This window comes from Bubalus kerabau, chromosome 13 (genome assembly GCF_029407905.1).
Source record: "Bubalus kerabau isolate K-KA32 ecotype Philippines breed swamp buffalo chromosome 13, PCC_UOA_SB_1v2, whole genome shotgun sequence".
NCBI lineage: Eukaryota > Metazoa > Chordata > Mammalia > Artiodactyla > Bovidae > Bubalus > Bubalus kerabau.
This window is the reverse complement of record NC_073636.1, coordinates 75825506-75894972: the sequence shown is the minus strand read 5'-3', so window position 1 is coordinate 75894972 and position 69467 is coordinate 75825506. Positions and strand designations below refer to the sequence as shown.

Below are 69467 nucleotides of genomic sequence, written 5' to 3'. Positions count from 1 at the left end.
CTTTCTCTATTTGCAGCGAGAGTGGCTGGCCTGCATTGCAGTGCGTGGCGTCCCTTGCTGCGGAGCACAAGCCAGGCATGCAGTCCTCTGTAGCTGTGGCTCCTGGGCTCGAGTGCGGGCTCTGTGGCATGCAGGATCTTCCCAGACCAAGATTGAACCCATGTCCCCTGCACTGGCGGGTAGTCCCAATATCTATTTTTGCCTTTTCGATCATACTGATTATTTTTGCCTTGGAATCCATTTTGCCTAATGCTAACATTGATGTTCTCCCTTTGTTGCCATTTTCCTGGAATACTTTTCCCATCTCAGTATTTTCCATTTTTTCTATATTACCCTGTTTTTGCTGTCTCTTATAAAACATCATGCGGTTTGACTTTAAACTCAATTTAAGAGTCTTTGTCTTTTAATATTGGATTTAATGTGTTAATATAGTTTATATAATTTAATACATTTATTCTGGCTACGGATATATTTGCACATGTTCTACCAGTTTACCATGGATTTTCTATTGCATATGCTGTTTTCATGCTTCTCTTTCATCCCTGCTTTTTGGTTAGTTGATAACATTTTATTTGCTCTCAATTAATTTTCCTTCTAGTGGCTTGGAAAATATATATTCTGTTCCTATTATCTTTATATCTTTGACACACATCGTTAAATGCATTCTTATTTAATTTTTTGGCCATGCTGGGTCTGAGTTGTGGCATGTGGCATGTGGGATCTAGTTCCCTGACCAGGGATGGAACTCAGGCCCCCTGCATTGGAAGCACAGTGTCCTAGCCACTGGACCACCAGGAAAGTCCCGTAGCTTAACATATTCTTAATCAACATCTAGAGTTAATTAATATCTATGTCTTCCAATTAAATAAAATGAGAATCTCCTACCTCTTTCCCAGATTTTATGTATCTCCACCCCATGTTATCATCTTAGGTTAGGTTAGTGAAGTCGCTCGGTCGTGTCCAACTCTTTGCAACCCCATGGGTAATCATCTTAGCTTTTGATTAATTGTTGTAAATAAATTTATTTATTTAGACTTAAACATAAATTTTTTGGTTTCCTTGCTTACCTGTGCTTCTTATGTCACGTGGTTTCTTCCTGGATTCATTTTCTCTTTGTTGAAGTTTACCATCTACACCAATGGGTTCTCAACCAGAGGCTGTACCGCACCCTTTTCCAGTGTAGGGGTGTTTTGCATGGTCACAGTGACTAAGGAGGAATGCCACTGGCATTTAGTGGATGGCAGTGAAGGACACTAAGTGTGTGCACACAATGACCAATTGTTCCACCCCAAATGCCAGCAGGACCCTGGTGAGAACTGCTGTTCTGTTTGGACTCAGAGTTACAAACAGCTTTAGTCCATTTGTGTCTTAAAGTGTCTTTGTGATGCCCTCACATTTGCTTGGTAGCTTTGTTGGATAAAGAATCCTAAATTCACAAGTCTTTCACCAGGGAACTTTGAAGACATCATTCTGGTGTTTTCTTGCTTACAAAGTTGCAAATGAGAAGCTTGATGTCCACTGTATTCTCATTCCAGCCTAATTTTTTCCACTGTCTTTTCATGCTCAGGGTCCTGAAATTCCACTGCGATATGCTTAGATGTAGGTCTTTTGACAGTCTTCTTGTAAATTGCAGGAAGTAATTCCTGTGAGCAGTACAGGACCTGTAACTAGGTTTTCTCGATGTAAGAGCACATGTATTTAAATCCTGAGAAAATGCCTTGAATTATTGCCTTGCCTTGGGGATTCTCTCCTTGGTCTTCTGCTTTCATTCTGTAGCTCACGTTAAGCAGACAGTGAACTTGCGTTTCTGTCTCTTAACACTTTGTTCACACTTCTCATCCATTTCTTCTTTTGCACTGCATTCTGGGAGAATTCCTTGGCTTGATCTTCTGGCTCACTAACTCTTCTACCCATTTTGCTCTTCAACCTATCTATTGAGATGTTTACTTTTTTTAAAGTTATTATTTTTTTAAAAAAATGAAACATTTTCATTTACAAAGCTTTGGGGAGCTTTTAAAAAATTTAATGTGCTAGGCTCTTTCACGCTAGATATTCGTGATACTTATTCCACAGCCTGATTCTGTGTGCTCTGTCAACTCAGTTTTATCATTTATTAAACAAGAATAATAATACCTACCACTCGGTTTCACTGTGATGATTAGAGTTAATATAACGTGATGCCTGGCACGTAGTGAGCTAAATACCTGTTGGATGAATACACAGAGCAGAATAATAATGTCAAATGCCTGACACATATATAGTAGGCGCTCGTTAAATGGGAGCATATTATCATTATTATTATTACCCCTGTTATTAGTATTCGCTGAGACAGTGACATTCAAGGATTTTACATTCTTGGTTGTTCTCAACCAAGTGAGAACACCACCACCCCTCCCACCCCCAGATCCGTGACAGGGACTGCTTTATCCCTTTGCCGAGGCACAAACTTGAACTACAAATTGGCAGGCTGGTGAGTGGAAAGTGGGAATCTGTCCAGCATCTGTTTCCCAAAATGGCTTTATGTTTTTATTTAATATATGAAGCCAGTTAATCCTCATCACCACCCAAAAGGCAGATGTCATTATCCCTATTTTATAGGATGAGAAACCTGAAGAAATTATAAGCTCTAGTTGCCAGGCAGAAGGTTAGGCATCTCGGGTCAGCAGTCAGACAGATGGAGTTTGTTCTGACCAAGAAGTGGGTGGTTTCTTCGTTTATAACACAGGCCTTACAGGGCGTGTGTCTAAGCTGTTGGAATGCCACCTATCACCCATCCTTCAACGCAAATGCAAAGGCACAGCGGCCACTTCCAGGGATGTGAACTGTTCGGGCTGAACTCTCACCACTGCCCACTTCCTCTGTTCCTCTGTTCACCGGAGGCATCACCCTTCTTTGCTGGGAATCAACTAATCTGTGTGTGCGACTGTGCCCACCACTGGAGAGGGGGCAACCAGGAGAAATCTGAGGTGACTTCCAAAATCTTAGAAACAAGGCTGCCCGCTGATAAGGAAATGAAAAACCAAGCCAAAACACGGTCTAGAGACAGATGCAGAATGTCACCTGTTCAGCTATCAAGCTACTGCCTCTCAGCTCCAGACCCACCTTTCCATGCTCTGCTCTGTGATGCTGGTGCTGGGATTCTGGAAACACTGCAGCTTTGCCAGCAGCCCCCTTCTAGTCTCTGCTAAGTGGGGAGAGTGTCCTGGCGGGAGCTGCAAGCCTGGAAGAGGAAAAGGAACTGCTCTTCCCGTGTCCTTTTGTGTGCTTCCTGAGAGCATCACCCCAGCATCCCATGTTCACCTTGGGCATGCCTGTTTCTTCCTCTCATCACCTGGGGCTTACCAGGTGATGCTGGTGGTAAAAAAATCTGCCCACCAATGCAGGAGACTTAAAAGGTGTGGGTTCAGTCCCTCGGTTGGGAAGATCCTCTGCAGAAGGAAATGACAACCCACTCCAGTATTCTTGCCTGGAGAATTCCATGGACAGAGGAGCCTTGCTGGTTACAGCCCATGGGGTCCCAAAGAGTCAGACTAAGTACAACACACACACCTACATTTCTTCCTGTAACACCAGTTGATTCCAGTTTGCAAGTTTTTTTTTTTAACACTCGCAGAAAACTTTTTTTAAAAAAAACTTATTTTTAGTTAGTGCTAGTCACTCAGTTGTGTCCGACTCTTTGCAATCCCATGGACTGTAGCCCACCAGGCTCCTCTGTCCCTGGGATTCTCCAGGAAAGGATATACTGGAGAGGGTAGCCATTCCCTTCTACAGGGGATCTTCCTGACTCAGGAATGGAACCCGGGTCTCCTGCATTGCAGGTGGATTCTTTACTGTCTAAGCCACCAGGGAAGCCTATTATTATTGTTTTTGCTGTGCTGGGTCTTAGTTGCAACATGCAGGATCTTTACTTGCAGCATACAGGGTCTAGTTCCCTGACCAGAGATGGAACCTAGGCCCCCTGCATTGGGAGCACGAATCTTAACTACTGAACCACAAGGGACGTCCAGCCCCGGGGGAGCGGCTCCCCCTCAAAGGTCAGCATCCCACCCTCAAGGTCCCTCCTCTGAGCTCAGACACCAGCACAAGCTGGCCAGGGACCGTCTCATAGGCTTCTGAAACCACCTCTAGGTTTTAATAATGTCAGTGTCTTTCCTTTGTTCCTTGAGCCTTAGAGTTACGTTTCCTGCCGTCACTACCTCCGTGAGAACTTAAGAGTTCTTTTGATCCTTTTTTAGATGCCTACTTAACAACTTGATACCTCGTTAACAATTCTTTATATCAATATATCTCTCTTAAATAACTGGTGTGGTTTCCAACTCCTGATTAGACCGTGACCCACACCTCCCCCTCGAAGAGGGGGTAGCATCCCCCGAGGCCAAGAGGTGAATGCCGAGATAAAGGCCTAACACCTCCCAAGGGAGACAGTGAACTTCAAAAGAGGATTGGTCAGCCACTGAAGCCTGGACCAGCGAAAGCCAGCAGCAAAAAGCCCAGCAGGACAGTCTCAGCAGTCACAAGAGGACACACCATCGTCATCTGTAGCCAGCATGACTGTAAAGAGCTCTGATGGAGGATCAGACCACCACTCTGTATTGCAACCAGCTGAACTTATTGCTTCCTTGCATGTAGGAGCACTCGGTTGCTCAGCATAGTCTCATGAGCAAAGCAAACGGTTAATCATACATAGGTTTTGGGAAAAGATTGTTTTGGGATTGCATTGTTTCCAAAAGTGGGAGTAGGGTGATGCCAGCCTTAGAAGCATGTTCATTTCAGTGAAGCTCTGCAGGTTGGCTGGTTTTCAAAGCACAGACTGTCACTGGTTGGCTGGTTTCAGAGGCAGGATCAGTGAGGTGAGTTGCCCTTGACCTGTTAGACAGGTTGAAGACCAGTTCTGGTGGTTATTTATCCCTAGGGCTATAGAAAAATCAGTCTTTTCCTAGGAGTCTGCAGGCTTTTAATATTCACATCACATTTAGTCCTCCTGCTTCCATCTTTGAACCCTACCAGCCATTCTCAACACAATCGGATCACAGCACCCAAGAGATCTTTTTGCAAAATTGTCAAAGATCTTGTCATTCTCCTGCTTCCAACCCTCTCATGGATTTCCATTGCACATAGAACAAAACTGAAACTATTTACTTCAGAGCTGACAAGACCTGCATTAACTGGCTTCTTCCTGCCCATCTCTCCTCCTTCCTTTACAGTCTAATGACCCAGTTCAAGTCAGATCTCTCCGGCCTCCAGGTCTTCCCACATTGCTGGCCCTTTTACTAGGAACCCTCTCCCTTCACCTGGAAGACTGCTATTCAGCCATCAAGTCTCAGTATAATCATCACCTCCTCAGAGAGGACCTCCAAGACTGTGCAACCCTCCTCCTTCCATTGCTAAAATGTGGGAAAATGAGTGATCAATGCAAAGAAATAGAGAAAAACAATAGAATGGGAAAGACTAGAGATCGCTTCAAGAAAATTAGAGATACCAAGGGAACATTTCATGCAAAGATGGGCTCAATAAAGGACAGAAATGGTATGGATCTAACAGAAGCAGAAGATATTAACAAGACGTGGCAAGAATACACAGAAAAACTATACAAAAAAGATCTTCACGACCCAGATAACCATGATGGTGTGATCACTGACCTAGAGCCAGATATCCTGGAATGTGAAGTCAAGTGGGCCTTACAAAGCATGAGTATGAACAAAGCTAGTGGAGGTGATGGAATTCCAGTTGAGCTATCTCAAATCCTGAAAGATGAGGCTGTGAAAGTGCTGCACTCAATATGCCAGCAAATTTGGAAAACTCAGCAGTGGCCACAGGACTGGAAAAGGTCAGTTTTCATTCCAACCCCAAAGAAAGGCAATGCCAAAGAATGCTCAAACTACCACACAATTGCACTCATCTCACACACTAGCAAAGTAATGCTCAAAATTCTCCAAGCCAGGCTTCAACAGTATGTGATCTGTGAACTTCCAGATGTTCAAACTGGTTTTAGAAAAGGCAGAGGAACCAGAGATCAAATTGTCAACATCTGCTGTATCATCAAAAAAGCAAGAGAGTTCCAGAAAAGCATCTACTTCTGCTTTATCAACTACACCAAAGCCTTTGACTGTGTGGATCACAACAAACTGTGGAAAATTCTTCAAGAGACCAGACCACCTTACCTGCCTCCTGAGAAACCTGTGTGTGGGTCAAGAAGCAACAGTTAGAACTGGACATGGAACAACAGACTGGTTCCAAATTGGGAAAGGAATATGTCAAGGCTGTGTACTGTCACCCTGCTTATTTAACTTCTATGCAGAGTACATCATGAGAAACGCTGGGCTGGAAGAAGCACAAGCTGGCATCAAGATTGCCGGGAGAAATATCAATAACCTCAGATATGCAGATGACACCACCCTTATGGCAGAAAGAGAAGAACTAAAGAGCCTCTTGATGAATGTGAAAGAGGAGAGTGAAAAAGTTGGCTTAAAGCTCAACATTCAGAAAACTAAGATCATGGCATCCAGTCCCATCACTTCATGGCAAATAGATGAAGAAACAATGGAAACAGTGAGGTTTATTTTCTTGGGCTCCAAACTCACTGCAGATGGTGACTACAGCCGTGAAATTAAAGGACGCTTGCTCCTTGGAAGAAAAGCTATGACCAACATAGACAGCATATTAAAAAGCAGAGACATTACTTTACCAACAAAGGTCCATCTAGTGAAGCTATGGTTTTTCCAGTCGTCATGTATGGATGTGAGAGTTGGACTATAAAGAAAGCTGAGTGCTGAAGAATTGATGCTTTTGAGCTGTGGTATTGGAGAAGACCCTTGAGAGTCCCTTGGACTGCAAGGAGAGCCAACCAGTCCATTCTAAAGGAAATCAGTCCTGAATAGTCATTGGAATGACTGATGCTGAAGCTGAAACTCCAATACTTTGGCCAAATGATGCGAAGAACTGACTCATTTGAAAAGACCCTGATGCTGGGAAAGATAGAAGGCAGGAGGAGAAGGGGACAACAGAGGATGAGATAGTTGGATGACATCACCGACTCAATGGACATGAGTTTCAGCAAGCTCTGGGAGTTGGTGATGGACAGGGAGGCCTGGCATGCTGCAGTCCATGGGGTTGCAAAGAATCAGACACGACTGAGCGACTGAACTGAACTGAGCCTAATCATTCTCCTAGCACATTTATCCCTGTTTATAATAATGTTTTTAATTAATGAATTAATTTAGTTAGTTGCTTGTTGGTTGCTGTCTATCTCCACCGCGGGACTGTGAACGCTATGAGGGCAGGGGCCACGTTAGTCTTGCTCACTCTATATAACCAGTGAATGGCATGTACTGAGCACTTGACAAATATTTGCGAAAGGAACAGATAAACTCTACAATAAACAAGAGCCCCTCCAGCTGGGCTCCTCCCCCAGCCAAACCTCTAAGGCCAGGTTCTCTGGCAAGGGTGGGTTTTGCTTTGTTTTTTAAGTCTTTTGGGCATGCCAGGAGGTATACAGGCTACTGGATGCTGTCGCTCCCTGACCGGGGTCAGAGATTGAACCCATGACCCTTGCCGTGGAAGCACAGAGCCTTCACCACTGGACTGCCAGGGAAGTCCTGAGAGTGGGTCTTCACTTCTATTATGGCCACTCCAGCTTCTCAGCAACCAAGGAGCTGCTCCAGACAAACCAAGCCAGTTCAGGAACACTCACAGAGGTGTCTCCAGGAACAAAAGAAGCGTCAGCCAATAGAGGAACCCACGCCTCACACCCAAGCTCTGATCTCCAGGGCTGGGCTTACACTTAAAGTGATGAAGGCAAGGGATGGTGAGACAAAGGGGCCGTGGGTCAACAAGGCTACCTCACTCTCCTCTCACACCTAACAGCCACACACACACACACACACACATCTGTTTAGCCATGAATAACAACCCCCATCGACTGAACACCTACTCAGAGCTACAAGCAGAACCTTTACTTGGTTTCACTTCATATAACTCCCTCACCAGCCCCATGAGTCAGTTTCCACTCCTATCCCTATTTTAGAGATGAGGATAATACATTTCAGAGAGGTCAAGCAACCAGCCTGAGGACCCACAGTAAAGACGGCATCACAGCCTGCGTAGCCATAGCAACCATTAAAGTAGTAAAATTCCCCCACATTAGTTGATAAATAGATGTCTGAAACCCCTCAGCGTTTCCTCCACAGCCCCAGCGTTTCTGAGCTCTCGCTCCACCTCTGACCCTCCACCTCCCCACAGTCCGGTAACTAAAGGGTTAAAGCAGCGCTGGCCATACGGGAAGGGGGAGGGACAGAGCTCCTAGGAATCTTCTCCAGGAGCTGTCGGTTCTCATCTGTCAGTCTTCATGCCTCACTGGTTGTTAAATATTTCACATTATTATTTAGGATTCTCGGCTTCTCTTGTAAGTAAAATATTCCTGAAGGAGAAGTGGATCCATGGGGCCAAGCTTAGCGCTGGCCAGGTGCTTATCTCCGGTTCAGAGGGATGCAGTGGGTTGTAAGACTAGTCCTCAGGAAGAACCTACAACATCCCCTGCCCCCGCTCGGGTCCAGAAAGCAGCAAATCCTAGCAGGCTCATCATTTTCCAAGAAATTGTTGAGCCATTACTGTGTGTCCGCCCTCGGTGAAGCTGTTTACAGGGGACTTGCCAGGGGGCGCTCGGGGCACAAAGAATGGCGGCCATGTAGTGGTTCCCAGAGCACGGACGCCAAGACTGAGAGTCCGCTTGTTCAAGCCCCAGATTCGCCACTTAATAGCCATACAGCAGATGACTTAACCTCTCTGTGCTTCAGTTTCCGATGGTGAAAAATGGGAGCAATAATAATCAGAATTCTGACTTCAGCAGGTCGGGGTGAAGGTTCAATTAGATACAGTACGTAAAAGTCCCTGTTGCTGCTGCTGCTAAGTTGCTTCAGTCGTGTCCGACTCTGTGCGACCCCAGAGACGGAAGCCCACCAGGCTCCCCTGTCCTTGGGATTCTCCAGGCAAGAACACTGGAGTAGGTTGCCATTTCCTTCTCCAATGCATGAAAGTGAAAAGTGAAAGGGAAGTCGCTCAGTCGTGTCCGACTCTTAGCGACCCCATGGACTACAGCCTACCAGGCTCCTCCATCCATGGGATTTTCCAGGCAAGAGTGCTGGAATGGAGTGCCAAAAGTCCCTAGGAGCAAATAAAATTAATGTAGCTTCCCTGGTGGCTCAGACGGTAAAGAATTGCCTGCAATGCGGGAGATCTGGGTTCGATCCCTGGGTTGGAAAGATCCCCTGGCGGAGGGCATGGCAACCCACTTCAGTGTCCTTGCCTGGAGAATCCCCATGGACTGAGGAGCCTGTCGGGCTACAGTCCATGGGGTTGCAAAAAGTCAGAACGACTAAGCACAGCCCCAAATCCTTAAAACAGTGCCTGTCCCTACCCTGTCACACTGTAAGTGGTAACTATTATTTTTATCTACTAGGTGTGCTAGTCATTTTGCAAATCTCATTGAATATCTCATTCCCCTGATGCCCTCCTGCCCCAGCGCGCGCGCGCGCGCGCGCGCGCACACACACACACACACACGCCCACCCACCCACAGAGCTGTAGATGTTGGTAGATGATTTCCTGGGCCAGCAGAGGGCGCTAGTCTCACACAAGCGGCTGGAGTCGGTCCCTGGCCGGGGCTGACCGCTGACTGTTCACCAGGGTCTTCACCTCCCACCCCAGGCTCCGCTTCCACTCACACAAATACAAGATAAGCCCCAGTTCCTGGAAGAGCGATCTTCGCAAATGAAGTTATCGTGAGTTATGTGAACCCCTAACCTGCAAGAGCTGAGGCTAGACTGGCTGTCTGCCTCCTGCCCTTTGCTTCCCACTTAAAAACCAAGTCACCATGAATTTTCTTAATGATGCTTTATTCGCCTGTTTTAGTAATTTTTCTCCTCTTTCTGAGGCAGAGAGATGTCTTAAGGGAAACGGCACAATATTGCAGAAGAGATCCAGGCCTTGAAATTCGACCTGTATTTGAAGACTGGCTTCACCACTCCACCAATTAACCCCAGACAAATGTCTAAACCTCTCTGTACCTCAGTTTCGTCATTTGTCTAATAAAGGTAATGATCTGTACCTCATGGGAACGTGAGGATCAAGTGAGATAAATCATGTAAAGACCTTGGCACAAAATCTCTTTTCTATCCAAGCCTAACAAGTGTTTGACAGAGAGTGAAATGCCCAGGTGTACTGTTTTCAGTGATGAGTATAAAGAGAAGGTCATGTACTTTGATGTCAGACTGACTTGGGTACCAAACAAGCTGCATGGCAAGTTTCTTTGCATCTCTAAACCTCAGTCTTCCTTATCTGTAAAATGGGCACCCTAGTGCTTCATTGGCGAAGGCAATGGCAACCCACTCCAGTACTCTTGCCTGGAAAGTTGCATGGGCGGAGGAGCCTGGTAGGCTGCAGTCCATGGGGTCACTGAGAGTCGGACATGACTGAATGACTTCACTTTCACTTTTCACTTTCATGCATTGGAGAAGGAAATGGCAACCCACTCCAGTGTTCTTGCCTGGAGAATCCCAGGGACGGGGGAGCCTGGTGGGCTGCCGTCTATGGGGCCGCACAGAGTCGGACACGACTGAAGAGACTTAGCAGCAACATCAGTGCTTCATAGAAAGTTGGCCATTTTAAATGAGATCGTATGCATAACAGCCCCCAACATAAGTCTTGGCACATAGTAGATCCATAATAAATACGAATTCTGTTTCTTTTAGCAGATACACATTGTTTTCAATTATGAGCCGCCATGTCAGAAACCCTTCTGATATGGTGTCAGGAATCATATTTCAACAATTATTGTTGTGAGAAGGAAGGAACATGCTTAACTTCCGAGTGTTTGGGAAGATTCAAACATAGCATGAGTCAAGTTCATAGAGACCAGTTAACCATGATTTCTTTTTGTTTATTCGATGATGTAATACATAAGATATTGCCTGAGTATTATGTACTAGACATGCTCTAGGTGGGCTTTTCAGGTGGCGCTAGTGATAAAGAACTCGTCTGCCAATGTAGGAGACATAAGAGATGTGGGTTTGATCCCTGGGTTGGGAAGATTCCCTGGAGAAAGGCATGGCAACCCACTCCAATATTCTTGCCTGGAGAATCCCGTGAACAGAAGAGGCTGGCCAGCTACAGTCCATAGGGTCACAAAGAGTCAGACACGACTGAGTGACTTAGCATGCACACACATGCTCTAGGTCCTGGGGAGACGGCCAGGAACAAGATTGTCAATATCCCTGCTATCATGGAGTCTACAACCAAACCGAAAGTCATAAACAAAACAGCAATGTGACATCAAGTGCTATAAAAGAGATTGGAGCAGGATAAGGATACACAGTGGGGTTGGAGGAGCTGGATTACAAATGATACTGTAGTCAGGGAAGACTTGTCTGAGGAGGTATTAGAGTATGACCTCAATAAAGTAAAAAAGTAAGCCATGTGATGATGGGGGAAGAGCATTCCAGGAGAGGGAACAGCAGGTGCAAAGGCAGAGAGAGAGGAAAAAACTGATCAAGGAATGGGAGATTAGACCTATGAGACTCAAGTAGAGTGAGCTAGGAGGAGAGTGGAAAGAAATCAAATGCCAGATCATCTGAGGTCTTGAAGATGAGGGTGAAGATTTTGTCTAAGCACCCCCAGCACTCTAGAGGTGGACCCCAGTATGGCATAGGTGGATGCTGATGGGAATAACCAAAGCATTGGTCTGTAAGGGAGAGGAGAAAACTACAGAAGTAACATTTCTGAGTAGGTGACAGGAGATGAAATATACCTGCACCTCCAGGATCGCCCTTATGGAGGATCCGAGAAGGATGCAAAGCATTCAGGCTCTGATGCAAGTGGATGGATGGATTTGCAGTCAGAAGATGAGGTTGTTTTCTTCTTATTGTTTCTTTTCCTTTCTTTTTTCTCTTTTGTCAGAGAGATAAGGTCATCAGTTAAGAATAAGGAATCGTCTCCTCTGGTGGACTGATGTGAGGGTCTGTATTTTTCTCTGGCCCCAGTCCATTGCTGGGCATAGGTGTGACATATGGTGATTTAGGTTGAGGGCAAACACAAGGGCATGATTATAGTGAAGACCAGGGGTAAGGCTGTGAGCTGGGTAAGGAGGAAAGTGAGGCCCCAAAGGGGATGACAGACTACACAAATGTGGGCGGTCAAAGGATTAGAGAACTGGGAGAGTTATTTCCACATGCTCCGGTTTCAGATGTGACTTTAGAGGGACTAAAAGAAGACAGCAAGTACTCACTGCTGCTGCTGCTGCTAAGTCACATCAGTCGTGGCCGACTCTGTGCGACCCCAGAGACGGCAGTCCACCAGGCTTCCCCGTCCCTGGGATTCTCCAGGCAAGAACACTGGAGTGGCTTGCCATTTCCTTCTCCAATGCATGAAAGTGAAAAGTGAAAGTGAAGTCCCTCAGTCGTGTCCGACTCTCAGCGACCCCATGGACTGCAGCCCACCAGGCTCCTCCGTCCATGGGATCAGGCAAGAGTACTGGAGTGGGGTGCCATTGCCTTCTCCAGAGTACTTACTGAGGGCTTACTATAATTTTGAAGACTGCTGCTGCTGCTGCTGCTAAGTCGATTCAGTCGTGGCCGACTCTGTGCGACCCCATAGACGGCAGCCCACCAGGCTCCCCCGTCCCTGGGATTCTCCAGGCAAGAACACTGGAGTGGGTTGCCATTTCCTTTTCCAATGCATGAAAGTGAAAAGTCAAAGTGAAGTCGCTCAGTCGTGTTTGACTCTTAGCGACCCCATGGACTGCAGCCTACCAGGCTCCTCTGTCCATGGGATTTTCAAGGCAAGAGTACTGGAGTGGGTTGCCATTGCCTTCTCCAATTTTGAAGACTACATACAACTTAATGAGCACTTGTCATGTTCCTGCTGTTGCTGTTTAGTCGCTCAGTTGTGTCTGACTCTTTGCGACCCCGTGGACTGTATGTAGCCCGCCAGGTTCCTCTGTCCACAGGATTCTCCAGGCAAGAACACTGGAGTGGGCTGCCATTTCCTTCTCCATATTATGTGCCTGGCACCCTGCTGAGTGTTGGACATTTACTATATTTCATTGAATTCTCATGATAATCCACCAAGGTCGATACTGTTATTATCACTATTGTACAGATGAGGAGACTGAGCCTCAGAAAGATCTAGTAACGTACCAGAGAACACACAGCTTGGCCTGTATGGTTAGGCCATTCAAGACAGCAGCTCTCTTGCTCTCTGTACATCCCCCACTCAACCTGGCCCTGCTTCACTCACATGAATATCCAATTCTCTTAATTATAGGGCTTAATTAGACCCTAGTAACTAATGCTCCCACCTAGCATCAATTCCCCCTATAAACGGTCACCTCCTCCTCCACCCAAGTAGTGAAGACTGCTACCATGCCCACCATCTGCCACACAGAGTAAGGTGTCGCTCCAGGACCCTTTGTGTAAGAGTGGTTGTTGTTTAGTTGGTAAGTCGTGTCTGACTCTTTTGCGACCCCATGGACCATAGCCTGCCAGGCTCCACTTGTCCCCGGCAAGAATACTGGAGTGGGTTGCTGTTTCCTTCTCCAGGAGATCTTTCAGGCCCAGGGATCAAACCCAAGTCTCCTGCTTGGCAGGTGGATTCTTTACCACTAAGCCACCAGGAAAGCCCTTGTGTAAGAGACAATAAACCATTGGTGTCTCTGGGCTCTTTCTTTGGTCTTGCAGGTCTGTGAGGTTACAAAGGACTCTTGTATAATTACAAGGTCCAGGGATCATAACTATCATGCCATATTGGCTTCCAGACATTGTCTTGGGTTTGTATAATGATAACATTCAGCTTCAGGTACTTCTCCTAGTTGATTTCAGTCTGAAAACAGGGCGCCTGGTCTGAAATGCCAGGGTCTCAGCTGGGAGTGGAGATGGAGGGATCTGAAGAATTCTTGCCTTGTGTAGTAGCCTTGGTGGAGCCGTCAATCAGGGTGCCTACCTTCCTTGGCTAAACGATGTTTCCTTAGCTGGGCATGTTACCTGAGCCCAGCCACTAGACTCTTGCTCCAGGGACCATGACTCTGATCAAAGAAAGATCTGATCAAGAAAGGGGAGAAGAGGGTGGAATGAATTCATTTTGGCTACCTAAACACCCAAAGCATCTCCAGGCTCTGTCCTTTTCTAACCCTAGTCCTCCAGCTTCCTGTCACCTCTGTGAATTGCCACTAGCCTGCCAAGAAACTCCTTTACTGCTAAAGTTAGCCAGAGCTGCTTCCTGAGACTTGCAGTTAAAGAACCTGCGCTCGGGGAGGTGGGAGGGTGAGGAGACCAAGTATTGTAAAGCTAAAGAGAATGACTTATTCCTTGGCTAAATGGGTACTGAACAGGACTAAGACTAGGGTAAGGCAAGTGAGATACCCAGGGCACAAAATTTAAGGAAGCTGTCACTCTCGGGGTTGTGTAAGTGCAGGGCTGGTTCTGGAAATAGACACGTACCCTCCCACCCCAAAAAAGTCAATGGCTTAAAGAACAAAGATTACTTTTCTTTCACATAAGAGCATAAGGTGACCCAGAATTATTCCAGGTCTGCCTGTAGCTTTCTCTCCATGTGATCTATTCAGGGACCCCAGAACTTTCTATGTGGTGGTCCTTTCATCCCTCAGCATGTTATAATCATCATAAGGTCAAGACTGGACCCAGCTAGAGAGAGAAGAAAGAGCAGGGAGGAGCCAGGCCCGCTGACTAAAGGCCTTGCCTGAAGTTTCATACATCACTTCCACTGGCGAAAACTTCCCCAGTCTTCTTTTGTTTCGTTTTTTTTAATTTATTTGGCTGCGCCAGGTCATAGTTGAGTGGCATGTGGCATCTAGCTCCCTGACCAGAGATTAACCCTGGGCCCCCTGCATTGGAAGGAGGGAATCTTAACCACTGGGCCACCAGGGAAGTCCCTACCCAGTCGTTCTTAACTGTAAGTGAGGCTGGGAAGGTAAGCTTAGCTAGGCAGCTCTGTCACTGTTAAAGGCTGGGAGAAGGGTTTTGGCAGACAGCTAGCAGACTCCACCAAAGCCAATGCCCACATGGAGTCTATTTCCCAGCAGGGTCTTTTCTCAGTAACAAAGGCTACTAGGGAAACAGACTCACAAACCTAGAGAACAAACATGGTTACCAGGGGGGAAGAGTGAGAGGAGATAGCGAGAGAGTTTGGGATGGACATGTCCACACTGATATGTTTAAAATCCATAACTAACAAGGACCTAAGGTATAGCACAGGGAACTCTGCTCAATGTTAGGTAACAATCTAAATGGGAAAAGAATTTGAAAAAGAATAGATATCAATACTCATATATATAACTGATCACTTTGGTGTACACCTGAAACTAACATTGTTAATTACCTATGTTTCAATATAAAATTAAAAGTTTTTTAAAAAATGATAAAAATAAAAAGCTGCTTGGTGTGGGGACTCAGGGAGGGAGAGGTGTTTATGGGCTACAGTAAGTGAGTAAGGCAGGAAGAGGTGGGAGAATGTTCCCGAAGAAGGGAACTGCAGGAGTTATTACCCCCCGAGGCTGGGGAGGGAAAATGAACTTGGCCTGTCATCTTGTAATGGGGCAGGAAAAAAGTTCTGCTAGACCAAGGAGATTCAACCAGTCAGTCCTAAAGGAAATCAGTCCCAAATATTCATTGAAAGGATTGATGCTGAAGCTCCAATACTTTGGCCACCTGATGTGAAGAACCGACTTATTGGTAAAGACCCTGATGCTGGGAAAGATTGAAGGCAGTGGGAGAAGGGAATGACAGAGGATAAGATGGTTGGATGGCATCACTGACTCAATGGACATGAGTCTGAGCAAGCTCCGGGAGGTGGGGATGGACGGGGAATCCTGGTGTGCTGCAGTCCATGGGGTTGCAAAGAGTCAGACAACTGAGCTACTGAACTGAACTGAGACCAAGGTGGAACTCTCATGGGTTCCTCCAAACAGTTCTGTAGATACAGAAGATGAAATTGGTAATGAGGAAAGCTGGACCCGAGTTCTAGTTCCTGTTCTGTTCAGTTCAGTCGCTCAGTCGTGTCCGACTCTTTGCGACCCCATGCATCATAGCATGCCAGGCCTCCCTGTCCATCACAAACTCCCGGAGTTCACTCAGACTCACGTCCTTCAAGTCAGTGATGCCATCCAGCCATCTCATCCTCTGTCATCCCCTTCTCCTCTTGCCCCCAATCCCTCCCAGCATCAGAGTCTTTTCCAATGAGTCAACACTTTGCATGAGGTGGCCAAAGTACTGGAGTTTCAGCTTTAGCATCATTCCCTCCAAAGAAATCCCAGGGCTGATCTCCTTCAGAATGGACTGGTTGGATCTCCTTGCAGTCCAGGGGACTCTCAAGAGTCTTCTCCAACACCACAGTTCAAAAGCATCCATTCTTCAGCGCTCAGCTTTCTTCACAGTCCAACTCTCACATCGATACATGACCACAGGAAAAACCATAGCCTTGACTAGCCGGACCTTTGTTGGCAAAGTAATGTCTCTGCTTTAGAATATGCTATCTAGGTTGGTCATAACTTTCCTTCCAAGGAGTAAGCGTCTTTTAATTTCATGGCTGCAATCACCATCTGCAGTCATTTTGGAGCCCAGAAAAATAAAGTCTGACACTGTTTCCATTGTTTCCCCATCTATTTCCCATAAAGTGATGGGACCAGATGCCATGATCTTCGTTTTCTGAATGTTGAGCTTTAAGCCAACTTTTTCACTCTCCTCTTTCGCTTTCATCAAGAGGCTTTTTAGTTCCTCTTCACTTTCTGCCATAAGGGTGGTGTCATCTGCATATCTGAGGTTATTGATATTTCTCTAGGAAATCTTGATTCCAGCTTGTGTTTCTTCCAGTCCAGTGTTTCTCATGATGTTAAATAAGCAGGGTGATGATATACAGCCTTGATGTACTCCTTTTCCTATTTGGAACCAGTCTGTTGTTCTGTGTCCAGTTCTAATTGTTGCTTCCTGACCTGCATACAGATTTCTCAAGAGGCAGGTCAGGTGGTCTGGTATTCCCATCTCTTTCAGAATTTTCCACAGTTTAATGTGATCCACACAGTCAAAGGCTTTGGCATAGTCAATAAAGCAGAAATAGATGTTTTTCTGGAACTCTCTTGCTTTTTCCATGATCCAGCGGATGTTGGCAATTTGATCTCTGGTTCCTCTGCCTTTTCTAAAACCAGCTTGAACATCTGGAAGTTCACTGTTCACGTATTGCTGAAGCCTGGCTTGGAGAATTTTCAGCATTACTTTACTAGCATGTGAGATGAGTGCAATTGTGCGGTAGTTTGAGCATTCTTTGGCATTGCCTTTCTTTGGGATTGGAATGAAAACTGACCTTTTCCAGTCCTGTGGCCACTGCTGAGTTTTCCAAATTTGCTGGCATATTGAGTGCAGCACTTTCACAGCATCATCTTTCAGGATTTGAAATAGCTCAACTGGAATTCCATCACCTCCACTAGCTTTATTCGTAGTGATGCTTTCTAAGGCCCACTTGACTTCACATTCCAGGATGTCTGGCTCTAGGTGAGTGATCACACCATCGTGAGTCTGGGTCGTGAAGATCTTTTTTGTATAGTTCTTCTGTGTATTCTTGCCATCTCTTCTTAATATCTTCTGCTTCTGTTAGGTCCATACCATTTCTGTCCTTTATCGAGCCCATCTTTGCATGAAATGTTCCCTTGGTATCTCTGATTTTCTTGAAGAGATCTCTAGTCTTTCCCATTCTGTTGTTTTCCTCTATTTCTTTGCATTGATCGCTGAGGAAGGCTTTCTTATCTCTTCTTGGTATTCTTTGGAACTCTGCATTCTAGTTCCTGAGTTGAGCTCAAATATAATCCTTAACCTTGCTAAACCTTCAGTTTCTCCTTTGTAAAATGATGAGGATGATAATGTCAACAGTAATTCATTAATAATTAAAAAGAACAGCCTGAATAATAACAGTCTTCTGTGAAGATCTCACAAAGCGATGGTCTACTAAAAGCTTTGGTAGGCAAGGGGTGGGCAAAGTACAGCCACAGGTCAACACCTATTTTTTGTAAATAAAGTTGCATTGGAACACAGCCACCCTCACTGGTTTACATATCGTCTGCGGCTGCTTTCACAGTCCAACTGCACAGTTGAATAGTTTTGACAGAGGCTGTATAGCCAAAAGCATTTACTATCTGGATATTTATGGAAAGTTTGCTGATGACTTCTGCAAGGGCTGTAGCTACGTTAGCTATTACTAAGCCACAACCTCCATGAGCATCATTGTATTCACCAGTAAAAGGGGACTCATAAAGGTCATCATCAATTCCAAGATGTTTTGAGGATCTGAAACAACATATGTAAAACTGCTTTTCAGATGCTTTGCGGAGTGTAAAGTGCCATATAAATGGGAGTCCTTATTTAGTCTCTTTGCTGAGTATTAGTTTAATTATTTCCTCTCTTCGCTGAGCATCTGTAAAAGGGACAACAAAATACCCATCCCTCAGGGGGTTGTAAGGATCCCTGAGACAAGATGGTTAAAGCATTGACTTTAGAATCAATCAGGCACAGGCCAGAGTCTTGCTCTGCCCATCACTAGCTGCACGGTCAGGGGACCCATTTAAAACCTACATCGGAGTTGCTGTGCGTGTAAAAGGGAGGCAGCACGAGTGAGGCCCTGGCGCAGGGCCCGGCTCCGATCTGCAGGTGCAGTGACAAATACCACCTCCCACGGGTCCCTACCAGCAGTACGGCTGAGCTGTACCCCTCTGCCTCTACTCCGCGCCCACGGTCAGCCCTGGGTGCGTGTATAATTAGCTCCAGCTTGGTGGTGAGCAGCCGCGGCTGCTCACAGCCTCTGACACGACTGTCACCTCCCACTCAGTTCTCCAAACCACAGTTATCCCACTGCTGAGCGCGTTCCATGCCTGCTGGGCACCCGGCCGAGTGCCATTGGAGGACATCTGAGCCCTCAAAACCTCTGATTTGTCACCTGGGACACAGGCTGTGCCAAAAGAAAAGTTTCGGGGAGCAGGGGAATGTGGGGAGGAAAGGCTGCTTCTTGCATTTGCGGGGGGGTGTGGGGGGGATCCCATTTCTCAAAAATCAATAACCCGAGGCGGGAGAAACAGCCTGCGCCTTTAAGAGGCCTCAGGCACCCGGGCGGAGACCGGCGGCTCCCTCTTCCCCGCCCCGGCAGTTGGGCCCTCCCTGTTTTGAGTGACGGGCAATCCGCCCAATTGAAGAAAGAGAGCTCAGCGTGACGGCGAAACGGAGCAATAGGAGCCTGGGTCGGCGTGCGCGGGGCGGGGTCCCGAGAGGGCCGGGCAGGCGGGAGGCTAGAGAAGAGGCGGCTGGGGGACCTCGGCGCAGGAGCTGGGCCTTGGTCGGCGCCCTGGTGAGTGTGGGGCGCTCCTGGGGCCGGGGCGCGCCTGGCAGCGGGGTGGGACCTGGCCCGAGGGGCGGAGGGCAGAGGGGCCGGGCCGGGCCGGGGAACGGGCGGAGGGCTGAGGCCTGCTTCTGCCCAGGGGCCTGGGGGCTGGAGAGGGCGGGCCTGGGCCTCCCCGTGCTGGCTCGAGGAGCTCCGAAGGGGTCAGCAGGCCCCAGGTGGGCCCGCCGGGACCAGAGGGCACCGGGTCCCCAAGCCAGAAGAGCCGGCTGGTGGGGAAGAGGGCGGAACAGGCCTTGAGGAGCGGCGGCTAGGCGGGTAGGGGACGCGGGGTCGGAAAGGAGAAGGGCGGGAGGATGGAACCCGGGGGCGAGACGAGATGCTGGGGGCAGGGGGGGGGTGACCGGAGGGGGAGCGGCTGGCTGAGGACTCGATCGGAGCCCGGGAGTGTGTGGGGCTGGGTGGCACCCGTCGGAAGCCTGGGGAGTCTCCCTTTACATCGCCGCCCTCTCCTGCACAAACAGACCCTGCTCATCACCCCGCCCCGGCTACCGGGCCGGCCCTGTAGTCCCCCAGACCGTTTATTTACTTGCATCTCTGCCGCTTCCCCCTCAGTGCAGACCTCTCTCGCCTCTTAACCTGGACTGATGCAGTGTTCTAACCTATCTGCCCACACAGGCGCTGGGGCCGCTCTCCTGTGGGCCTCGCACTGTGGCCCGAGGGATCTTGTCAAAATTCCGTCCAGATCCGTTCCCTGGCTTACTTTGTAACTGGCCGGCTTCCACCTCTTTGCAGGACCACCCTCAGATCCTCACCCAAGCTCTGGAGATGGGATGCCACCCACCTCTCGTCTCTAGTCTCCGTCTACTAACCCTTTTTGCTCAGTACTCTAGTCACACTGGCCTTTTCTTGTTCCTACTACATACCGAGCTCTGGGCCAGATCAGGGTCTGCACCCTTAACCTTCTTTCCTACTCCCCAGGAAGTACCTTCCCCTCCTGGCTTCTTCCAGTCAAGTCCTCTTTATCTTTCAAATCTCCACTCAAGTATCAGTTCCTCTAGAGGCATCCCTGGTCCCAGCAAGTGAATTCCCCGCTTTCATCACCCTCTGTACTTCCCTTTCACGCCACTTGAACAGCAGCAGTTTGACATATGTTTATGAACGTATTCATGTCTGTCTATCCCCCCATCCCCAGGTAGTAAGGTCCACAGGGGAAAAGAACGGGTCCGTCCTTGCTCCTTGTATTTCCTGTATCTTGCCCAGGGCCAGGCACTGTGAATATGTGTTAAACATATGAATGGAGGACTTGGCTTTGGCCAGAGGTACAGGGTGTGAGTCGCAGCTCTGATGTCCTTCACAAACTGTGCCAGGCTCTGTGCTCAAGCATTGCTGTCCAGTGGAAATATAATGCAATATTTGTGGTTAAAAAAGTTTTAATAGCCGCACTAAAAAAGCAAATGACTTCCGTGGTGATTCAGTGGCTGAGGTTCTGCACTCCCAGTGTAGGGGGCGCCTGAGTTGGATCCTTGGTCAGGGAATTAGATCCTGCCTGCTGCATCTAAGTCCCGGAGCAGCCAAAAAAAAAGAAAAAGGGGAAAAAGTGAAATTACTTCTTGTCATTTTACTGAACCTAGTAGATTTTCAAATAATATTCTTTTGACATACAATCAATAGAAAAACATTACTAGTGAGGTATTAACATTTTTGTGTGTTATTAAGTCTGTGAAGGGCTTCCCCGGTGGCTCACTGGTAAAGAATCCATCAACTAATGCAGGAGACATGGGTTCAATCCTTGGGTCAGGAGGATCCCCTGGAGAAGGAAATGGCAACCGCTCCAGTATTCTTCCTGGCAAATCCCGTGGACAGAGGAGCCTGGTGGGCTACAGTCCATGGAGTTGCAAAAGAATTGGACATAACTTAGAGACTAAACAACAACAATAAGCCTTTGAAATCTGATGTGTGTTTTATACCTAGGGCCCATCTCAGCTTGTGATAACCACATATCAGCTGCTCAATAGCCACTCGTAGGGGTGTGCAGTGCTAGAAGCTTTATATACCTGCGGCATTTAATCGCCTTAAACCGTTTGAGGTAATTATTGTTACGTGCATTTCACTAATAAACATAATGAAGCTCCTGGAAGTCATGTTGCCTGCCAGCAGTCATCCTAAAGTTTGTGAGCGGAGGAAGCAAGATGGGGCCAGGACCCCAGTCTCTTCATCTGGAGTTGGGTCCTTCTGTACCCCATGCTGCTTCCAGGAGGTGCCAGGGGAGTTTGGGGATGCCAGAAGTGGAGGCTAAACTTCTTCCCCCCAAAAATGGTACCTGTGGGTCTATACTTATTCTGCCTTGTCCATGCAGAGTCAATGTGTCTGGGTGCATCAGTACCACCTATGTAGGTGGCTCAGGAACAAGCACGTTTGATGCAGTTGAAGGAAAAACCTGCAAAACCAGTGCTTCTGGGTCCAGTCACTGCAGCTCAGCGCCTACACCAACTCAGCCTGGCCCTTGGGTCGAAAAATGTACCCAGCCCGCAGCATCTCGTACAAGGTGCCGATTAACAGTCCGGCTGTTCAGTTCAACAGCAGCTGGCTGAGTGAGGTCCCCACCACTGTGAGACCAGGGTCTTGGGAGACTGGGGAGCGTGGTCACAGCCCTCATCTTCAGGACGCCCACTGGGTATGCGGAAAGACAAGGCCAGAGCACGGAATGATTAGATGAGTGGCTGGATACTCTGCAGTGTAGTCAGGGACCAGAAACTGGTGTGCAGAGGCTGCAGCAGCTGCATAACGTGTGTCAAGTGCTGGGTTTGAAATCCTCTAGGCTGTGGCTGGGGTCCTTCGCAGTTTCCTACAGTTCCCATGTAGGTGCTGCCTGGCTTAAGCAGCCGGAATTTGTGAACCCATTAGGCACACTAGTTTTAACTGAGCCAGTAGAAAAGTTTGTTGAGCACCTGCTTTGTGCTAGGCATTGTAGAGGCCACTGCTCTGGAACTCTGAAGCTCTCCAAGGTTCTGCTAGGAAAGGGGTGTTAAGTATTATAATGTATATCATATAATCATTATACTATACAATTGTTAAAATATTTGTTATCTGATTATTATATTTATTATCATTATTATATTTCCCCCTCTGATTGCCTTAGCGTATGTTCTCTCATTCTGTCATCGGTATGGTAAAGCCCAGTAGGGGCTTTGTCATGCCAGGGAAACACAGTTACCGTGTTATGCAACTTCGTCAAGTTCACACGGTTGGAACTCCGCTTACTGTGGGTCAGGTACTATGCTTAAATGATTTACGCGTATTATCGTTCACAACAACTTTATAGGGTAGGGTCGGTTGATTGAAATCCCCATTTTACAGGTAAAGAAATTCTTAGAGCTGGGATCCAAATCCAGGTCTGTCCCACCCCAGAACCCGAGCTCCTAACCTCAGTAAGTTACTCTGCCATGCTAGAAGGTCAAGCTTAGAAGGGACCTCACTTACATCTAGTCCAGCCTCCTCGTGTCGATCAGGACCTGAGGCCCAGCGAGGCTCGGGCTTGCGGCAGAGCTGTCGGCCGGGCCTCCTGTGCTTGGGGAGGACTGACCCAGAAGCGAAGGGCGAGGCCTTCTCTTGTCCCTGACTGGTGGTGGGGCCTTGCCAGCTTCTCTGGACCTCACTTCCCGTATTCATAAAACAAGAGGCTTGGCTCAGCTTTCCAGCAAGAGCAATGCTGTGTTGTTGGGGTCAGGATTGAAGGAGTCGGGCCCCCAGCCTGGGATTTTAGTCATCCGCCAGGGCTTCTCAGCCCAGCATACCTGCTCCCTACACAGTCTCTGCCTCCCTGCTGCAGCACCACAGCCCCATGAAGGCCGGCAGGACTTCTGATTCATCCTTCTTTTCCACTCCAGTGTCTGTTTCATTTCCGGAAACTGAGGCAAGTGATCTGGAAGCACTGACTCCTTCTACGTCCACCTTGATGACTATAGGGATTTGCAGAGTTCTAGGCAACAGCTAGTCCTCTGTCATTAGAGTTTTTGTTTCTCTTTTAAAGGCAGTCAGGTCCAGGGGCATCCTCGAGGGTATTTTTGGTGTGGAATTCCATGGGCACAGCTGTGTGCCAGGCCCTGTGCCGCCAGCCTTGGGGAAAGGTGGGCAGGGGAGTCGATACGGACTTGATGAGTCCCTGGCCTCAGCTGGCAGCCTGGAGCTGTGGCTCCCAGCCCTGGCTGCCCATCACAGTCACCTGCTGGGGGTGGGGAGGTGGGTGTTGCAGCCACCCGGGGTGGGCCTGGACGAGGCACAACCAGAGCGGAGAACCACCAGTCTCGAGTCTGGCTCCTCAGACTGTCATGTGCGTGCCAACCAGCTGGGGATCTTGTTTGAAGGCAGCTTCTGGTTCAGCAGGTCAGGGCTGGAGTGGGTGATTCTGCGTTATCTGGGGCTCCTTGGCAACGTCGGTGGTGCTGGAAGGCAGGTCACAGTCTGAAGAGCAAGAGAAAAGGCTGCACACGCAGTTGTGAATCAGCTGGATCATGACCATGTGTAAAAGATGCGAATGCAAACGAGAGCACAGTTCTCTTTGCCTGAGGTTAGAGCACCAGGAAGGCTGCACAGAAGAGGGACTGTTGGGCCTCGAAGCTCGAGGAGAAGTTTGGCAGCCAGACCAGATGGAGGCCGTAATGGCTGAGACCGAAGTACGACTTGGAAGCGTCTGGTGGTCGGGGAAACAGGGTGGTCCGCTGGGACATTTGGAGTATCCACAAGGAGGGTCTGTGGTGGGACTGGAAGGAGCCGGGTGCCCTGCTGAGGAGTCTAAGCGCGATTCTGTAAGCATGGGGCGCTGCAGAAGTTTTCTAAGCCAGAAACCTGGGTGGTTCTTAGAGCCGGTGTTTCGTGAGAAGAAACCCAGACAGTTCCCGTCTTCCCACACTCTTCCTCACCGCGCTTGTGGCTCTAAGTCAGTGGCTTTTAACTAAGCGTTTGGGTGAGTTTTGTGTCCGACAGAAAAACTGGGGAGAAACCTCAGCTGCCACTGATGCGATGGTCCTTCTAGGTGTTTCTAGCAGTGATTGACAGAATCTGAGCCTGCAAACCCAGCTTCCCTCCCCATACACCCGAGTCTCGCCTTCACTCGGGGGTCTGACCCGAGGGAAGTTGAGTCACTTCTCACTTGAGAAGCTGTCCAAAGGAGAAGCCTCTGTGGAGATTGTGCTGTTGATTAGAAAGAGGGTGTGACCTCTGGTCCCCTTTCTGATGCCGTGGGTTCTATCGCAGGAAACAGAAACCAACCTCCCCAGAGCCTCCTCCACTGAATCAAAAGCAAAAGAATGAAACAAAAAAGCACAGTCAGCCCTGGTCCTTAGGAATGAGGGGGGAGGGTGGAGAGCTGGAACCTTCTGGCCTTCCTTCTTCAATCTGAATTCCTAACTAATGGCCAGGGATCGGCTTTCACTTCCTTTCCACTGGGCTCTCAGCATCCCGCTCCCAGGAGTAGTCCTCCCACCCCACCCCTCCACGCAGGGCTGGTTAATTGGTGGAGCTCAGTGGGGCCTTTTGTAACTGTGCTGACTTTATAAGCACACCTTCCAGCAGCCACTTAAAGAAGGCTCACTGGAGACACGAAGGTCCTTGTTTTCCTTTTGTTTTCCCCAGCTTCGCCTTTGAAAACCTGGGCTTTCATTCTCAAGCCTTAGAGTAGAATTATCTTCCCCACATCGCTGTGCATCTCTCTCTTGTTTGGTGGCCTTAGCAGCAGCAGCAGCAGCAGCAGCAGAGTTTCCCCAGTCATCTTTGTGTCTGTAGTACTTGAAAGGGGGCGGGGTGGGGTGGGGTGGAGAGGAGAGTCATTTAATTGAAAGGGGTTGATGACTTCTTTGCCCTCTGGTCCTGGATGTGGACCCAAAGCTCCCTCATCCTGCCCTTTTGCTGTTGAACTCTATGGGACTACCAAGCGGGTAGAGCAAGAGGCTATTTATAACTCTGAGAATTTTACAATGTTATTGAATTGCTTCGACCTAATTTTCGCTTCCTTTCTAAAGTGAAAATGAAAAGAGTAAGCAAAGGAGCGCTGAAAGGGTTCCCCACAAGGAGATCCTTTATTCTCAGGCTGTTTGTTATCGTTGTTGAGTCACTAAGTCGCCTCGGACTGTACCCCTTCAGGCTCCTCTGTCCATGGGGCTGTTACCTGGAGAATATTACTCTTCTAGTCTCCTGTCTCCTAATGTTTCCAAGGGAGAAAAGCAGAAGGATGTTTTCCCTCCATCTTTTAACAGGAGTCAGATGTGCTAAACCTGATTCTCCAGTGAGACACATCTGATGTTAGATGTGAAAACACTGGAAATGCTGTGGAGTTAGAAGGTGCTGGGTCATGGAGGGAACACACAGCTGGAGCGCCTGGTGCCCGCCCCCTTCCGTGTGCCGCTGGCCCTGACTTGTAGGAGTTGAAGAAGTCGGAGCTGTTGGATTTGAGCAGATACAGGTGCTCACAATGCTGTGCTAGGTGACGAAGCTGCAGGGTTGGACCTGCCCCCAGGAGGAGAGAGTGAAGAAGAGAGCTGTCTGAATCTAAAGCTGTAATGGGGTAGCCTGGGAGCCTTCGCAGAGCTGTGGACAGAAGGCCATGAGAACACAGGGTCCTGTCCTATTTCACTTCGCCAAGACTGGTGCAGAGCGGAAATGACATTTGAGCAGGGCTCTGAAGGTTGCATACGAGCTCTCCTGACAGTCCAAGGAAGGAAGGAAATGTGCAAAGACACAGAGGAGGAGGAGGAACGTGCCCTGCCTCGTGGAAATAACAAGTAGTCCAGGAAGGTCTGGCTGGACCATGACGGACTAAGCCCCATGCAGGAGAGTGGAGGTCACCTTCTTTAGACAGTGGACTCTGTTTTTCTGTCACTGTGGTGAGCTCTTGTTGGTGCAGCCTTGGTGTGCTTCAGCTTCAGGTCCAGCACGCCCACATCCTCCCCGGAGGACCTGCTGTGGGTACAGTGCCCCCTGCTTTCATGTGGCTTTCAAACAGCCAGACTGGCGGTCACATTCTGGTGGTGCTGCTTACTAGCTGCGTGACGCTGAGCACGGAACTTAATTTATCTGTGCCTCTGTTTCTTGTCCGTAAAATGGAGTAACATCGCACAGGGCTACTATAGAAGAGAACCAGCTGTGAAGGCCCAAAGCCCAGCCTTTTTTTTTTTTTCCTGCTCTGGGTCTCCACTGTGGCTCGAGAACCTAGTTGCCCTGAGGCGTATAGGATCTTAGTTTCTCAACCAAGGATCGAACCCACATCCCTTACGTTGGAAGGTGAACTCCTAACCACTGGACTACCAGGGAAGGTCCCCCTAAGAGCTGATCTTGAGATCCAGTCTGATGTGGTTTCTTTGTTTTTTTTTTTTGTGGAGAAGAGATGGGAAGGAGGCACATGGAAGACCCGTTCTCATCCCGTGTGGACTGCGGTTGCCTCCTCTGTCTAATGGGGATGCTGTTCAGGGTTCAGGTGAGCATCAGCAGCAGTAACACCACAGACGTGTGTGATGAAGTGTAAAGAGGCCGTCTGCACATTACTGTTATACACAGGACGACTGCCACGAAGCCACCGCGTAACTGAACTGTTGTTAACAAGCTAGACTTGTCTAAGTGGGCTTTGCTCTTCAGTGTTCCGGCCAGTGTTCCTTAAGGGCCTGCTCCGTGCCCTGTGCGCGTTAGGCTGCCATCTATTCATCTCCTTCCTCTGTAAGGCCCGTGGTTTTTGCGTCTCCTGTATCTTTGGCCTGCCGTGGTCCCCACTCTGAAGCTGACCGGCCTGCTCAGAGCCCGTCAACATCCATCTCCCTTAGCCTGTGTCTTTTAAGCTCAAGAGAGCAGATTGGATTAGTCTGTGGAGAGTGGGTGTTCACCTTGGTCCCATAGGCTGTGGTGCGGGTGGAGAGAGTGCCAACACACGTGGGCTGCCTGGGCATTTGGGGAAAGGGCAGAATCGCAGAGAACAGGGGCTTACAGTGTCTCTGGAATAGTCCCAGCGATTGCAAATCCCCGTGCTTTCACAGGGATGTGAATTTTTGGAACAGACAAGAATCACTCCTGGCTGATTTTAATAAAGAGATAATCAGCCTAGGAAATGCCATATGGGTCAGAGTGAAGTGTAACTGTAAAATACAGTGATGAGTGTCAGCTTTGTTTAGGAGTTCCAAAATATATGATTGGTTTCTTAGCAGTACCACTGAAGTAAAGGTGAAGATTCTTATGCATAGAACTTTGAAATGGGCAGTCTTCATTTGGAATTCTAAGCTCTAGTTTAGAATCTTAGACTTCAAAGGCACATTACATGTGCTTTAGTTCCACAGTCTCGCCTCGCAGGTGAGAGGAAAACCAAGACGTGGGTGAAAGGGACACGGCATCACCCAGACACTCGGCAACAGAGCTGTGACCAGGTCCTGAGTCCTCTGGCTCTGAACCCAGGTGCTTTCTTCAGCAGGGACCGGCATCCCAGCTCAGCACTCTTCCTCTTGCACCTACACGGCCTACTGATTTTAAGAAGAAGAAACCAGGGGCTTCCCTGGAGGTCCAGTGGTTAAGACTCCGTGCTTCCACTGAAGGTGACGTGAGTTCGATCCCTGGTCCGGGAACTAAGATTCCATATGCCTCACTCTGGCCAAAAAGTTAAAAAAAAGAAGAAGAAGAAGAAACTAAATTAAATAACAAATGGTCTTAGAGGCCATGTTGTGCATTTCCACATGTATGAAGCATTATATTAATACAAAAGGCTGCAGGACAATCCATGGTGATAGAAGTCAGAAAGAAATTGCCTCTTGGAGGGCTGGTGGGTGAGGGGCTGACCAGAAAGAGGTAGGAGGGAAATTGGGGGGGGGTGTGAATGTTTGGTGTCTTGTTTTAGGTGGGTGGTTACAGGAAGGTGTGTGTGTGTGTTTCTATTTTTTGTGTTTGTATATATATGTGTGTATTTACATATGTATACACACATATATATATAAGCTCTGCATTTTATTTTATGTAATTTCTATCTAAATTAAATGGTATGACAAGGATACCCTTAGAGAAGGATAAGAGTGTCCTGGGGATCCAGAGATTCATGGTACCATGCCTGCTTTGCTCTGTCACCTGAGCAGAGCATCTCCATCAGGACTTGGGCCCGTTTCTTTTCAGAGATTTGTTGTGTGTCTAGGCACATAGAAATCACATGTAAGACGTTCCACCTGGAGCTGCAGAAGCTGTGAAAGCTCTCAGAGCCATGAGGCCAGCCCACTTCACCTTTAGGCTTGATTCAGTTGCAGCGAGCAGAAATTCAGGCCAGCTCAGTGGGGGGTGCAGGGGGCGCACTGGCCAAAGTCAGCTCCACGTCTGTCCCTTTCACTGCCTTTATGCTGGGTGAACTCGGGTAGCTTAACCCACTGAGCTTCAGTTTTGTCACCTTCAAATGGAGATGTCTTCAAATAATCCTGTTCTGCCTACTTCATAAGGCTGCTGGCAGAACTCAACGAAGTACATGATAGCACGTCAAAAAGCATCTCTTCTGTGCTCCCGTGTTCTGACAATGCTGGTAATATAAATACAGCGTGTGTGTGTGTGTGTGGCCGTGCTAGGTCTTTGTTCGCCGGCTTTCTCTAGTTGTGGCGAGCAGAGGCTGCTCCTGTCGTGGAGCCTGGGCTTCTCTTGTGGTGGAGCACAGGTTCTGGGGTTCTTGGGTGCGTGGGCTTCAGTACTTGCAGCTCTCGGGCTTGGTTGCCCGTGGCATGTGGAATCTGCCCAGGCCAGGGATCAAACGTGTCCCCTGCATCAGCAGGCAGATTCTTAACCCCTGGGCCACCAGGGAAGTCCAAGTGCTGGTATTTTTGACAGTCGACTTCTGAAGCAGCCCACACTGGTCAGGAAATGGTCAGGAAAGCTTCCCTCTGTCTGAGACCTGTGGGATGGTAGGTAAGGGACTTGTACATGCCAAGTCGCTTCAGTCGTGTCTGACTCTTTGCGACTCCATGGACTGTAGCCTGCTAGGCTCCTTTGCCCATAGGATTCTCCAGGCAGGAATGCTGGAGTGGGTTGCCATGCCCTCCTCCAGGGCATCTTCCCAAACCAGGGATCGAACTCAGGTCTCTTTAAGTCTCATGCATTGGTAGGTGGGTTCTTTACCACTAGCGTCACGACCTGGGAAGTCCAAGGGACTTGTACCCCGTCACCAAAGAGGTTTGTACTTACAAATACTGTGAGAACTGACATCTGTGCTTGGGCTGCACAAGTGCGGGCATCCATGAATGCCGGCGCAGCAGCAGCTGTGCTGCATGCTCCAGGAGAGGCAGGCAGTCTCCATTCGGAAGCAGAAATTGCGGGTGCGTGGTGAAACCTGGAGGATACAGGAGAAAGGTCTTTTTGATGAAGAGCGAGGCCTCTCTTGAAGCTGCGGGCACGGAGTGTAAACACACATTGAAATCATCCATCAGTGGGGCGACTTCCCTCATCAGACCTTGGAGAGAGAACGCTTTAGCTGCTGCCTGGAACGCCACTAAGCTCTCAGTTGCCTAGGAGACTGGTCACATGGGCCCATCTTCCAGACTTGTTCAAAATGATTTATTTTCCTTTATGTTGTAGGGCAGTGGGGGAGTGGGGTCAGAGGTACTTCTGAAGCCTTGTCCTCCGATAGTGGGGCCTTTGTGGGGGTGTCCTTACCTCCTTCCACTTCTCTTTTGGTGGCCCTTGCCCTGGGCAATTGGGATGAAAATAGCATTTCCTGTCCCGCTTCTCTTCCCCATTTTCTGAACCCTGTGTCATCCCACACGGGGGAGGCTTGAGGGGGAAGGAGTGGCAGCAATAAGTAGGGAGGAAGCAAGGGAGCTGTGGCCGGGCCCTGCTGACTCAGGGATCAGGGCTGACCGCAGAGCTGGCAGGGCTCCTTTAACCACCCAGCCAGGAACAGCGTGTGTCTGTTCTTATTGGTCTTCGGGCATATGTTTCTCCCTCCCAAGGTCCCAGGACAGGGCTTTGCAGTCAATATGCTCATTTACCACAGGGCCCTCCTGGCCCTCCAGCTGAAGCGTCACATTGCAGATCTTGCTGCTGGCTTATCTGCAGTGGATAGATAGGTTTGTCCCTTTTCTACTAGCCGATTTAATCTAAAGAGACAAAAGGCCCAAGGAAAGGTTGTGGTGTGATCTCGAAAAGCTCAAAGCAAGTAGTCCTATGTGTTTCTTTGGACACTACCTTCCGATTTTTCAAAATATGTAACAAAAGTGAAAACCGAAGGCAAACCCGTTCTTTTTGATTCTTTCTCCCCAGGCAGCTGTGTCTGTGTGTCTGTCTTGGAGAGGCAGGCCCTATTGGGAACCATGCCACCACCATCAGACATCGTCAAAGTGGCCATCGAGTGGCCAGGTGCTAATGCGCAGCTCCTTGAAATTGACCAGGTAAGCTCTGGAAGTGAGGGGTCAGGGAGTGCGGGGTAGGGGGCGTCTTTCGGGGTGGGGACCACTGGCATCAGGAGTAGGAGTCAGCCAAGGCCTGTCCCCTGCTCTGGAAGGCTGGTCACCATGGCCTGCAAAAGGCTTCCTCTTCGAGAACAGCTCTCAGAGAAGAAGTCCGTGCTCAGGTGCCAGGCTGAGCCTGCCTGGCGGACCCTCTCACCAGGACCCTGGCACTAGCAGGGTGTGGCAGCTGGTGAAGGATCTCTGCCCCCATCCCCACCACCCTCCTCTCTTTCAGAAACGGCCCCTGGCGTCCATCATCAAGGAAGTTTGTGATGGGTGAGTTGAAATTGCCCCCTGTTGCAGACAGTGACAGGCTAAAGACAGAGGGGCACTGCCAGACCTTGAGAGGAATCCTGCCCGAGGACCTGCAGTTAGGTGGGTCCCCAGTCCAGGGCTCTCACGACGGAAGGATTGCTGGTGGGGATGTCCCCAAGGCCTGCTGTCAGTCTGTAGGAGTGCCCCACCTGAGGTCCTGGTGGGGTCTGAGACCCATGCTGAATTGCAGGTGCCAGTCTCTGCAGAAGGCAGAGGGGGTTACTGTTGAATATCTCAACCCAAAGCTTTGTTTTTTCCCTCCCATACATCACACCGGCCACCCAATCCCTTCAGCAGCTCTACTGAAAGTTCTTTATTTGCAGCTTCTAGACAGGCCCCCAGGTATGTATGGCCAAAGAGGCTGCTGTTTTTCTCTTACATAGGTGGTCATTGCCAAACCCGGAGTATTACACCCTCCGTTACGCAGATGGTCCCCAGCTCTACATCACCGAACAGGTTAGTACAGGGACTCGATCTCAAGTGAGCCGCCCGAGGCAGTGGTGCCAGTGGCCCTCAGGGGGCTTCCTCTTACTGGGGTGAGAGCCGCTCCCTGGGCAGGTCAGGGCGCGTCAGCCCTTACTCTCCTCTAGTGGCTGGAAAATGTGGCTTCTGCTTCCTGAGAGGTGCTTGAAAAGCGTCTTAGAAATTCGTGGCCAAGAAACAAGCAGGAGGGGAGGGCCTGACTGAGGAGTGTCAGTTACATCTCCTTTAAAAATGACAGAAGGTTCTTGTTGATTCAGCTCACTTGCCCAATTTTAATATTTTATCTTAGCTGCTCTTTGTTTCTCTTTGCCACCCAGACTCGCAGCGACATTAAGAACGGGACAATCTTACAGCTGGCTATCTCCCCGGTAGGTATTCTGCTTTCCTTAGGAATTCTTTTATCTGTCAAGTGTACGTGAGTCCCTGCCGTGGGCCAGACTCTGTTCTAGAAAGTAAGACTTGGAGGTGAAAAATGCCCGTCTTTGCTCTCACAGCCTAATGGGGAGTAAACAAATACAGTATAAGGCCTTCTGGGGTCTGGAGAGAAAGTTGCTCAGGGAGCTGTGGGAACTCAGAAAAGGGCCCACCTGACTCGCCTGAGGAGTCCCAGAAAGCCCTTCCAGAGGAGGGGACATGTGGTTCCGGTGTTGAAGGGTAAGCAGGAGTCAGCTGAAGAAAGAGGAGAAGGAAAGGTACTCCATGCCCAGAGATGTGCCTTGTTAGGTGGTGCAGGAGTGGGTGGCCGGGGCCCATAGTGATCAGTTGGAAGCCAGCGGAAGGTTCCTCAGTGGCCTTCTTGCAGGTTGGACTTTATCCAGAAGGGGGTGTGGGGGACACTGAAAGACTTTAAGTGGGAAGCAATATTTTATTTAGATTTATATTTTAGAAAGATGACTTTAGAAAGTGACAGTATGGAAGATGGCAGAAGGCATCTTCAAGAAGCTGATGAGCAATGTTAACAGCCCGTGAAGGCAGTGGCCGTGGAGATGAAAGAGTGGGCGGGAAAAGTGGAGGTGAGCTTGGCGAAGAAGCTGGAAGGAGCGAGACAGTCCACGCTGGCCCCCTGATTTCTGCCAGGGCAACCCTTCCAGGTAGCTGAGGAGGCATCCAGAAGGTGGGAAGGAAACAGGAGCTTGAAGTGGCTTAGGAGCCGAGGGCAGGGGCAGCGTCAGGATGGAGGGCGGCGTGGTCCACAGTGAGCAGAGAGAAGGGAAGCTGAGGACAGAAGAGCCGTCTGTGGGTCTGGGAGACTGGTCCACGGCCGGTGGCAGCCAGGCGGCAGTGCGTCGACTTTCTGAGGCAAGGACCTTCCTCTCACCTCATTATCAGGAGTTTAAAAGGGTTTAAAAGGAAGTAGATAGAGAAGGTTCCAGCTCAGGGATATGGAGTTGAAAAGATACATTTTCTTAAAAAGAGGTGAAACGTTCGTGTACTTTAAAATCAAAAAGGTTTGACAGAGAGCCAGCGAAAGGTCTCCCTCCCACTCTTGTCTCCTCTGCCTAGCTCCCCACCTCCTCCAACCCGTCAGGGTTGTTACCGTCTCTGGTGGTTTTTCTGTGTCCTTGAGAATGTTTTCAGATGGAAGAGACAGAGGTTGCCAGTGTGGGAAAGAGGGGGCGAGCGACCGGACAGGCGGGACCTTGGTGCCCACAGGACAGGAGGGGCCCACCACCCAGTGAGGGGTTTGCCCTGACTGCTCGGCCAGAGCAGGACCGGTGACATGGGGGCGGCCTCGGCGCGTCTGCAGCTTCTCTTGCAGCTTTTCGTGTGTCCTGTTACGGACATGTAATGGAGGGCGTTCCTGGCCCCTGTTCCCTTGGTAACGTGAGAGCCTGCTCCGTCTGCACAGTACCCGCAGCTGCTTTTTGCTGAATGCCTGGGTTTAGCTGAATCCTTTCACATAGGGTATCATGAGATGAGTACTCTCTATAGCCCCATTTTTCAGACCAGGAAACTGAGACTCAGGTTCAACAACTTGCCAGTTGTCGACACTCAGGACAGGTCAGAGCCGCATCTCAGACCCAGGTCTGGGAGCCGTGGAGCCAGTGTTCGCGGCATCTCTGCCTCCTGCTTCCGTCCCTCAGTTCTTCTCGTTCTAAGGACCCCATCTCTGCCCCAGATGCTCTGCCAGTTTAACATGACAGCCTGGGAGCTGTGTCCTTCACAGACGTGCCCAAGCGTTTTCCGGGCCCCTGCGCAGACCAGGTGACTTTCCCTGGAACAGGAGCTGCGGGAGGCGGCCGCCCAGAAACGCCGTCTCAGGAGGAAAGTGAACATTTGGGGTTGGAAGGTTCTGAGTGTGGTGCAGGCCAGTGCTCTTCGAATCGTTTTGTCCCGTGGCCCTTTCTTCCACGCTCATGTTCTCCACTGTGTCCTCAAGAGCTGTGCATGGTTGGAAGGGAGAGACACGGGCAGCCTGACTCCTCACCAGTGGAGAACGGGGGCTCTGGTCGCTTGGGAGAGATGTGGGCAGCCTAACTCCTTGACAGCGGAGAACGGGGGCTCTGGTCACTTGCTTTAGCACTGTAAGAAAAATTAAGACCCCGGGAGCGTTTTTGCTCTCCAGACTCTTCCATTCAAACCGAGACCATGAAATTAACACACAGAAAATAGAGTGATGAACCAGTAAGATGTGAGGCGCCAGCTGTACAGTTAAGAAGTTCAGCAACAGGAAGGACCCGTGAACACGGGAGGAGGGGTCGCAGCCACGTTTGCAGGAGGAGGCAGGCGCTCCAAGAGGGAAGGGGCCACCTGCTCAGGGAGGCTCTGGCGCCGCTGGTCCTTTTCTAAAAGCTGTCTCGAAATTAGCTGCTGCTTGGCATTCTTAAAGTTTCTCCAGGGCTAGCACTTTGAGGAACAATGATTTGGATTTTTGAGAGAAAGTAAGTATATATATATATATGTATTGGGCTTACCAGTTTCAGATTGAAAAAGAGACCTTAGAGGTCATCAGATTGAATTCTCCACCCAATGCAGGAATTCCTCTGATAGCACTTTTGACAGATGTCATCCAGATTTTCCTTGATTGCTTCCAGTGACCAAGAGCCCAGTACTTCAAGAGACAACCTCTTCCACTGTCTGATGGCTTTAGTTAATAGAGAACTCTTACGGGTACCAAATGAGGAAGGGGGTGGGGGAGGGGTAAATCAGGAATCTGGGATTAGCAGGTATAAACTACAAGGTCCTACCGCATAGCACAGGGAACTAGCTTCAGTATCCTATAATAAACCATAAAGGGAAAGAACACGAAAAAGAATGTATGTATAGAAAACATGTAAACACTTCAGTATACACTAGAAACTAACACAACATTCTAAATCAACTGAAAGTCAATTTAAAAAAAGAAAAACTCTCCAGTATTGATTGAACCATTATCTGTTGATTCATTGGAAAAACCCTGTTGCTGGGAAAGAATGAAGGCAAAAGGAGAAGGGGATGGCAGAGGATGAGATGGTTCGATAGCATCACTTGATGGACATGAATTTGAGTAAATTCCAAGAGATAGTGAAGGACAAGGAAGCCTGGCGTGCTACAGTTCATGGGGTTGCAGAGGTGGACACAACTTAGCAACTTAACAGCAGCATGAGTCTGTCTCTTTGTGACTTGCCATTGGTAGTGGATTGTCATCTCTCAGATCTCTTATGTTCCGTCTGTGGAACCCTTTTTAATACATAGACCAGAGTGATACAGAAAGGATACACTTGGCTACAGATCTGTCTTGACCTACTGGTGATTCCCTGATGGATCCAATAAACATTTATTTGGCAAATATTAAGCAGTGTGAAAAGCTCTTTCTGCCTTGGGCTTGAGAGTCCACAGGGGCCCCTGGGAGCTATTCACAGAGCAGTGACCCACCACGGGGAGCTGATGTGCTGTGTCTTGTCCTTGGTCCCATAGTCCCGGGCTGCACGCCAGCTGATGGAGAGGACCCAGTCCTCCAGCATGGAGACCCGGCTGGACGCCATGAAGGAGCTGGCCAAGCTATCTGCCGACGTGACCTTCGCCACCGAGTTCATCAACATGGATGGCATCGTTGTGCTGACGCGGCTTGTGGAAAGCGGAACCAAGCTCTTATCCCAGTGAGTGTTTCCGAGGTCTCGATAGGGGACTCTCAGATCTACGACACTCTGCGGGGCGTCCCAGTCTTTTCCATTGAGTCAGACGCGCTTGTTGAGCTCCGTCCACATGCGGAGCAGCATGCCAAGCACTGAGGTCCACACAGAGGGGTATAATTTGTGGCCCTAAATCTCCTAGTCTAGTTGGGCTCTCACAAATTCAGAGACGGGACAAAGCAGCTCTGTGCTAAGTGAGAAGTAAACTCAGGGCTGAGGATGTTGGGAAGAGAGAGGTCAGCTCGCAGCTGCAATCATTTCTGGAAAGTAGATGTGACGTGATGGAGGTTAATCAGCAGGCTGTCCGTTATCAACTAGAATAGATCTCTGTCTATTCTTAACCACATCCCACCTCCCTCCCTCTCCAGTCACCAGCCCCCATACGCAAGCTCCTTATACACAGACATGTGTGGCCCTCCTCTGTAATAGCTCTCCCTCACCCCTTCACTGTCTGCCTGTCACTCGTTTTCACAGTGGGTGGATACTTCGTGATACTCCAGTGCTAAGGGGAACGTGGCGGGAAACTGCCCTGTTGGTATCAGCAGTGGATAAACATGTTTAGTTTGTCTTCTAAGCCCAGGAACCTAAGCCAGCAGAGAGGGAATCAGAAATCTTTCAGCTGATGGGTCAGCTGTTGAAGTTTCTTAGCCAAACTGAGCAACTCATCTCAGGTATTTGTTTTAAGCTGTGGATTCTCCGGCTGCACGAAAATCCTGAAGCCTGTGGCTGCCGTCAGCACCAACCCGGGCGTTCCCAGTCTCCCAGGAGTGCAGGGTTTGACTGGCCGTGGTTCCCTCTTTAAAATGGAGGTGATACCCACCTGGCTGTCTTGTCCTGAGGAGGATCGTGGGTGAGATGGGTCAGAACATGTTTTGTAAACGGAAACTTGGTCTGTAAATCAGAGCGCTAGCGCGCCATAGTCCAAGGCGTAGCAGAGAGTCGGACACATGAAGGGACTGGGCCCGCACACGCAGGTACGGGTGTGTAACGGATACAGTGTATACAGAGCAGAGAAGGGGGAGAAAACATTTCAAGCCTTCCTCTCCATCAGCACTCTGGTCAGGTTTCTCATGCCTTATCCTGTCCTCACCGCAACCCCGCGAGGTTAACACTGTGAGAAGAATTCCATTTTACAGAGAGAGAAATAGAAGTCTGAAAATTTTAGAAGTCTAAAATTTGCCCAGATAGGAAGTGGTCAAACGGGAGCTGAAACCATGGGCCAAAGTTCACGCTCTTTCTCCTGCGTCCTGCTGCCTCCTGGCCTGAAGGCGCGCTGGGACGCAAGCTCCCTTGGGCACCCCACCCGGTGTTGTGGTTTGATGGGCGTTTGCTGGCCGGGAGGTGGCCGAGGGACTGTTTCCCTGAGATGAGGAAGCCTGGTCGCCCAGCCGCCTTCCCCTCAGTGATACTAGAGATCTGGGGAGGAATCCGTGTAGGCGTAGGCGTCGGCCAGGCCCCGGGCCCCGGTGGTGGCTCCGGATTTCTCGAGTGGTGCTTACGCTGAAACCCGTGCCTGCTGCAGCTCCCTTCACTCCCGTGTTCCCCGGTTCTGAATCTTCATATCGTTTTGTGTGTGTTTTGCACATGTCTCAGCTACAGTGAGATGCTGGCATTCACCCTGACTGCCTTCTTAGAGCTCATGGACCATGGCATTGTCTCCTGGGACATGGTTTCAATCACCTTTATTAAGCAGGTGAGGCTTCCAACCTTCCTCCCTCAGTCACCAGGTGTCCTCTAGGCTCGAGGGGAGATGCAGGCAACACAGCTGCTCCGGGGAGGGTCGGCCTTCTAGCCCCAAGGCCAGGTTTTTCATCCTCAGGGTCTGGCCTTCCTGTGGCTCCTGGACGATGTACCGAGACTTTGTTATACTCCCAGGGCCTGTGCTGAGAAGGTGGGACTGGGCTCCCAGAATCCATTGTGGCCAAAGTGGGATTGGATTGTCAGTGAGACCTGTGGTGGCGCCAGCCAGCCCGCCAGCCCCATCCCTAAGTCTCTTGACTGCTTCTTGAGCCCTCCCTCTTCTTTGGGTTTTTAAAAAAAAAAAAGTTCATTTCATTTGCCTTATATTCTCTTACATTTACTAGTGTGCCTTCTGTTTACAAATCTGCAGGCGAGCCTGTTTGTCAGATGAACTCAGTGTGGAGAGGAGAGACTTCTAGTTTTGTCCTTCTTCTAGAAGAAGAGGCAGTGTCATGTCTAGAAACTGAACTGAAAACCAATAAATGATATCTCAGCTGATCTAGATTGTACCTGTCATTGGCTTGGGACATTGAGAACTTCCTGATGGCTGGAGACACTTAGGCAGGAGTGCAGTGACCATGTGTCAAGGATATTCTCATGGGGACGGAGCAGAGAGATTAAATTATGAGACTTGGAGATCCTTTCCGTGTCCCTGAGTCTCTGCGTGTGTACAGGGACAAAGTATACGTCAGGGGAACAGCACGTAGCGAGCACATGAGGTCCCCGGATCAGGAAGACCCTCTGCTCCTCACACTCAGCCCTTCCATGCCCAAACCCTTGTTTCTAAAAACAAGGGATTAAGTTCTTAGGTTTAAGGAAACACAGTTGAGTGGATGCTGTCATTGAAATGGAGTTATGCATCATCCATGCCCGGGACTCCCTGGCACCCTGGCCAACACGGCAGACACCACTGTCACCTGGGGGCGACTGTCCAGAAGTGGGCAGCACACCTAAGCGGGGAGAGTCCTGGGCGGGGGGCGGGCATCTGAAACCTAAGCCTTCAGCCCTCGCGGGCTTCCTGACCGCCTCGCCCTCTCTGGCTCTAGATCGCAGGGTACGTGAGCCAGCCCATGGTGGACGTGTCCATCCTGCAGAGGTCCCTGGCCATCCTGGAGAGCATGGTCTTGAACAGTCAGAGCCTGTACCAGAAGATCGCAGAGGAGATCACCGTGGGGCAGCTCATCTCGCACCTCCAGGTGTAAGTGTGACCCTGCTGTGCCTCCTGCCCGGCCCGTCCTCCCCAGCCCTCTGCCCTCCTTCTGCCGCACCTGTATTCCCAGATGCTGGTCCGCTTGTCACTCATCACCTCTTCCCTACTACTCACTGCCAGAACTCCTCCCATAATTCAGAGCTGGTCATGTCACGCTCCTACCTGACACCCTCTGTAACTCTCTTCACCTCTTAGGATAGCATGAAACTGTCCCAGTCCCTCTCTGTATCACCATGGTGCCAGACAGAATTAGATGCTTTCTCCTCTATGAGCCCAGTAGTCCCTGTTTGTATCTATGATAATCATATTTACATGAAATACTGTATTTTTTATTATCTGTCTCCTGTTTTAAACGTTGAGTTGGGAACAGGGACCAGTTTTGTATCCCTTGTTTTAAGTAGAAGCTCTGTTAGTATTTGTCGAATGAACTCTTGCTGAACTAGCAGCGTGCAGTTGAGGGTAGCCAGAAGTGTCTTGCAGAGCATGTGTTCCAATTCAGGCTCTACTGCAGACAAGGTCTCTGCCCTCGGCAAGCTAACTCTTCTGGCTTCAGTTTCCGCACCTCTGCACTGGGGTTAATCCCTCCCACCTCTCAGGCTTGGGAGGATCAAAGGAGAGAAAAGGTCTAGTGTAGAGACCGCACAGGATAGGTATTCATTCAGGAGAGGTTTTTTTGGTGTTGGTCATTGTTTTTTTGGTTTTGTTTGTTTTTTAAGAAGTTTATCCCATCCTAAGACATTTAACAGATAGTAAACAACATCTAAAGACAGATGAACCCTTAGGAGGCTGTTCTCCCTTCCCCCTTCTTTTTTCTTCCCTTTCAGCCATTCCACATAATTTAAGGGGCCTGGACTTTCCAAAAGCAAGGATGCTGATACTGCTGATACCTTCCTACCTACTGCCCCCTTCCAGCATGTGGGTTGTTGACTGAATACCCTTCCAGTTCCCGGGGAAGCCAGAATTCCCAGACTCGGTTGTTTTTAGCAGCCTTTCCTTCACTCAGCTATGCTCTCAGCCCAAACCTTCCCACGAGCCCAAGTGAAAAAAAAAGCACAAGAAAATTTGCAACTCTGATTTCTTTCTCCTTGTCACTTCTCTAGGGGATTCTTCAGCTTCTGTTTTCATGCCCCAAAAGCCAAAAAGGTTGATTGAAGTGAGGGGACATGATCAACCCCAGATGGAGAGTTCTGATTTTCCTGACCTCAGAGTTACCTCTGTTTCTTTGTTTCTGAATTGGAATGACCCAGTCACCTCCTTAGGGAGGAGAGAGGAGCTAGGCGTTTCTTAGGGGTCAGTCTGTGAATATTTTCAACCCATTGCTGTCCCTGGAAGTCATGTCCGCTGCTGCTGGGCTGAGGGACACCTCGTGCCCTCAATCAGACTTCCAGGGCGCCCCCGCCCGACCTGGGAGCCCAGCAGCCCCTCTGGAAAGAGCCTCAGAATGCAGCTGTGGCACGGCGGGTGGAGAGTTCTCATCAGTTGCTGGGAGCATGAGATTCCAGAGAAAAGGGGTAGCTACTGTTTATTTAAAATAAAATATGTTCACAGTTGAAGACTACAAAAAAACAGAGAAGCACAATAAGGGAATCATTTGCCCATTATCCCACCTCCAGACATAACCACTGTTAACATTTTTTTTTACCACCCCACCCTCGAGACATGTGAGATCTTAGTTCCCTGACCAGGGATCAAACCCATGCCCCCTGCATTGGAAGTTCAGAGTCTTAACAACTGGACTGTCAGGGAAGTCCCTAACATTAAATTGACTGTCTCACTGGTCTTGTCTTTTCTATGCATACTTGTAAAAAAGTTGGAATCTTACTACACATACTTTGTGTGCCTTGATTTTTTTTTTTAACAGAGTAATAGGTCTTGAACATTTCCCATGTCAAAGAACTTTCCAAAAGGGTAGTTCTTAATCTTTTTGCATCCCAGATGCCTTTGAAAATCCAGTAATGGTTATGGACTCTCACCTCCCTGGAAAAACTGTCACATAGTCAACCAGATAAATGGAATAATGGCTATACTGTTTCTAGGGTGTATGGATACTCTAAGCCCATCCCTAACCCCAAAAGAAGAACCTTTGTGCTAAAACAGTGACTGCTTAGGATTTTAATATACATGAACAGAGTTGCTCCTGTGGACATTCACATTATTTCCTATTCTTCTTTTTAATAGTACTTTGATAAAACACTTTGCCAGTAACTCGCACACAGCTCTCTGATGGCTGTCTTTGGATGAATTCCTCCTACTTGAATTGCTGGGTCAGGGGCTCTGCCCTGTTTTAAGGCTTTTGATCCTTGGACTCCGATTATTTTATGACAGTCTGCGAGTGATTGTTGTAAACCATCTCTTGCTGTTCAGTCTGCTAATCTCCCTCTGCCTTCTTTCTCTGTTAACACAGCTCCAACCAGGAGATTCAGACCTACGCCATTGCACTGATTAACGCACTTTTTCTGAAGGCCCCTGAGGACAAGCGACAGGTCTGTGGCAGCCTTTTCAAGCTTTTCATCTGGGCTTTTCCGAGAGAAGACTTCTCACCCAACCAGTCAGGGACTCTTGGGAGAGTCCTTCATCCGTCCCTCTGTAGCCAGAGCCCATCAGAGTGGCTTCGCTAATAAGGAAGACCCCGGGAAGACCAAGGAGGGAGACTGGCCGGGTCCTAGGTCAGGGCAGGGGCCTGCAGACTTTTTCCTCTCAAGGCCGAATAAATATTCTTTTCTTTGGTGGGCCTTATGGTCTACGTGGCAACTCTTCAGCCTTCCCGCTATAGCCAAGGCAGCCTCAGACAGTAGACAGCAGGGGGGTGTGCTGACTATCTTTCCATAAGACCTTGACATCTCATTTGGCCTTAGTGTGGCTACCCCTGGGTTAGAGGATCAAGAAGCAGGGAGAGGAGACTCTCCTGGCAGCCCTGCCGGGTCCTGTCCTTGCTGAAGGAAGCAACAGTGGAGAGACTTAGCTCGAAGTTTCATGTCTGAAGATCCTCTCATCCAGATTCTAAATTTTTCCCTATTAGTAGCTATGTGACGTGATGCAAATTGCTCTACTTCTCTGAGCCCCAGTTTCCTCACCTGTAACGTGGGAGCAGCATCTGCCCGATTCATCATAAGGATGTCATGAGGAAAAGGCTGTTTTCCCAGGGAGGAAACGAGGGATGAGTGGGCCAGTGGGGCAAACGCTGACCTCAGAGGCCAGAGCCCCAAGGCCGAGTGTTTTTCTCACCACTGCTGGGCAAGTGCTCTGACCCCTCCGGATCTCCACTTCTTTTTTTGTAAAATGCAAGGGCCAGGTTAAAGGATCTGTAAGGGCCCTTCCAACACTGCCGTTCCTGATTTCTCTGGTCAAAGCCCAAGAGAGGTACATAAGAAAGGCTTTGTAATTTTCGGTCAACCCCCTGGGCCCAGTAAGTTGTAATTCCCGTGGGATCATGAGTTCTTGGAAGGTTCTGGTGGGAGGACCTGGAGCATCTGTGGTTCTGTCTGTCCTTGTCTTTCTTGGATGGCTTGCTCTGTTCATCTCTTCCTCCCGAGTCCTGTTGTGAATGTAAGCCGAAAGCTCATTCTTCCATCTGCTTCTCTGTGCTTTTTGCTTTCTGCCGGCAGGACAAGCGCCTTGATCCGCTAGACCTGCCTGTCACTGTAAGTAGCGCGGCCGTGTGGAAAGGGCCCCGCTCTCTTCCAGGTGGGGAGGTCAAAGCCAGGCAAAAATCTCCTGATCTGATCAGGCGGCTCAGGGAGCTCCAAGACACAGGAAAAGGCTGTGTGCTATAAATTTCATTTGACAGGGCAGGGAGGAAAGCACTGCGGATCAGAGTCACCTCAAGGATTAAGGAAGGGGCTGCCTGCCCCGGGAAACATGGCCCAGTCTGTTCTTTGTAACCTGCCTTCATGTGGGTCTGTGGTTCAGCTGGAGAAGATCAGATTCAGGAATAGCCTGTGACTTTCATCTGGATGAGCCCAGATGCATCGCCTTCCTGCTTGCGGTAGCAGTGGTAAAGGGGAATGTGTGCCCTTCTGGATGCTTACTAGACCATAGGAATTGGAGAAGCTTTAGACGGTTCACAGAGGGAGTTTGAATGCTCGTTGCTTGGTTAGAGGGAGCTCAGAGAGGTCAGCTCTACAAGGATATGAAAGACAGTGAGTGCTTTCTCCCGCCCTCCCCTGCCAGCACCGCAGAGAAATCTTTGGTCGAAGGCCTTTGTACTCCAGTAGCAGATCACTGGCAATTACCCACTGTCGACAGCAAGGTTTATGCTCCATAACCAGCCTCCCATAGCTACTGAAGAAGTTTCTAGTCCACCTTCTTCCTCTGCCAGCCAGTGTGTGCTCGGGGGACACAAAGTAAAACTTAATGTTCCTGGCAGCGTCAGCCATTGGGAATGTGGCCAGAAATCTAGAAGCAAGAGAGAGGCCTTCCAGGCTCTGAGAAAGATGATAATCTGTGGAATTAAATGGAGGCAGTTTAGAAAGTGAAGTATACGAATTAACATTATAAGAAGTGATGGCTGACACTGGAAGGAAGAGACGAAGAATTATGAAAAGCTGTCCAGAAAATTAAAAGCATAGTAATCTAGACGCATTTTGTTTAGGGGAAAATAGCTTCACGTTTCAGAAGCCCCTTAACAGTGTCACAACATAGAATAATAACTGATGTGGGTTTTACTGATGGAACCAAATCCTTGGCAGTGATTAAATTATAATCATTATAGTCTCTTCAAAAATAAAGAAATGTATATATTTTGAAAAGATTAGCACAAGAATGGTCAAAATAATGGTTCTGAGAGGACCCTTAAGGCTTCATTCCCTGGAAGATTCACTTAACTTAGGACACTATTTCCTGAGTGTGCTAAATAGTTACTGTCAAAATCTGAACCCAATATAATAAAAAAGGCGACCCTGTCGTGAAAAAGTACCCCAAACCACACAACAGATTCTTCTCTAAAACTGGTCAGAAGTGAGTCATGGACCACTGTTTTAGAGCATCCCGCCCGAGCTCCTGCTGGCATGGTGCTGGGGGCTGGGAGGATGCTGGGGCCAAGCCCTATCCCTGGTTTGGAGTCAGCGTTTCATCAGAGCCCCTTGCAGCCTTGGCAGTGGTTCCAGCCGGGGACAGTGCATGTGGCCTGGGAACCATCACGCTGCTCTGTGCCCTGTGCTCCTTGTCTGTTGCCCAGCGTCCTTGTCACGTCTCGTCCTAAAGCAATCTTTGTCCCTCTCTGAAGATGACTCAGTTGATTGTGCCATTGAGCAAGGAAGCCCTGTTTGCCTTCACTTGTACTCTGGAAAGAAAATGTGCGGGAATTTTTCAGAGTATAAAATACATAGTTGAAGGTCTGTGAATTTTTACCCCACGTGCCCATCTTTCGTTTGAAAAGAAGAAAAAAATCCAGGGGGAAAGCCCGAGAGCTGTGACATCCCTTCCTCTGGATCGTTGTCACAGCTCCGTGCCTGCCACCCGGCTCACATTGCCTCTTCTCAACAGGACATGGCCAATGCATTTGCGCAGAAGCACCTTCGGTCCATAATCCTCAATGTAAGTTCCTAGACAAGCTGTGTTTTGTTATTGTTATTGTTTTGTTACGGTTAAGTGCAGCTGTTATTGTTTTTTGTTTTTCTTTAATAATTTTATTTATTTATTTTTGGCTGTGCTGGGTCTTGGCGGCGCGGGCTTGTGGCGAGGGGGCCTTCTCTCGAGTTGGGGTGCGCAGATGCGCCCTTGCAGTGGCTTCTCTGGTCTCGGCGCACAGGCTCTAGGGTGGACGGGCTTCAGCAGCTGCAGCAGGTGACCTCAGTAGCTGTGGCTCCCGGGCTCTAGAGCACAGCACGTGGGATCCTCCCAGATCCGGGAGCGAACCTGTGTCTCCTGCATTGGCAGGTGGATGCTTTACCACTGAGCCACCAGGGAAGCCCCTACGATTCTTATAGTTGTACTGTTATTAGTGAAATTGCTGTGAAGCAAGGTGGGAACTCAAGAAACTTACTGGTAGGTACTTAACCCTTCCTCAGTTGGAAGTTTTGTGATCCTTTTAAGCAGGGTTGTCTCGAGGAGGCTGGCCCACTAGGAACTGCAGAGCCTCCAGAGAGGTCCTTAGCCAGCTAATACTGTTTGTTGCCCCACAATTCCAAAAAAAAGTTTATCCAGAAGGACTGTGTTAAAATAGACACAGAAAGAGCAATTCATTCGACTGACACCAGCCATAACCCCAAGTTGTGTGGGGCCCTGGGAGGGATGCCCAGCCTGTGGGTTCCAGGGGAGGACCCAGCAGTCCCGCCATGAAGAAGGGCTGTAGGTAAGGCTGAGGGTAAGCCGGCAGTCAGAAAAGGAATTCCTGCGTGGGGAAGGGGGACACCCAGGAGGAGTGAGTGGTCCTGTAAAGGGTGAAGCAAGGATGTGTGATCGACTGGTGTGCTATGCTTAGTCACTCAGTTGTGTCCGACTCTTTGCTACCCCATAGACTGTAGCTTTCCAGGCTTCTCTGTCCATGGGATTCTCCAGGCAAGAATACTGGAATGGGTTGCCATGCCCTCCTCCAGGGAATCTTCCTGATCCAGGGATCAAACTCAGGTCTTCCGCATTGCAGGTGGATTATTTATCATCTGAGTCACCAGGAAAGCCTGTGACCAGCTGGAGAGGTAGCAAAGAGGACCTTGTTTTTTTTTTTTGTTTTTTTTTGTTTTTTTTCGAAAAGCAGTTGAGGAGCTTTAATCGGGATCGTGAAATAACCAGGCTGCCCTTTTAGAAAGGTCACACTGCAAGGTCTGTGTTTCCTGCGGGGCGGCAGTGGGGAGAGAGCTGAGGCAGGAGGTGAGGGCAGAGGAAGAGCGCCAAGGAGCTCAGTTAAAAGACGGCCATTGTATCAGTTGTCAAAAACAAGGTGAAACTGGGAGACTGCAGTGAAAGAAACAAAATGAGAAGCCAGAGTCAAGTGTGAAAGCCTTCAGAAATCTGAACATGAACTTTGGAGTCGGCACCCCCGCCCCCCACTATTAACCGGTCTTTGATCTTGAGCAATCTACTTACCGTCTGTGGGCTTCGATTTGCTCACCCGGATGTGAGGATCGAATGAGCTACTGTACACACACAGGGCTTAGCGGGGGGCCTGGCGCTCGTTGAGCGCTCTGCTCACAGGGGCAGTTCCTTCACCTGCACAAGACGCACGGGGGGCACGATTCGAGACGTCCCTGTGGGCGTCTGAGAAGTGGATCAGCTGCTCTTAACGGGCAGAGCTGGACGTCACCCCGCAGAACCAGCCCCGCCTTGGGGCTGTCTCCCCGCTCAGAGCCCCATGACAGTGCGGCAGGACGGACAGGAGCAGACGCTGCTGCCCCGCCTGCTGCACCGGGGCCCGTCCACGTGTGCGGGCAGCCGTGTCGGGCACCGTCCTCTGCCTGTGTGGGAGTGGGTGCCCTTCCCAGAGACCTTGAATGAATTCCGGGGCTCGTCCTTTACCTGAATGGGTTTAGAAGTTCAGCTCATTCCTGGACAAACCTGGCGAACAAGCAAGGCTTCCGTCCACTCTAGGAGACAGTTCAGCGTCAGGACTCAGGATCCAAATGGTCCACTCGGAAAAGGTTAATGCATGCTCACTTCAGTCCGGATTTAGCGGAGTTGAATCAGAGAGCGGAGGCCTCGAGGTGCTTGGCAATCTCGAATGAGACTCCATCAGACTGGAGCTGTACCTCCTTTAGCCACTGGGGGCTGGAGTAACCACCCTCCCCAGGCTCCAACCTCTCTCAGTTTGAGGAAGGGAGATTATATTGAATGAAAACCAGGCTCTCTTCAGAGTGGCTTCATGAATTATGGAGCGAGGCAAGGAGGGAGGCACAGGGACAGACAGGTAGGGAGAAACCAGAGTGGCAGCAGGACCCAGAGAAAGGAAGAGACTCGGGGCGAAGCGGAGAGGGCCGAAGCCAGGGCGGAGGAGAGAGGCTGGGTGGGGGCGGACCGTGAAAAGGAAGCTCAAGAGACAGACAGACACCCAGACCCACGGCGGAGGCAGCTGAAGAGGGCTGGGGTGGGAGATAAGGGCGGCGCGTGCTCACCGCGGGCCAATCAGGGGCAGCGCAGAGCAGTGGCTCACGCCACGGGTGGCTGTGGGCACGTGGGATGTGCCCGGTGAGCCTGGAGAACTGAGCTTGTCGTTGTTGACAGTTTCAGTTTAAATTTCAGTACCCACCTGTGACTTGTGGATCCTGTGTTGGGCCTTGCAGTCCAGGGAAGGGAAGAGCTCTGGAGTCGCAGGTGGGGAGAGGACGCCGAGGGCAGTGCCAGCCAGCGGGAACACGACGTGAGCCACAGTTTCATTGTCAGTGTTCCAGTAGCGGCATCAAACAAACAAGGGAGGAAAATTAATTTTTTTGATAGCATAGTACATAGGGAAAATTAATTTTGATAGCATACTACATTTAACCCAGTATGTCTGAAACCCTATGATATCACCATGTAATCAATAGAAAAATGATTAAGAAGATATTTTACATTTTTTTTCATGCCCAGACTCTGATATCCAGTGTGCAGTTTACATTCACAGCACATCTCGGTTTAGACCAGCTACATTTCCAGTGTGCAGCAGACACAGGTGGCCAGTGGCTACCAGATTGGGCTGCACAGATCTGAAGAGAGTGTGCAAGCTCTGGAGAAGGACTGATCTAGAGTGAGAGAGCTCTAGATACAGCAGAACTTTCTGCGAATGGACATGTTCCACACCAGCTCTCTTGCTGGACGGTAGTCACCAGCCACAGGTGCCTGCTGAGCTGAAAGTGAGGCTAGTGCCTCAGCTTAAAATGAGGCCTCGTAACTTGAATTAATTTTAACTGATTGAGAGGCACGTGGACACATAGGCTAGGGGCTCGCATACTGGACAGCACAGCTCTCGAGATGAGCTAGACAGATGAGAACGCGAAAGGCACAGGTGGCGGCACGTGTGGGGACCGGGCAAGAGTTTCATTTGATGAGAAAAGAGCAAGAGCGACGGAGCCTCAGGATGGCGGGTGAGACAGAGGGAGTGAGGGATGCAGGAAGCAGGCAGGAAAGGGCAGGAGGCCACCGCGGGTGGGAGACGGGGCAGACCAGCGTGGTCAGCTGGGAGGACAGCGGGGCGATGTAGGGCAGGGCAGAGATGCAGCATGGGCGGCGAAGGAGGCCTGAGGAGCTGGGGCGAGCAGGCATCGGGAGGAGCGGTGAGCTCAGGGCAGGGGGGGATAGTCATCAGAGAAGAGGGACTGGGGTGGGGACACAGGGAGGGGGCGTAGAGTGAGCAGGGGGAAGGGGAGAGAGAAGGGGTGAGTGGGGGGCCTACAGGGAGCATAAGATGCACCCCCCCCGCCTTGGTGTACGTGTCTAGAAATGACTGAAAGAATATGATCTTTTTGAAACCTGTCTCCTCCATGAGGCCATCCTGAACGTTTTTCCTAAGACAAAAGCGTACTGTCCAGTTCTGCCAGTGACTCTTGACACACACACTCTGTTGTGGGGATCAACTGGAATGAGGCCCTGCCACCTACCTCCCGCATCATAACCTTACCCTTTGTCCCACTTCCCTGCCCAGGACCGGGCAGAAAAAAAGATGGTGCCCTTGGGACTTGCAGTGCGTCAGCCCTGCCTGAGTCAGGCCTGTTCATGCTCCCTCCCCTTCTGGAGCGTGCCGGCGCTGTGTGGGGAGAGAACCCTGTCCCCTGCCCAGTGCTCTGTCTTTTGCGCTTCTATGTCACAACCCTCCAGCAGAAACCACTTCAACCCTCTGCCCTTGCTCTTTCCAGCACGTGATCCGAGGGAACCGCCCCATCAAAACCGAGATGGCCCATCAGCTGTATGTCCTGCAAGTCCTGACCTTTAACCTTCTGGAAGAGAGGATGATGACCAAGATGGACCCCAACGACCAGGTAGGCTCTCAGTGGTACGGGCTCCCCGGCTGGCGCCGTGTGCCATGTGATGCGGCGCGCTGTGCCCTGTGTTTGGAGTGCCTGCTGGGTGCCGGGAGCCGCGCTTCCTTGTATCTGCAAGAAGCGGTTTTGTCAGCTCTGTGCCTCGCTGCAATCCCTTCCATCTGTGTCCTGTGTGATGCCTCCTCGGGTTGATCGGGGCCAGGGTTCTGCCTGGAAAAGCTCGACCCACTCTTTTCTTTTCCTTGCTTCCTTTGATCAGCTGACTCATCTGCTGACAGTCTGTTTCACCTCCCAGGCTCAAAGAGACATTATATTTGAACTGAGGAGGATTGCATTTGATGCAGAGTCTGACCCCAGCAACGCCCCCGGGAGTGGGACTGAGAAACGCAAAGCCATGTACACCAAGGACTACAAAATGCTGGGGTTCACTGTGAGTTTCCCAGACACTAACACTGTAGACCTTCTCCCCTGACAGGGAGTGAGCAGGCCCCCCCAGACAGAACCCTGACAGCCCTCCCTCGTAACACGTATCGTCATGGGAGCCCCAGAACCGGAGACACTGAGCAGCTGGAGGGCCCTCAACGCTTGGTCCACAAGTTTATGTGCAACATTTGGCCCCTTGAAACAAACCCATCTGTAGGAGGGCCCAGGAAGTGGGCCAGATGAGTGGCGAGGGGACCCCTCATCAAAGCAGCTGGTTCCACGAAAAGCTTGAGTGTGTGTTGTAATAGGAGACAGCTTGAGGATGGAGTTAATTAAACACTTACTGGGCATCTACTCAGCAACCAGCAGTATTCTAGGCCCTGGGGATGCCAGACAAGTCAGCCAGAGTCCAGTGGCCAGGAGCCCAAGCCCTCATAGAGATGGCACATGCCCAGAGCTTCGGCGGGCAGGTGTGGTGTGCCGGCAGCACGAGGTGGGGGGCGATCGGACTTCCCCTCAAGTGAGCCCCCGCACAGGGAGACCGTCGGGTCTCAAGTCAGGTGTCTTTCTTTGCCCAGAACCACATCAACCCCGCGATGGACTTCACCCAGACTCCGCCTGGGATGCTGGCCTTGGACAACATGCTGTACTTGGCGAAAGTCCACCAGGACACCTACATCCGGGTAAAGGCTGGGGCCAGCTGCCCCCACGGATGCCCCTTCGCCTGCCTCCCCTCTCCCTCCCTCACCCCCTCTCCTCGCCCGCAGATCGTCCTGGAGAACAGTAGCCGAGAAGACAAGCACGAGTGCCCCTTTGGCCGCAGTGCGATTGAGCTCACCAAGATGCTGTGTGAGATCCTGCAGGTCGGGGAACTGCGTAAGTGCACGGCTCCCCTGCACGCCCGTTCCCTGTGTTCGGGGCCCGGTAAGACCCGAGAGTGCAGCGTTAAGTGTCTCTGCGACTGGACAGTCTTCTTGGGCTTTTTTTTTTTAATCACTGAGTGGGCTGTAATCCGTCTACCCTTGTTTATGGGAGTCGTGGCCGTGGCTTGTTTGAACTGGTGATTTGAGCATGTTCAGCAGCTCCGCCACCACCCACTTACCCTCCCGGTCCTCAGTCTGCTTCTGTTCCTCTGGACTGCAGAGGAGCCCAGGTTTCCAGACGTGGCCTCCCAGCGTCATCGTTTGCCCGCTTCTCCTTCCACAGCAAACGAGGGACGCAACGACTACCACCCGATGTTCTTCACCCATGACCGTGCGTTCGAGGAGCTCTTTGGCATTTGCATCCAGCTGCTGAACAAGACCTGGAAGGAGATGAGGGCGACAGCCGAGGACTTTAACAAGGTCAGGGTTGCAGAGCTCTGAGGCCCGGGCAAGGCCACCCCAGGGCAGCCTGGGGCAGCTGGCCCGAGCTTGGCGACCCCTGAGCTGGAACACAGCGTGGTTGGCAGCGCTGAGTCACAGGACAGAGGCGTTGAGAGCATCAGCCCTCCCAGAACCTTGAGCAGGTGTCTCCCCGCTGGACCCCTGTTTTGCCCGGTGGACCAGTACCAGCCCCTCCCGCCTTCCTTTGGGGACAGGAGGAAAGCGTGGCAGTGACAGCGTGGGTTACTGAGCACTTAAACCATGCAGGCACCGAGGCAATTGCATGAACTACAGGTGTTAGAGGTCCGAGTGGACCCGCAAGAATTCATGCCGGGGTACTTAGCAGTAGCAGCCACTCCTCGCTGCTTTCTGAGTACCTACCTCTGACGGCACTGCTAGGCACTCAAAAGCTGATGGTCTAGGAGCTGGCTCTACTGAAGCTGCTCATCTCATTGTAAAAACTGTGTAAAATATAAAGAAGGGGGATATCTGTAATTCCCCTACCCAGCAATCACGACCCTGTTTGTTTCCCTCTAGTTTTTTTTTTACATGTGTTTTTCCTTCATTGGTGGGGAGCTGATGGGATGTGCAGGTGGTGTCCTGCTTTTCACTTTAGCCGTCATTCTGGGGGAACTAACAGGTATTTTGCACACACCAGTGGGCCGGGCACGGTGCATCCAGAGACTGGGGGTCTCCCATTCCTCGTGGCAGCCTCCATCAAAGATGTGTCTTCCTTTCTCTCGCTTTAAAGACGAGTAGGTGGGGCCTGAGGGTGCTGAGTGAGTTGCTCGAGGAACAGATTAAGGTGCAGAGTCAAGCCCTGAACCCCTGTCTGGCCCAGCCACCTCCTCTCTTTCTCCCCCACCGTTGACCTGTTGAGAGGTACGAGAAATGAAGCGTTTGTCAGCATCGCGGTCCTCCGTAACCGTCTAAGTCAGTGTGCCTCGAGAGCCAGTGCTCTGGGCCCAGCAGATGCCCATGGTGCCTGCTCTGCCCAGGACCCAGAGGGCAGAGCCCGGTGTTCGTTTCCCGGGGCAGCACTGAGGCCGAGCCTCCTCCTCTCTCAGGTCATGCAGGTGGTCCGAGAGCAGATCACTCGAGCTTTGCCCTCCAAACCCAACTCTCTGGACCAGTTCAAGAGCAAACTGCGGAGCCTGAGCTATTCCGAGATCCTGCGGCTGCGCCAGTCGGAGAGGATGAGTCAGGATGACTTCCAGTCCCCGCCGATCGTGTAAGTGCCCGAACGGGAGGGCCAGCACCGCCTCCCTTCTGAAGCCCTCCCCCTACCATCCCCGTGACCTCCTCTTACTCCAGTGCTCATCCACCCCAGGGAGCTGAGGGAGAAGATCCAGCCCGAGATCCTGGAGCTGATCAAGCAGCAGCGGCTGAACCGGCTCTGTGAGGGGAGCAGCTTCCGGAAGATTGGGAACCGCCGGAGGCAAGGTGACCTGAGGGCACGGTCCCCAGGCTGCGGTCTCCAGGCTGTCTGTCCCTCCTGCTGCATGCAGGGCTGCAGCATCCCTGGGGGGAGCGGGCAGGGAGCGAGTCCTCTCTTGGCCCCGTGTGTGCCCAGGCCTTTCCTAGAACTGTCCTCGTTCACCTGCCTGGCTTCCCGTGTGTTCCAGAGCGTTTCTGGTACTGCCGCTTGGCCCTGAACCACAAAGTCCTGCACTACGGGGACTTGGATGACAACCCTCAAGGGGAGGTGACGTTCGAATCCCTGCAGGAGAAGAGTAAGTTCAGGTCCCTGTTGGGCTGTCGTGTAGCTGGACTCCCTGTCAGCAGATCTGAGTTCTGGTCCTGGCTGCTCCAAACGGATTATCTGGCCTCAGGTCAGTTATTTCATCTGAACCTGTTTCCCTGGTGATCAGTGGTCATCTCTACCTGGCCGACGTCAAGGAACTGTTTGGAGATTCAGTAAGATCACAGATAGGAATGGGTTTTGCATTTTGGAAAGGATGATGCAATACTGCGTTGAAAAGCAGTGGTTAAGAGTAGAAGCTCTGAAGCCTGACTACCTGGATTCAGATTCTGGCTTTGATGTTAATTCTAATTAATTACAAGTTACTTCTCCTCTCTGCCTTAAAGATTCTTCTATAAAAATGGGAATAATAGCCACATTGCCCCCTTCAGAGGATTGAATGAGTCCTATTTGTAAAGCACTTAGAACAGTAGCTGGCAGGGAGGAAGAGTCATTATTAGCTGCTGGTTGCTATGGCCAACGTTGTCGTCTTACTACCGTGAAGTGGAAGCGAGGTGTCTGAGGCCCCATTCCTTAGGGAGACCATGCAGAGGTCCTGCACTGACCCCAGTTAGGTTTGACACAGGCCAGGGTCCTGGCCAAGTGGCCACAGAGGAGGGAATGACGTAGGCCACCCTCCCTGAGCTCGTACAGCCCCGTGGGGTGGGGGGCTAGGGCGTCCCTTTCAGCACTAGGTTGGATGCAGGGACCAACCTACAGCATAAAGCTTCCAGAAACTAATTCTCTTCATTTTTCAGTTCCTGTTGCAGACATTAAGGCCATTGTCACTGGGAAGGATTGTCCCCACATGAAAGAGAAAAGTGCTCTAAAACAGAACAAGGTGAGTGGAGAGGCGGCCCTGAGTCTGAGCTGCTGTCCCAGTGATCCTGGGTGCAGTCGGTGGTGGCTGCTTTCTGGATGCATGGCCTCCCATTCTCTGTCTCTTTAAACTGACCCTGAATGTTTCATTAAGAACAATCTGAACAGACACCAAAGTAGATAGAACCCTCATATAGGCCTTGCCCAGCCTCATCCACCATGGCAGTGTCCACATCCACTTGTCCCTCTTCACTTACTACTTTGAAGAAAATCTCAAGTGTTATTTCATCTTACCTGTAAACATTTAGATTGTATCTCTGAATTATAAGGACTCTATTTAACATAATTATAATACCATTTTCACATCTAAAAGGAAATAAAAAGTTGTTATTTAGAATCAAATATTCCACTGATACTTGATTTTTCCACTGTCTTAAAAACATCCCAGTTTCTCTACATAAAAATACATAAATGTTTATAAGCATTTGCACGCACATACACACACACTCACACCTAGTTTGTCTGCCAAATCAGGATCCAAATAGGGTCTACACATTGTGATGGGGCTTCCCTGGTGGCTCAGCAGTAAAGAATGTTCCTGCAGTGCAGGAGATGCAGAAGATGCGGGTTTGATCCCTGGATCGGGAAGATCCCCTGGAGGAGTAAATGGCAACAAAGTCCAATATTCTTGCCTGGAAAATTCCATGGACAGAGGAGCCTGGCGGGCTACCATCCATGGGGTCGCAAAGAATAAGACATGCCTGAGTGTGCAAGAGACAGAGACACACATTGTGATTAGTCTTTTAAGTTTTTGTTGTTTTTTTTTAATTCTTTGAAAAAATGTTTTTCATTTAAAGAATTTTGTTTATTATTTATTTGTGGGATCTTAGTTCCCTGACCAGGGATTGAACCCAAGCCCTCAGCAGGGAAAACACAAGAGTCCTGACCACTGGACTGCCTGCCAGATAATTCCCTCTTTTAATTTCTTAATTCATAAGTTCCCCCTCCATCTTTTTCTCCCCCTCTCTTTGCAGTTCATTAGTTGAGGAAACCAGGTTGCTTGTTTGGTAGTTTTCCAGAGTCTAAAATCTGCTGATTGTCTCCCCATGGTGTAGTTGAGTCCACTCCTCTGTCCCAGATCTGTAATTGGTAGTGAGACCTTCAGGCTTGATCCAGCCCAGGCCTGACCTTTCTTATTGTGGCCAAACTCCTTCCTAGATGGTATTATATTCTATCAGGCACATAATGTCTGCTTGTCTCTCTGATGTTAGCAGACTCTGGACACTCAGTGCCTTGTTTCATTAGTAAATTAAGGTTTGCAAACTAGTGGTATTCCAGTGTAGTCATCCCTTTTCATGTATTAACTGAACTACTTCTCTAAAGAGAAACTTGCCGTCATTGACTGTGGTTTCCCAGTGGTACGCTTTATATAAGAAGGGAGGATAAATGCTTGATTCTTCCCTTTTATGTACCTACTTTTAAAACAAGGAGTTAGGTCTCTGGTATCGTCCAACAGTGACCTATTTTGTGCATGCGTTTTGTTTTTTAGTATTATTATAAACTCACGGATTTAAGCCTGTTATATTTCTTTCATTACAGTTGTGTTGTTGATGCTCAAGTCCCATCTGTGGCCACAATTTGTTTTTGTTGTGGTGGTTTTTTTTTAAACTGTTAAGACTTTCAGTTTAATTACCCATATATATATTTGAGATAATACAGTCATGGACTCTGACATTCAAAGGTTCAGAGCATTGAGAGATGAGTTCTCTATAACCTTAAAAGTATCATCACATCCCAGGCATGACTTGGGTGGGGAGTGGGCAAGTGAAGGTTGATGACCGCTGGCCTCATCTCCAGCCCCACTTGTGCATGAGCCCTAGGACCTAATGCCATCACATCTGAATCGGCACATTTGGTGATGGTGCCAAATTGCTAGGACTCTGGCCAAGATTTCGGTGTGTAGAGCTAAGGCCATTCCATTGCTCCAGATAATTGGAACCCTTTGTCCTCTAGGAGGTGCTGGAGTTGGCTTTCTCCATCCTGTACGACCCCGATGAGACCTTAAACTTCATTGCACCTAATAAGTACGAGGTGAGCGGTGTGGCACTGCCTTGGACAGCTGAGCCTTCTCTGTGACTCTGCAGCTGGAGGGGAGGAGTGGGCAGAACAGGCACGTCTTTCTAAAGGCAGGGGCCTCCAGAGTGTCTCGAAGACTGACACCAAAGATCTGCCATGCCGGGGGTCCTTCCAGCAGCAGTAGGTTGTCTTTAGAAGGACAAGGTCCACTAGGGGTAACTTATTTGCCTGGAACTAGGAAGTCTCCTCTTTGTAGTTTCTGCATGGCTGGCCACCCACCCAAGAGAACCTGAAGGATCCTCCTTCTTGGGTTTTCTGGGCCACATGTTGTAATGGATCTGACCTGGGCTTTGAAGCCAGGTGGATCTGGCACTCCTGACATGGGGCCTGCAGTTTCATCTGTAGCACTGGAAAATGCTCGATATTAAAGAGCAACTGTGGTTAAGAGCACACGTGTCTTGTGAGCTCTGGGAGCCACTGGAGGGAACTGGAGGTGGGGCTTCTGGAAGAGGAGGCCCTAAGGCAGGGGGCCTGAGCTGCCAGTGGAGTTTATTGGGAAGAAATGAAGAACTTGCAGGTGGGAGACAGGTGAGCAAAGGTATGAAAAAGGTGGAACAAGAGGAGTTGGGGAGGAATGGATTGAGAATTCTCTGTTGTTCCCTCTTATCCTGAAGCCCTCAAGTTCAGCTTTTCTAGTACTTATTTTTAACACTTACTGACTTTTTTTAATTGACTTTTCCTGAAACAAAGTTGATTTTTACCGGGATTCCTTTGCTGCCTTTTTCACTGAATATGTGTTTCCTCCCCACCATTACAAATTTGGGGGCAATCTCAGGTAGTTGATGTCCCTGTTCTTAGATCCCGTTTTGCTGTTTTCCTTAATAGTATTTTTTTTTAAATCACACTTCATATTATCTTAGGGAGTTTAAATGTAAATCCCTTAAAAAAATCAAAAGGTCTTTTGGGCAAATGACTGATCACCTCCCAGCTTACCTTTGCCGTTATCTCTGATCAGTGCTGCGTGTCCTGAAGGGGGCCCAAAGAGACTCTGTGAGCCCTCTCAGCAAAGGGACCTCAGCAGGCCCTCCCACTGATCAGGGGCCCCCGGGTGACATTTGCAACTTGCTTCCCACAGTACTGCATCTGGATCGACGGCCTCAGCGCCCTCCTGGGGAAGGACATGTCCAGCGAGCTGACCAAGAGTGACCTGGACACCCTGCTGAGCATGGAGATGAAGCTGCGGCTGCTGGACCTGGAGAACATCCAGATCCCCGAGGCCCCGCCACCAGTGCCCAAGGAGCCCAGCAGCTACGACTTCGTCTACCACTACGGCTGAGCCCAGAGCCGGAGCGGACAGTACCCCGCAAGGGACTTGGGGCCCAGGAGGAACGCTCACAGTCTGGTGCCTTGTCTTTGCTTGTACAGAATCCGTAGTGACCATGGGGGCCAGTCAGTGCCAGTCACACCTCAGACTCACCTCGGACCACCCCGAGCTTCCTCTCGGTCCCCATCCACTTCGAGTCGTGAAGGCAGGGTGTTCTGCCCTCGCCATCACCATGGAGCCTGGGGACGGGCCATGAGGGACGAAAGCAGACACCCTTGCCTTCCAGGCCAAGAAACTGCTCCTGGAGCCGGAGTCAACCACAGCCACTCACCTTTTCTCCCTGAGCCTGCTCACCGGTCGCCTGGATCCCCCAAGGGGGCAAGAGCTGGCCCAGGAAAGGCTGCCCGCAGAGGACAGACGTGCTGGGCGTGTTGAGAGCCTCAAGTGACCTGGGCCTGTGTCTCAGATCTAAGTGGAAGCCTCAGCCTTTGCTCAGTAGATGCCTTGCCCTTGCTTTTGCCATCTTCATGAGGGCTCACCCGGCCTTGCCCGGGGCCGATCTGCTGCCGCCGCTGCTCTGACACCCCTGGTCTCCAGGGCCACTAGGTCCTCTTGCCCACGCATCTGCCGGGCCAGAGGGTCGTGGCTCCCTGCAAGCTCCCAGTCTCTCATCCTGGCAAGTCAGAGACACGCAGGCCGAGTCCCACCCTCTGCTGAGAGGAGGCCTTGGGCCTAGACTGTGGTGCGGTCACTAGAGTCCACTCCTCTCCCCTCCTCATTTATATCATGTCCTTGCTTGGGGAGAAAACTCCCACCTAACCTGAACAGCCGCCCTTCCAGTTTGTGCTCCTTCAGCCTTCCAGACCTCGGGAGGTTTGCCTTCCCTGCCCCGCCTCCGCCAGCGCTGTGGTCTCTGCCATTGGCCATGATTTCAGGGAGCTGGCCGGGGCCCGCAGAGGCCCCCGCTGTGCCCATGAGGCTTCCCTGGTGCTGCAGCACTCGTAAACCACACGCACGGGCACCGTGGCATTCAGTACTGGTAGCCTAGCATGGTGGGGACTGCCCAATGAAGAGTGTACTGTATATTTTCTTTACTATAGGCCATACTTCTACAGACATGTATATATATTTATATAAGATCTACCTATCCTAGGGTAGAATGTTGGAGGGAAAATAAAATGGGAGGCCAAAAAAATAAACCAAAAGTCAACACTTGCAGTTGCAAGCCAAGATTGTAACCTGAGAGTGGCCAGGAGCTTCCTGTCAGTAACCATGTTTTCAATAAATACTCTTTCATGTACACACCGGTTCCCATTAACAGCTGTTTCTCTGTACTTGCTCCCTGCCCCGGGGAACTTTCACCTTGACAAGCCTTCATTTCATTGTGTCTGGGAGACGCTGGAGAGCTCCAGCTGGAGCCCTCAGCCACCTTCCCAGAGCCGCCGCTTCTTCAGCCACTCTGCCCCACCACACGCGGGACTGCACACACACTCACACACAGACCTGCCTGCTGGCTAAGGACGCTCACAGACTCTCCCGCCAGGACAAAGTGCTTTCTGCTCAGGCCTGCCAGGTACAGCAGGAAAGGCATCCTGTACACCCCTGACGACATGACCTCCCTCTTCTCCCTGCCAGGGACACAGCCAGGAAACAGCTCGAGTACTTGTGCCTTACAAGGAAGACATGTTCTTCACCCCGTGTGTTGCCGGTGCTCAGCACCCAGCCTGCCAGCTGGGGTTCGATACTGTCCTCCAAACCTCAGCCTTGGTAGCCCGGAGGCTTGAATGAGAGCCGTGATGAAACAGATATTTCATCTTGCTTCTGCGGAAGAAGTGGGTGAGGACAAGTGCTTTCAAAAGGTACAGAACGTGTATACAGCCTTGACTGAATAAAGCCAAGAGCCTTGGTACTATTGTAGGTATTGGTGTAAGTACTGAATGAACAAATGCCTGGTGATGCCAGCTGGTGGGGGCAGGGCAGCAGTGGTTTGCATAAAGAACTGCTTACACTCTGGCCTTGAGCCTTCTGTTCAGAGAGGCCAAGGAGCCCAGCTGGGTCACTTAGAAGGACTCCCGTTTGCAGCCAGCCTGTGAGCCATCCAGGAGCGGCTGGACGGGAGAGCAAAAAGTTCGAAACAACCCCACTATGTACCCTAGCTGGTTCTGGCCTCCAAATGGTCCTCTCTCGGCATGGTCTTAATGCTTTTCCTGAATCCTGAAAAGTGGATAAGATCTCAACTCCTCAGTTGGCGTTTTGGGGCCTACTGCAACCTGCCTTTTGCCTACTTTTCTAACGCATAGTTTTTGTCAACTTCTTGTAAACAAGTGGGCCCCAAGCCAGATTCCAGCCTTCTCCTCGCCTTGTTTCTCCTGCCTGGGATGTTCTCACTTACTCAACTTCCTGAAGTTGAGACCATGCTCATAAAATTTTCAGGCACTCAAAATGTCTCACCAATGTTTACTATTTGTTCCCTCCCAAGATGGGAATACCAGACCACCTGACCTGCCTCTTGAGAAACCTATATGCAGATCAGGAAGCAACAGTTAGAACTGGACATAGAACAACAAACTGGTTCCAAATAGGAAAAGGAGTACGTCAAGGCTGCTTATTTAAAATATGCAGAATACATCATGAAAAACGCTGAGCTGGAAGAAGCACAAGCTGGAATCAAGGTTGCCGGGAGAAATATCAATAACCTCAGATATGCAGATGACACTACCCTTATGGCAGAAAGTGAAGAGGAACTAAAAAGCCTCTTGATGAAAGTGAAAGAGGGGAGTGAAAAAGTTGGCTTAAAGCTCAACATTCAGAAAACAAAGATCATGGCATCTGGTCCCATCACCTCATGGGAAATAGATGGGGAAACAGTGGAAATAGTGGCAGACTTTATTTTGGGGGGCCCCAAAATCACTGTAGATGGTGATTGCAGCCATGAAATTAAAAGACACTTACTCCTTGGAAGGGAAGTTATGACCAACCTAGATAACATATTCAAAAGCAGAGACATTACTTTGCCAACAAAGGTCCGTCTACTCAAGGCTATGGTTTTTCCAGTGGTCATGTATGGATATGAGAGTTGGACTGTGAAGAAGGCTGAGCGCCGAAGAATTGATGCTTTTGAACTGTGGTGTTGGAGAAGACTCTTGAGAGTCCCTTGGACTACAAGGAGATCCAACCAGTCCATTCTAAAGGAGATCAGCCCTGGGATTTCTTTGGAAGGAATGATGCTAAAGCTGAAACTCCAGTACTTTGGCCACCTCATGTGAAGAGTTGACTCATTGGAAAAGACTCTGAGGCTGGGAGGGATTGGGGGCAGGAGGAAAAGGGGACGACAGAGGATGAGATGGCTGGATGGCATCACTGACTCGATGGACGTGAGTCTGAGTGAACTCTGGGAGTTGGTAATGGACAGGGAGGTCTGGCGTGCTGCAATTCATGGGGTCGCAGAGTCGGACACGACTGAGGAACTGAACTGAACGGATCTTCTAAGTCCTGAAACCTGATGCCTCCAACATCACTCCCTAGCTAGCTTTTTCCCATAGGAAAAAGCCCAGGAGAGATCCAAGTGTTTCTATGGTTGCCCAGCACTGGGTTGCTGCTGCTGCTAAGTCGCTTCAGTCGTGTCCGACTCTGTGCGACCCCATAGACGGCAGCCCACCAGGCTCCCCCGTCCCTGGGATTCTCCAGGCAAGAACACGAGTGGGTTGCCATTTCCTTCTCCAATGCATGAAAGTGAAAAGTCAAAGTGAAGTCGCTCAGTCGTGTCCGACTCTAGCGACCCCATGGACTGCAGCCTACCAGGCTCCTCCGCCCATGGGATTTTCTAGGCAAAAGTACTGGAGTGGGGTGCCATTGCCTTCTCCTAGCACTGGGTTGGAATAAGGTAAATACTTAAATTTGTGAGTAGGTGACCTTTTCCTGGCTGCCAGCGGTGCGCAGGACTCTTGTAGCAGGCACCTTGGTTGACCAGGACCTCGGTTGATCACAGGAGACACAACCAAGGGGAATGCTCAGGCCGGGTTCCTGGGGAGCCAAGGCGCACAGCACGCGATTTCGCAGACCGCACGGGAGGACCAGCCCCCGACACGCTCCGCCCCTGGCCCCGGCCCCACCCCCAGCGGCTTCCGGCAGAAGCGCCCCCCAGCGGCGGCGGTGGGCCTCGCATTTCCGGCAGGAGGATCCGGGCCTGCAGCGCCGGCAGGGCGAGGTGAGTGGGCGCGCGGCGGGCCTTCCGCGCGCTCCCGGGGTTGGAGGGGGACCCGGGCGGGGCTGCGAGCGGGGTCCAGGCTCGGCGCCGCGCGCCGCTGCCGCGTGGCCCATCGGGGTCCTGCTCCTCCCGGGCCTGGGTATCGCGATCGTGGAGGGGCCCGGGCCTCCGCGCTCTTTCCCCGCGCCGGGACCCAGGCGGGCATCGCGCGGACCCGGCCCAGCACTTGGAGAGGCCGCATCCCGCCGTGGGGTGGGAGTCATGGGTGGGTGGTAAACACGTGGACAAACAAGGAAACGTCAGGTAGTGGGAGGTGCCACCAGGATTAGAGGCCCCGCTCCGCACACCCCTAACCTGCCCCAGGCCCCAAGATGTTCAGCCAAGCAAAGATCTGCGGCCGCGACTACAAAGAAGGACACGGACCTGATGTGTTGGACAAATGGCCGGGGGCCAGCGTGGCGGGTGCGGGGTGGGGAGGAGAAGATGAGGTTGCAGAAGCTGGCAGAGGCCGGAGGCTAGGAGGCCTTCCCCTCCGGTCTGCTGAGGAGTTGGGATTAACCCTATGAGGGCCTGGTCTGCTTTCTGTGCTCAGGCCACCTCTGTGGCTGGATGGCTGCCTCCAGGCTGTAGGAGGAATTGGAAGCAGGAACACCAGTGAAGGGCCTCGTTAACTTTCGAAAAGGTGCTCCCTGTGGGCTGGGATCCTCATGGGGACTTCCCGAAGGTGGCGGGCCTGGGCTGGCTCCTTGAAAGAAGGGCAGGATTTGAATAGTGGAGGGAGCGCGTACATGGCAGTGTTGGAGCCGGAACCACTCCAGAAGCCAGAAGATGTAAGAAGACAATTCCCAGCAGGGTGCTGACCGTCCTCATGTGGAAGCCCAGGGCAAACCATGGAGAGGGAGTGCCAAGAGATAGCTCGCTTAGTGCCAGCAGGCCCCGCGGTTGCCTTAGCTCCCCCGCAGTGGGACTTAGCAGTCAGTCTCAAGGGGGAGCGGTTTTGCGGCCCCCCCCCACCCCCCCGCCCCTGCCCCAGGTTAACAGTTGGCAACATCTGGAGACATCTTTGGTCGTCCCAACTTGCGGGAAAGGGATGCTCCAGGGCCCTTGTGCATAATGACCAGGGATGCAGCTAAACATCCTCCCGTGCACAGACAGGGTTTCTCCCAGCAAAGAATTATCTAGCCCCAAATAGCACTAATGCCACAGTTGGGAAGCCTTGGTATAGAGGAAGGAGCATGGGCCTGGAGTTCTGTCAGAGGTGGGTTTGGTGCCCACATGCTCCACTCTGGCCATGTGAAGGAGTCTGACGCGGGGAGCACAGGTTTCCAGAATTTCCCGAAGAGAACCACAGCCTCTGATGTCCTTCGGGCCAGGCCTTGCACCAGCTCCCACAAGGGGGAGGGGACACAGTAAGCCAGGCTCCAGAGTACAGAACTGAGTGCTTTCCTTTTGGAAAGGACTAGGGGTGGGGGAGGTAAGATATGTCAGATCGGAAGGCTTCCAGAAGGAGGTGGCATTTCAGCAGAGAGGAGCATGGGGAAGGAGAGACACACAGATGGGGCTGCAGGTGGGTCACACTCGACCCGGGTCCACCTGGTCTTCCCCCAACCCCAACCTGCCCACTCTGGATGCTCATTAGACTTGGCTGGATTGATAAGGTGGCAGGGCTTGGTTTCATTGGTTTTCTTTGGCTGAGACTTGAAGGCAGGCATCGCCTCTTTGGAAGTGGTTGTTAGAGGCTAAGGCACAGGAGGCATTAGTTTTCTGGTTCATTTTCAATGCCTCGAAGACCAGATTGTCCCCTGAAAATTACGTGCCCTCTCTCATTGAACCATATAGGGAACACAGGGTGCCAGGTGGCTATAAGCTGTCGTGAACACCACGCCTCCTGTGTGCCTGAGGCTCACTGCCCAACGATGGGGCACAGAGCCGGCTCTCAGGCCTGGCACATGTGTGATGACGGAGGAGTAGGGGAGCAGCCGTGTCTCAGGGGGCCTGTGGGGGCAGCGCTCCCCCAGGAAGAGCCATCCGAGCTGATGATCAGTAGAACCCGCAGAGGAGGGAATGCAGGGCATGCAGAGCATTCGGCTCCCTGCGGCAGCAGGGAAGAGCCTGATGTGCCTAGGGAAAAGCAGGCCCTGGGTGAGACGGGCAGGCCTCCTTAGCCAGGGGAGGGTCTTGGTCTTGCTGTAAGAGCCCTGGCAGCTGCTGAAGGGCTGCAGCTGCTCTGACATGATCACATTTGCATTTTTAAAAGGTCACTTTGGTGCGAATTCATGGAGAAGAGCTCGAGGTGACAGGAGAGTGGAGGTGACAGGTTGCGGGGAGTCCCGTGGCCTGGGCAGCCCCTGCTCCCTGCAGGCCAGGGCCGGGGTGGCCGTGTTGGGTCACCCGCCCCCTGCCCCAGCCAACCGGCGCGGCCCTTTTCCTCTTTCTAGTCTCAGCCCTGGGGTCCAGCGAGCCGCGTCCACCGTGATCATGGAGAGGGTCAGCTCGGTCCACCAGCCCCGAAGGTGAGGACGGCACCTGGGGCTCCCTGGACGATTCCAGATCATGGAAGTGGCAGCCGGGAGGCGTGCTTGCTGAAAGTCGCAGGCCCAGCCCGACCGGCCCTTCCCACGGGGCGTCTTCCTGAGAGGTGGTTGCTGCCCTCGCCGGCCAGCGTCTGCGGATGGGGAGGTGTGCCCCCGACGTGGCCTTCGTGTGGAGGGCGGTGCTGACCCTGGGGCTCGTGCTGCTGTACTACTGCTTCTCCATCGGCATCACCTTCTACAACAAGTGGCTGACCAAGGTACACAGGGGGCTGTGGCGCCCGCTAATATTTAGCAGCCTGGCTTCAGCCAGGGCTTCAGCCAGCCAGGCTGGGAGCCAGTCCACACCAGTTGGGGGGCAGGGCCTCTCTGGGGAGTCCCCAGAAATACCGGGATGGAGGGGCATCAGGAAAGGGGGAGACTGGGGAGTGAACCAGGGCAAACGTGGGGGGTCAGAGGGCCCCTCAAACACTGCAGAGGCCCCTGAACCTGCAGCCAGGCCAGCAGGAGTGGGGGCGCTGGGGGCCAGGGGTGGGCAGTCACGGAGGCGCTCCACTCTGTGCTTGGACTCCCCAGAGCTTCCACTTCCCCCTCTTCATGACAATGCTGCACTTGGCCGTGATCTTCCTGTTCTCTGCCCTGTCCAGGGCCCTGGTTCAGTGCTCCAGCCACAGGGCCCGCGTGGTGCTGAGCTGGCCCGACTACCTCAGAAGAGTGGCTCCCACCGGTACGTGCCTGCCTGCGGGCCGGAGGGAGGGGGCAGCTCAGAGGGAAAGGAAGGCATGAAGCTGAGCCCATCCAGGGTCATTCCTCTCTGTGTCCTCCCTACCCCCACTGCCTCATGGGGGGTGGGCGGGGATGGGGGGGTGTGGTGGCTTGGCCTACACCCTTGAACACATGCATCATGGCCTGGAGACACTGGTCAGAGGGCGCATCACGGCCAGCCCTGAGACGGGGTGCGGGAGCCCAGGGGAGGGACCAGCTGGCGGCCGCGCGGGAGGGCTTCCGGGAGCGGGGACTGTGGGCTGAGACCTGGGGGGGCGCAGGTCCCTTCGGAGGGGAGGCCCCCATGCCCCCGGGAGAGGTTTGGTGCGTGGGCAGGTCTGCCAGGGAACTGAAAGTGTCTCCGGAAGCTGAGGACTCAGCTGTCAGGAGAGGAAACGGAACTGAGAAGGCAGCTGGCTCAGATCCTGGAGGACCAAGTCCTGGGGTGGGGGATGGTGTGTTTCATCCCGAGGGAGGGAGCCAGTCTGCAGAGTTTCCGGTGGGGGGTCCTCAGGATCAGGTGAACACCCCTCCCTCATGGGGGTGGGGGTGTGGCATTCCTAATATCCAACAAGTGGGAAGCGGTTAGACAGTGGACTGTCGCCCTAACACTGGAGCAGCTCCCTCTGCTTTAGGGGTGTGGGGCCAGGAGTTAACCCTTCAGTTGCTGGGTGGAAAAGAAAGCTCCAGGAGGGCTCCTACCCAGGCGGGGTGTCCCACGGGTGCCCCGTGTCTCCACAGCACTGGCCACGGCGCTGGATGTGGGCTTGTCCAACTGGAGCTTCCTCTACATCACCGTCTCGCTGTGAGTACTGAGCCCTCTGGCCATCTGTCCAGCAGGCTGGGGCGGGGGGCTGCACCTTCCCGCCAGGTCCCTGCCAGGCAGCAGGGAAGGGGGCACGGAGGGCAGAGGGAGCAGCTATTGCTAATCTCAGATTCTGTGCTTCAGCGAGCCGTGTGTGGCTGCCCCCTCTTTCTCCATTTCTCTCTTCCCTCCTTAATCCTGATCTCCGCTAAAGAGCAGGTAAATCACAGGACTCGGGAAGCTCAGTTTTTTTATTTTCTGGTGATAAGCAGAGGCCTCCGAGTCAGAGATTCCTTCTGATTAAAGGTCGCGTGTCAACGCAGACGACTCGGCTTCCCTTCTTTGGTCTTTTGTGTCCCGCGGGGCCTGCGGCCCACAGGGAGGTCAGGGGTCTCCCCTGGCCTCCTCCCGCCCCCTGGGGGCACCGTGTGGGCTCCTTTCCTGGCATTAAGTCCGCGTCGCCGGCTCCAGCAGTGCATCATGGGGACGTTTCCCTTGCAGGTACACGATGACCAAGTCCTCAGCCGTCCTCTTCATCCTCATCTTCTCTCTGATCTTCAAGCTGGAGGAGCTGGTGAGGCCCCAGCTTTCTTCGCGTCCCGCCAGCCCCCACTGATGCTAAGAATAGAAAGCGGGAGCTGCTCAGTGGCTTGTCCCTGCCTGTGACCAAGGAGGCAAGCCCAGCTCAGTGGCGCTCCATCCCTGGGGACAGACCCGGGGCACTGCTGGAGAAGTTTTAGGGACCCGTGTGGCAGGAGCGGTGACCGCGGGAGATGGGGTTCAAGGACGTGGGGCTGGGGCAGTGGGTCCTGGGGGCTCCCTGCTGTGCAGCTGGGGCCCTTCATGTGCTGGGTCCAGGGGGGCGGTGGGGCCACATGGGGCCATAGGGCCGCTGTAGGACAGCCCTACTGCCATGTTTCAGGGTCTGGGGTCCATGCCAACCAGGTATCAGCCCTGGTAACATCAAGTGGAAGGGACCAGCCAGGACCCCAGGGTGGGGCAAGAAGAAGGAGGCCTTGCCCCAGGGGCAGCCAAGATGGTCACTGACCCCCAGTCTCCCAGGCGTGATGAACCCAAGTTGATTGCAGTTGCTCCCCCGCCCTCTGCTTTCAGCGCGCGGCGCTAGTCTTGGTGGTCCTGCTTATCGCTGGGGGCCTCTTCATGTTCACCTACAAGTCGACGCAGTTCAACATCGAGGGCTTCGCCTTGGTGCTGGGTGCCTCGTTCATCGGCGGCATTCGCTGGACCCTCACCCAGATGCTCCTGCAGAAGGCGGAACTTGGTGAGCGAGAGCCCGGGGCACCAGGCAGGGTGGAGGCGGGCAGGGTGCAGGCGGGCTGGGCCGGGCACAACGGCTCACACGAGTCACTTTGTGCAGGACTCCAGAATCCCATCGACACCATGTTCCACCTGCAGCCACTCATGTTCCTGGGGCTCTTCCCTCTCTTTGCCGTGTTTGAAGGTACGTGGGGTCATCCACCTTGGGGGGACCTCAGCACAGAGCTCTGATCTCTGCTCGGAGCCCAGCGCTGTGGTAGCTGCGGAGGTTCCAGAGATTAGTGATGGTGGTCCCGACCCTGGCAGTGCCTGGTTTGGGGGCTGGACAGACACTTAAACCAAGGGGCTAGAATCTCGCAGGATAAATGCTACTGAGAAATCCCATGTAAAACACACCAGGCGGTAATGATGGTAAGTGCACACAGCCCTAAAGGTATACCAGGGCTGTTCTGATTGTTCCAAACACATCGACTCCTTTAATACTCCCCAAAAACCCCATGTGCCAGTACTAGGACTGCCTCATCTTGCAGATAAGCTATGGCAGAGAGAAGCAGATAGCCTTGCTCAGGGTCCCACAGGGGCTTGGTTGGTCATATACAAGCCAGCCCCTGGCTCTGGAGTCCCTCTCTTAACCGCGATGCCCTCTTTCTCTTAGTTGGAGTAGAGTCATGAATGACTCCAGGTTGATGGGCCAGAAAGGCAAGTTGAGGCTTCCCAGACTGTGCATTTTTGGAGAATGAATGGGATTTTGACCCCCTGATGGGGGCGGGCGCCTCAGGAAGTGGGAACAGGAGGTTCAGACGTGGAGAGGTGTGTGGGATTGGCCTTGGCTGTTTCTCAGTCAGGCAGCGGGGGAGTGAGGAAGGGGCGGGTGGGCAGTTCCTTCCCCCCTTCCCTCCTCACCTCCCAGGGAAGAGTTAGAAGGATGTGTCTAGCCTGGGTCGGGGGGCCACCATGTTCCCCTCCCTGACGTTTTGGAATTGGTTTTCGTCCCGTCTGTTAATCCTTCCTGCCAGAGTCCCTTCTGTCCTCAGGGTCATTACAGAGAATTCTGTCCCACATCCATTTAAGTTTCAAGCAGTGAAGCGTCTCAAACCTCTCGGAGAAGATTATTCTGCAGCTCCGTTGTCCAGGAAACTTGTGTTCTGCAGCCTCATGTTTTTTTCCCCCGTTTTAAAATCTCTCTCCATCCCCTCCTTATGCCCCTCACCAAGCGCCACACTCTCCCTCCCTTCCTGGATGTTTACACCATTTCCCCATCTCTGCAAACCCTCACCTGAGAGCCCCTGGTAGTCATCACTTAGCAAAGCTGCATGGATTTAGCTTCTTTAATCTTTTCTGGTAAATTAATCCCCCAAGCGCCTTCATTACTTATGTTGCTCTTCCCCGAATTCCCTTCAATTTGCCGACGCCTTTGCAGTGCTGCCGAGCCCAGCACCAGACGAGATGTCCTGCGTCAGAAGGCTGTGTGCCCAGGGGGCTCCGCATTCTGCTTCTCCTCGGTGCTTCCCTCCAAAAGCCTCACAGGGCTCGGCCAGCCTCCCGCTTCCACGAGTGTCCATTTGCCGAATCTAGGGCTTCCTTCCCACCGGCTTCTACCCCCAGGAGCCTTTCCTGTTCTCTCAGATGGGCAGTGCTGGAGAGCCAAGGGTCCTCTGAAAGTCTGGGCACAACTTGGTGTGTGGAGGCCTGTGTGGCTGTCTCTGGAACAGGGGGCCATGGTTTTGCCGTGTCTTTGAACGTGTGTGTGTTTACTTTTTGAGAACTGTTCATCAAACTGTACTGTCCAGTCTGGTCGCTTTTGTTTTGTCAGTGGGGAAACGGTGGTCCAGAAAGGGCACATGTCTCGGCTACACCCCACAGCTCTGTAGTTAGATGGAGAAGGTGTGTATGGATGGAGTTTTGTCCCTGGACCCACCTGGAGTGAAGGGCCTCCTCCAGTGGCCCAGGGCACTGACAGTCCTCATGTAGCAGGTGCCCCATCTTCTTTGGGCCATGGGGTCTCACAGCTGCCAAGGCCACAGGAAGTCACAGCCCACCCCGCCGCCTCCTCCCCAAAGACAGGTGGTACACAGGGTGTGAAGGAGCAAGGCACTTCCGCCCGATGCCCCCTGTGTGCCAGCCCCCCGCTCTAGTCCAGAGCCTCAGAAGCCTCCATCAGGCCCTGTTAGGATCCTTGGCTTGTATCTCCCCTGGGCTCCCTGGCAGCCGGCCCTGCTTTCTGGTTTCCCCGAGTCCCCGGCCATCTGCCTGAGATTCTCTGACACCTCCCGTCCCGGGACTCGGGGCCTCAGACAGGTGGCGATTGCAGGGAGGGTGGGGTGCAGCTGTGGCAAATCACACCACAGCTGTGGTGGGGTGAGGCCGCCCAGGCAGGCACACCCAGGACGTGGCCCCCCGCTCTCTTCCCCCATTGCTTCCAGGTCTCCATTTGTCCACATCTGAGAAAATCTTCCGTTTCCAGGACACAGGGCTGCTCCTGCGGGTGCTCGGGAGCCTCTTCCTTGGCGGGATTCTCGCCTTTGGTTTGGGCTTTTCTGAGTTCCTCCTGGTCTCCAGGACCTCCAGCCTCACTCTCTCCATTGCCGGCATTTTTAAGGTACAGTCTTGGAGGCGACCCCAGTCCTGTCTTAGAGGGGAGCCCCTCTCCGGCGGGTGTCCCAACTCCTGCTTCCCAAAGCCCTGCAGGGAAGAGACGGAAGTGCCTGTCTCATCTGGCAGTCAGTCCATCATCATCACGGCCCAGAGTGGGGGTGGGGGTGGGGGGGTGGTGGCGGGGGTGCAGCCCTGCTCCACAGATGGGGAAACAGACATGAAGAGCTGCCCTTACCCAGGGATATACAGCTAGCAGGTGGCCGAGCTGACTCCACTAGGCCCGGGACGTGTTTACATCTTACCAAGAAAGCCAACTCTGGTCATTAGGCAGTGGCCTGGAGTCAGGATTGAGAAGTCCCCAGTCAGACTCATCAGCATAGGGTCCTGTGCTTGGCAGTGATTGATTGACAGTGTCTGCCCGGAGCACAGTGAGGGGTGGTTCTATCACGAGGGCCCTGCGGCTGCTGATCCTGCCTTTACCGCTGTCTAGGAGCCCCTAGCCGTCTCCTTGCATCACTTCTCCCCTTCTTCCCCCCATCATCACTCACTGCTTCCTGCTCTGGGCTGTGGACAGGCAGATCCTGATCCTGGAGCAGTGTTCCCTGAAACCAGCAGAACAGGGCTCCTTGAGGGTCTCGCCCACCCAGTGATGACACGTGAGCCGTGTTTCTCAGAATGTCATCTGATCAGTCCCCTTTGCAGCCCGTGCTTACGAAGAACCCTGTGATCAGTGTGTCCTGTAGAGCCCAGTGTGACTGCACCCACCCCCGCCCATGGCAGCAGAGGCGCTCTGTGCACAGGTGCTTCTGGAAGGGCAGCTGTCCTTCCTGCCTGTGGACGTGGCTGCAGACTTGCTACCCTGTGTCCCCAGCCTGGATTAGGTCTGCCTCTTCCAGTCCAGACAGAATTCTGTGAAAAGCACCTCCCCTCTGTCCACAGTAACACAGAGCAGGGGAGGCCTCAGG

The 69467-nt window shown here is 51.4% G+C and overlaps 2 protein-coding genes across 6 annotated transcripts in view; both read left to right on the top strand.

The window, feature by feature from the left end:
• Positions 1-19266: 19266 nt before the first annotated feature.
• Positions 19267-57630, top strand: ELMO2 (engulfment and cell motility 2). Of its 4 annotated transcripts, none has more exons than XM_055545170.1 (22): positions 19267-19389; positions 30640-30767; positions 31063-31103; positions 31526-31598; positions 31943-31993; positions 35523-35704; positions 37331-37430; positions 38524-38675; positions 41092-41170; positions 42293-42328; positions 44172-44222; positions 48449-48571; positions 48870-49004; positions 49576-49680; positions 49765-49873; positions 50204-50340; positions 51429-51592; positions 51692-51804; positions 51987-52094; positions 52861-52943; positions 54935-55012; positions 56133-57630. In XM_055545170.1, exons 2-22 carry the CDS (start codon positions 30690-30692, stop codon positions 56331-56333), a joined length of 2199 nt encoding a protein of 732 aa, XP_055401145.1. In that variant the 5' UTR covers positions 19267-19389; positions 30640-30689; the 3' UTR covers positions 56334-57630. The 4 variants fall into 4 exon arrangements, with proteins under 4 accessions (XP_055401145.1, XP_055401146.1, XP_055401142.1 ...); XM_055545171.1 differs by having other exon boundaries at positions 19367-19389; positions 30644-30767; XM_055545167.1 differs by lacking the exon at positions 19267-19389 and adding an exon at positions 26399-26851.
• A 2842-nt stretch (positions 57631-60472) lies between these two features.
• The window catches only part of SLC35C2 (solute carrier family 35 member C2), a 10172-nt gene continuing 1177 nt past the window's right edge, over positions 60473-69467 (top strand). The window contains exons 1-8 of one of the 2 annotated variants that reach the window (XM_055545166.1): positions 60473-60528; positions 62967-63319; positions 63636-63786; positions 64566-64629; positions 65131-65203; positions 65743-65911; positions 66008-66091; positions 68331-68506. In XM_055545166.1, coding sequence (XP_055401141.1) covers positions 63200-63319; positions 63636-63786; positions 64566-64629; positions 65131-65203; positions 65743-65911; positions 66008-66091; positions 68331-68506 — 837 coding nt within the window. In that variant the 5' untranslated portion in view covers positions 60473-60528; positions 62967-63199. Of the gene's footprint in view, positions 60529-62781; positions 62839-62966; positions 63320-63635; positions 63787-64565; positions 64630-65130; positions 65204-65742; positions 65912-66007; positions 66092-68330; positions 68507-69467 lie in introns of those variants that run through there. The other variant, XM_055545165.1, reaches the window with a different exon arrangement.

Excerpts from the sequence above, each read along its gene's own strand:
- ELMO2 (XM_055545167.1), top strand. The coding sequence starts at position 26,725 with ATGTGGTTTCTTTGTTTTTTTTTTTTGTGGAGAAGAGATGGGAAGGAG. Across the intron at positions 44,223-48,448 it reads TTCGGTCCATAATCCTCAAT|CACGTGATCCGAGGGAACCG; the intron begins GTAAGTTCCTAG and ends TGCTCTTTCCAG. Across the intron at positions 50,341-51,428 it reads CAGCCGAGGACTTTAACAAG|GTCATGCAGGTGGTCCGAGA; the intron begins GTCAGGGTTGCA and ends CTCCTCTCTCAG.